The 55180-nt window shown below is 45.5% G+C and overlaps 2 protein-coding genes across 2 annotated transcripts; both read left to right on the top strand.

The window, feature by feature from the left end:
- Nucleotides 1-9377: 9377 nt before the first annotated feature.
- On the top strand, nucleotides 9378-17216 carry LOC311376187 (uncharacterized protein; the record flags this gene model as incomplete). Its single annotated transcript, XM_084491051.1, has 10 exons — nucleotides 9378-9515; nucleotides 10398-10550; nucleotides 11075-11224; nucleotides 11388-11459; nucleotides 13592-13642; nucleotides 13979-14121; nucleotides 14429-14529; nucleotides 14631-14788; nucleotides 15299-15607; nucleotides 16669-17216. Exons 1-10 carry the CDS (start codon nucleotides 9425-9427, stop codon nucleotides 17214-17216), a joined length of 1776 nt encoding a protein of 591 aa, XP_084347177.1. The 5' UTR covers nucleotides 9378-9424.
- Nucleotides 17217-22398: 5182 nt separating this feature from the next.
- On the top strand, nucleotides 22399-54205 carry LOC311376186 (protein NLRC3-like; the record flags this gene model as incomplete). Its single annotated transcript, XM_084491050.1, has 13 exons — nucleotides 22399-22417; nucleotides 23552-23618; nucleotides 23771-23887; nucleotides 23962-24078; nucleotides 24319-24385; nucleotides 24570-24783; nucleotides 45567-47397; nucleotides 49835-50008; nucleotides 51693-51866; nucleotides 52392-52565; nucleotides 53085-53258; nucleotides 53737-53910; nucleotides 54088-54205. 13 exons carry the CDS (start codon nucleotides 22399-22401, stop codon nucleotides 54203-54205), a joined length of 3420 nt encoding a protein of 1139 aa, XP_084347176.1.
- Between the last annotated feature and the right edge of the window lie 975 nt (nucleotides 54206-55180).

Raw genomic sequence — 55180 nt, 5'->3', positions numbered from 1 at the left:
AATGAATGGAGGGAGGGAGAGGGAGAGAGGGAGGGGGAAGGGGGAGAGATGAAGGTAGGGAGGGAGGGAGGGTGAGAGAGAGAGAGAGAGAGAGGGGGTGGGAGGGAGAGAGAGAGAGAGAGAGAGAGAGAGAGAGAGAGAGAGAGAGAGGGAGAGGAGAGCAGGTTTGATTCCAGTGGTCTCGTCTCGTGGTTCTCACCAGACCAAACTGGGGCTGGGGGAGGCGGCACACCTGCTGCTCGTTGACCAATCAGGTTGAACCAGCCTCACGAACGCATCACTCTGACCCACAGTGTGAGTGTGTGAGTGAGAGGGGGAGAGAGGGGGAGGGAAGGAAGGGAGGGAGGAAGGAAGGAAGGAAGGGAGGAAGGAGAGAGTGAGGGGGGCGAGAGGGAGGGAAAGAGGGAGGGAGGGGGAGAGAGCGATTAAATGGGGGAGAGAAAGGGAGAAAAGGGGGGAGAAAATGGAGAAAGGGGAGAGAAAAAGGGAGACTAAATGAAAATGGAGAGAAAGGGGGAGAGAGAGAGAGACTCTCTCACCTGTCCCTGAGTCAGTCTGATTGGACGCTGGGGCTGGGGGAGGCTGCACACCTGCTGCTCGTTGACCAATCAGTGGTCAGCAGGTTAACGGACGCTCACTCTGAGCCACAGTGTCGTCGTCCAATCACAGGGAGAGGGTCGGGCTCACAGAGGGAACGTTGCGTCGGGAATCGAACCCGGAACCTCTGAGACACCGCAGACACTACAATGTCCCGCCCCCACTTATGACCGGAGACTACACTCTCTCCCCTTCTCTCCCTCTCTCCCGAGGGAGGGAGGGAGAGAGAGAGGGAGGGAGAGAGAGAGAGGGAGGGGGAGGGGGAGAGAGAGGGAGGGAGGGGGGGAGGGAGGGAGAGAGGGAGGGGGAGACACAGAGACACTAACCCCACTGTGGCTCAGAGTGAGCGTCCGTTAACCTGCTGACCACTGATTTGTCAACGAGCAGCAGGTGTTCCACCTCCCCCAGCCCCAGCGTCCAATCAGCCTCAGACCAGGTGTGCAGCCTCAGCTCAGTCACTCAGTCGTCCCGATTGGGTCTCATGAGAACCGTGAGACTCAATCGAAGGACGGCTGACCTCTGAACCCGACATCCTAAACAACGACCTGAACAGTGAGCAGCAGCACCAGACCGGCCTCTGTCTTAAGCCTCGCCGCCGCGCGTTGGGGTTAGCCTCGCCGCGCGGTGGCTAGCGGCCGTGTTTGGGTTAGCCTCGGCGCGCGGTGGCTAGCGGCCGTGTTTGGGTTAGCCTCGGCGCGCGGTGGCTAGCGGCCGTGTTTGGGTTAGCCTCGGCGCGCGGTGGCTAGCGGCCGTGTTTGGGTTAGCCTCGCGGCGCGGTGGCTAGCGGCCGTGTTTGGGTTAGCCTCGCGGCGCGGTGGCTAGCGGCCGTGTTTGGGTTAGCCTCACGGCGCGGTGGTTAGCGCCCGTGTTCGGGTTAGCCTCGCGGCGCGGTGGCTAGCGGCCGTGTTTGGGTTAGCTTTGTGGTAGCTAGCGGACGTGTTTGGGATAGCCTCATTGGCGCGGTGGCTAGCGGACGTGTTTGGGTTAGCCTCGCGGCGCGGTGGCAAGCGGCCGTGTTTGGGTTAGCCTCGCGGCGCGGTGGCTAGCGGCCGTGTTTGGGTTAGCCTCGCCGCGCGGTGGCTAGCGGCCGTGGTTTGGTTAGCCTCGCCGCGCGGTGGCTAGCGGCCGTGTTTGGGTTAGCCTCGCCGCGCGGTGGATAGCGGCCGTGGTTGGGTTAGCCTCGCCGCGCGGTGGTTAGCGGCCGTGTTTGGGTTAGCTTTGCGATGCAGTGGCTAACAGCCGTGTTTGGGTTAGCTTCGCTGCGCGGTGGCTAGCGGCCGTGTTTGGGTTAGCTTTGTGGTAGCTAGCGGACGTGTTTGGGTTAGCCTCATTGGCGCGGTGGCTAGCGGACGTGTTTGGGTTAGCCTCGGCGCGCGGTGGCTAGCGGCCGTGTTTGGGTTAGCCTCGGCGCGCGGTGGCTAGCGGCCGTGTTTGGGTTAGCCTCGCGGCGCGGTGGCTAGCGGCCGTGTTTGGGTTAGCCTCGCGGCGCGGTGGCTAGCGGCCGTGTTTGGGTTAGCCTCACGGCGCGGTGGTTAGCGCCCGTGTTCGGGTTAGCCTCGCGGCGCGGTGGCTAGCGGCCGTGTTTGGGTTAGCTTTGTGGTAGCTAGCGGACGTGTTTGGGATAGCCTCATTGGCGCGGTGGCTAGCGGACGTGTTTGGGTTAGCCTCGCGGCGCGGTGGCAAGCGGCCGTGTTTGGGTTAGCCTCGCGGCGCGGTGGCTAGCGGCCGTGTTTGGGTTAGCCTCGCCGCGCGGTGGCTAGCGGCCGTGGTTGGGTTAGCCTCGCCACGCGGTGGCTAGCGGCCGTGGTTGGGTTAGCTTTGCGATGCAGTGGCTAACAGCCGTGTTTGGGTTAGCTTCGCTGCGCGGTGGCTAGCGGCCGTGTTTGGGTTATCCTCGTGGTGGCTAGCAGCCATGTTCAAGTTAGCCTCACGGCGCGGTGGCTAGCGGCCGTGTTTGGGTTAGCTTTGTGGTAGCTAGCGGACGTGTTTGGGTTAGCCTCATTGGCGCGGTGGCTAGCGGATGTGTTTGGGTTAGCCTCGCGGCGCGAAGGCAAGCGGCCGTGTTTGGGTTAGCCTCGCGGCGCGGTGGGTAGCGGCCGTGTTTGGGTTAGCTTTGCGAGGCGGTGGCTAACAGCCGTGTTTGGGTTAGCTTCGCTGCGCGGTGGCTAGCGGCCGTGTTTGGGTTAGCCCCACGGCGCTGTGGCTAGCGACCGTGTTTGGGTTAGCTTTGCGATGAGGTGGCTAACAGCCGTGTTTGGGTTAGCTTCGCTGCGCGGTGGCTAGCGGCCGTGTTTGTGTTAGCCCCACGGCGCGGTGGCTAGCGACCGTGTTTGGGTTAGCCTCGCGGCGCGGTGGCTAGTGGCCGTATTTGGGTTAGCCTCGCGGTGGGGTGGCTAGCAGCCGTGTTTGGGTTAGCTTCGCTGCGCGGTGGCTAGCGGCCGTGTTTGGGTTATCCTCGTGGTGGCTAGCAGCCGTGTCTGGGTTAGCCTTGCGGTGGTTAGCGGCCGTGTTTGGGTTAGCCTCACGGCGCGGTGGTTAGCGGCCGTGTTCGGGTTAGCTTTGCGATGCGGTGGCTAACAGCCGTGTTTGGGTTAGCTTCGCTGCGCAGTGGCTAGCGGCCGTGTTTGGGTTATCCTCGTGTTGGCTAGCAGCCGTGTCTGGGTTAGCCTTGCGGTGGCTAGCGGCTGTTTTTGGGTTAGCCTTGCAACACGATGGCTAGCAGCCGTGTTCAAGTTAGCCTCACGGCGCGGTGGCTAGCGGCCGTGTTTGGGTTAGCCTCACGGCGCGGTGGCTAGCGGCCGTGTTTGAGTTAGCCTTGCGGCGTGGTGGCTAGCGGCCGTGTTTGGGTTAGCCTCGTGGTGGCTAGCGGACGTGTTTGGGTTAGCCTCACGGTGGCTAGTGGCCGTGTTTGGGTTAGCCTTGCGGCGCGGTGGCAAGTGGCCGTGTTTGGGTTAGCCTCGCGGTGGCTAGCGGTCGTGTTTGGGTTAGCCTCGCGGCGCGGTGGCTAGCAGCCATGTTTGAGTTAGCCTTGCGGCGTGGTGGCTAGCGGCCGTGTTTGGGTTAGCTTCGCTGCGCGGTGGCTAGCGGCCGTGTTTGTGTTAGCCCCACGGCGCGGTGGCTAGCGACCGTGTTTGGGTTAGCCTTGCGGCGCGGTGGCTAGTGGCCATATTTGGGTTAGCCTCGCGGCGTGGTGGCTGGCGCCCGTGTTTGGGTTAGCCTCACTGTGGCTTGTAGCCGTGTTTGTGTTAGCCTCACGGCGCAGTGGCTAGCGACCGTGTTTGGGTTAGCCTCGCGGCGCGGTGGCTAGCAGCCGTGTTTGGGTTAGCATCACGGTGGCTAGCGGCCGTGTTTGGGTTAGCATCACGGTGGCTAACCCAAAGTATGGAACCGTGTTTGTGTAACAAACCCAGCAGCTAGATTTGGTGGTCCAGTCTCTTATCGATATATATTGAACATGTTTTATTTTGATATTGATCAAAAATCGATCACAATACAATAATTTATTGTATTGCCCAGGCCTACTACAGACACAGAAACGGCACGTTTGTGGAGAGCTCATTGTGGGACTGGCTCTTCAAATACTGCATTAGGGGCCACTAACACCGATATAAAAGCACCCATAAAGTAGCATGAGACCTTTAGTGCCCCACTTGTGCTTCACTCAAAAAGAGTAGAACAGTGTAATATGACTACATGATTAATATGACTGCATGATTAATATGACTACATGATTAATATGACTGCATGATTAATATGACTACATGATTAATATGGCTGCATGATTAATATGACTACATGTCTAATATGACTACATGTTTAATGACTACATGTTTAATATGACTACATGATTAATATGACTACATGATTAATATGACTACATGATTAATATGGCTGCATGATTAATATGACTACATGTCTAATATGACTACATGTTTAATGACTACATGTTTAATATGACTACATGATTAATATGACTACATGTCTAATATGACTACATGTTTAATGACTACATGTCTAATATGACTACATGTTAATATGACTACATGATTAATATGACTACATGTTTAATATGACTACTTGATTAATATGACTACATGATTAATATGACTACATGATTAATGACCATGTCTAATATGACTACATGTTTAATGACTACATGTCTAATATGACTACATGATTAATATGACTACATGTTAATATGACTACATGATTAATATGACTACATGATTAATATGACTGCATGATTAATATGACTACATGTCTAATGACTACATGTCTAATATGACTGCATGATTAATATGACTACATGTCTAATGACTACATGTTTAATATGACTACATGATTAATATGACTACATGTCTAATGACTACATGATTAATATGACTACATGTTTAATATGGCTGCATGTTTAATATGACTACATGATTAATATGGCTACATGTTAATATGACTACATGATTAATATGACTACATGTCTAATATGACTACACGTTTAATGACTGCATGATTAATATGACTACATGATTAATATGACTAACTACACGTTTAATGACTGCATGATTAATATGACTACATGATTAATATGACTACATGATTAATATGACTACATGTTAATATGACTACATGTTAATATGACTACATGATTAATATGACTAACTACACGTTTAATGACTGCATGATTAATATGACTACATGTCTAATATGACTACATGATTAATATGACTACATGTCTAATATGACTACATGATTAATATGACTACATGTTTAATATGACTACATGATTAATGACTACATGTTAATATGACTACATGTTAATATGACTACATGATTAATATGACTACATGTTTAATATGACTACATGTTAATATGACTACATGTTAATATGACTACATGATTAATATGACTACATGTTAATATGACTACATGATTAATATGACATGATTAATATGACTACATGTTTAATATGACTACATGTTAATATGACTACATGATTAATATGACTACTTGATTAATATGACTACATGATTAATATGACTACATGTTTAATATGACTACATGATTAATATGACTACATGTTTAATATGACTACATGATTAATATGACTACATGTTTAATATGACTACATTTCTAATATGACTACATGATTAATATGACTACCTGTTAATATGACTACATGATTAATATGACTACATGTTAATATGACTACATGTCTAATATGACTACATGATTAATATGACTACATGTCTAATATGACTACATGATTAATATGACTACCTGTTAATATGACTACATGTTTAATATGACTACATGATTAATATGACTACATGATTAATATGACTACATGTCTAATATGACTACATGTCTAATATGACTACATGATTAATACGACTACATGATTAATATGACTACATGATTAATACGACTACATGTTAATATGACTACATGTTAATATGTGTGATGTCAAGAGAAAGCGCATTTTGGTTACAAAAAGCTGAGCTGAAAGAAGGGAAGATGCAGCGAACGGACGCGTTGTGTGTCCGTGTGTCTCTGCCCATCTACAACAGTGATACGGTACGAGTTTGTCCTCAAACGACGGACTGAACAGTATTTGTACAACTGCACTTCAACAAAATAGGCCGTGGATTATGAAATCATTTGTAACAGCCCGACAGCTCGAACCACGTCCGCCCGTCTGTGTGAACAAAGGGTCACCGGTGATGTGTCGAGCTCTACCTTCACACGGGGCTCGTTTGAACCGCGAACCAGGCGGGAGAAAGTGAACCTAGTCGTGAAGGGGACGCTACAAAGTACAGAGTAGTGCGACGGGAGTCGGCGAGAGAAACACACATTCCCTTGAACTGCTCTCTAGTCTGAACCCAACATGAATTAAACAAACCCGACACGACCAGCGGGGGACGTTAGGGGGAACCAAACACATAACCAACACGGAGCGTTCAGAGCGGAGGGCGGACTGGTTCAGACCGCGGTGGGAACCAGCAGAGGTCCGCTGGGAGCTCACCCCCGACTCGCTCGTCCGTCCTCACTGGGTCGCGGCGTCGGCCGCCTGGAATGCACGGACTCGATTGGCTGAGGGGCATCACGTGGGAGGGCTTAACGCGCATGCCGATTGGTCGGTGCGTTTCCCGACCGTCACCGTAAAGACGGGAGAAGCTGCGGGCGGTTCAGAGAGACGCGCCCCGGCAGGGTTCACATCATAACCCGCTGTAGGTCCGGGTCCGTACGGGGTCACACCGCGGGGAGAGAGGCGCTGAGGTTGTGTTGTTTTACTCACCTTGTTGCTGTCGGTCAGACTGTGTGTGTCCCAAAACGTGTTGTGTTGTTCTCCTGAGGGAGAGAACTGCTTCCTCCTCGTCGGGTTTCTGTGATCCTTAAGTTTCGTTTTCCTGAACAACAACACGTCCTCTCCTGGCCCCGCCCCCACGGACACACACACACACACACACACACACACACACACACACACACACACACACACACACACACACACACGGTCTGTGTGTGTGTGTGTGTGTGTGTGTGTGTGCCAACAAGACAGTTTATATTACCACAAACACTCCAGTATTGCTATAGATATCTTTTTTTTATTCTCTTTTTTATTCTCATTTTCATTTAAACAATTTTCATTCAAATACAACATCGGCGCTGTGTAACTATTTGACCTTTGACCCCTAGGACCTGGGTCTAGAATCATCAGGGGTTGACCTTTGACCTCTACGACCTCTGGGACTAGATTCATCAGGGACTGACCGTTGACCCCTGACCCCTCTCTCTCTCTCTCTCTCTCTCTCTCTCAGTAAGTGCTTTGATTCAACCTACAGTCAGTGCATTCAACGATGAAGATGTACACCAAAAGTGCAAGAATCCTTCAAATACATATTTTAAAAAATCATGAAATAACTAAGGCGTCTCTCTCTCTCTCCCCATCTCCCGTCCCTCTCTCTTTCTGTCTCCATCCCTCTCTCTCTCCCCTTCTCTCTCTCCCCGTTTCTCTCTCTCTCTCTCCCCGTCTCTCTCTCCCCGTCTCTCTCTATCTCTCCCCGTCTCTCTCTCCCCGTCTCTCTCTCCCCGTCTCTCTCTCTCTCTCTCTCTCTCCCTGTCTCTCTCTCTCTCCCCGTCTCTCTCCTCCCCCGTCTCCCTCTCCCCCCCGTCTCCCTGTGATTGGACGACACTGTGGCTCAGAGTGAGCGTCCGTTAACCTGCTGACCACTGATTGGTCAACGAGCAACAGGTGTGCAGCCTCCCCCAGCCCCAGGTTGGTTTTCAAGTCTCGTGAGAACCCTTCCTCTCTCTCTCTCTCTCTCTCTCTCTCTCTCTCTCTCTCTCTCTCTCTCTCTCTCTCTCTCTCTCTCTCTCTCTCTCTCTCTCCCCCTCTCTCTCTCCCTCCGTCCTTTAAGAAGCGGCCTGTGAAGCCCTTCAGATCTGTGGTCGAGGGCGTTCTAAACTGATTGACCTGATGGGGATGTGGTGTTTCAAGGCTGCTCGGACGGCCGTGGAGCTTCCCCCACAGAGCCGTCCCGCCAAATACAGACGTGTTGCCCTGGCTGAGAACATATTGTCAAATACATTCTAGAATTATTAATTCTATGTAATAATAATTTTAATTCTGATGACATGGAAGAAAACACAAGACTACGCACAGGCACACAGGCACACACAGACCACAGATAAGAAGACTCAGGGTGTCGCGTCCTGTAGCTGGAGACGCAGCGGTGCAAAGGAGGAAATGAAGATTGGAAGAAAAAAAAGTTGGTTCATTACTATATAAGACTTATAATAAATAAAAGGGTCCTCAACAGCTTGATTACTTATTATCCTTTGTTCCAATAACTATTTGAGTCTTATTATAAAGGGTAATGGTGATAGTTTGATGATATTCTCTTGCAAAACCAAATAGCTTATTGAATAGATCTAGTTCAGATGATCTGGTTCTGTGAGCCATACAGCAGAGCCATACAGCCAAACACAGACATGTTGCCCTGGCTTGTGAATATTTTACTTTAAATAAAATGAGTACGGACTGAACTGAGAATAATGTTGGTCTGCAAGACCAAGTCCATCACAGCTTGCACGACACACACACACACGCACACCACGTACACACACACACACACACACACACACACACACACCACATACACACACACACACACACACACACACACACACACACACACACACACACACACACACACACACACACACACACACACACACACGCCTGTGATTGGTCACAGGTGTGCAGCCCCCCCCAGCCCCAGAGTCTAATCAGTGTGACTGGGGCCAGGTGAGGCTGCTTCAACCATCCACCACACACACACACGCTCCACTATGTCTTTTAACGTGATGGGAAATCCACCATAATGTTCGCTATGTTTTTGAGTGTTTGAATAAACAGCAGCACAGAGTGCTGACAAAAAGGGGTTTTATTTGACCTAAATAAATACAAAAAAAGGTCGTGGAGAACCAATAAAAGAACGTTAAAGTATTATAAACATGAATGATCGAGGATCAACATAAAAGTGGTTTGCGTGGACGTTAATTCCCCGTGGGCAGAAGAGATAGGCTTCACAGAAATGATACGCATTAGAGTTAACATCAGCTACTGGAAAAACCCACGGTGCTTTTGGACCTCACACACACGCAAATGCAAATGCAAACGCACACACAAACATTTTGCAACACTGATGGTATCAGATTGCAAGCTGACGATTGGTCAGAATTCAAACCTGTGACGTGGTTTCTCCAGCTTAAATAGCGGAGCTGAACCCTTGAGAGCAGAAGCAGTGAGAGCTGTCAGAGAGGAACCATGGACACCATCGCTGAACCGGACCCTGGACCCTCTGAGGAACCTGAGGACATGTCTTTGAACCGGAGAGAGACCAGGAAGAGAAGATTTGGTAGGTGCCCTTTTTAGAGGATTCAAAATAACTAATCCAGTAAACAATGTTTTCATCTGCATGCATTCTAGATTCACGTTTAGCAAACGTTTTAATTCAGAGTGACCGACCTGATGAACCAGCGACCGTAGAGACAGATTTATTCTCCTAAATAACGACATGTGTGTGTTCTAGACAAAACCCTTTTTTTTTGTTACCTTACTTGACTTGTGACTACGCCCGTGAGTTACGGACTACTGATAGGCATCTCAAGTAGTTGTGTGTTTCATGATATATGTTCGTTATATACGTGGAACAGAGTGCAGAGTAACTTTAGGGAGCCGAACACAAGTGAATTTAACATAATTATATCAAGTTTGTCATTAATATGAACATATCTCAAACTATCCCACAATACATGTCCTCATATTGTCTGTGTGTGCCGTTGTGAAAGACCCTGGTGACACGCAGGCCACATGTGTGTATGTATGTATTTCTGTGTGTATTACTCTATAACTATGCGTGTGTATATATCAATAATGAGGGAATAATAACGTATACATATGCATGCTAGAGACCAGTACTTGTTGTGCTTAAGTGTGTTCTAAACTCAACCTGAGAGCCACAGTACCAGTCATCACTTACTGAGCTGTTCTCAGTAGAGGTCTTCAGGTGTTTCTTAAAGACGGGGGGGATTCTGCAGACCGTAGGGAGACTGTCTGGACTGTGAATGATGGCCACGCAGTATGAATATATGTATGAACATACTCTGTGTGTCCGTGTGTGTGCGCTTGAGTGCATCAGTGAGTCTGTGTGTCAAAAGGAGGACATCAGATAAGCGTTGAAGAAAAACATTTCGCAACACGTAATTAAGAAATAAAACATGTCATGTGTTTTTTCCAGCTGATGGAGCAAAGAAGAAGGCTAAGTTCAGAAGCAGTGAAGGCCATCAGAGAGTAACCATGGTCACCATCTCTGAACCGGACCCTGGACCCTCTGAGGAACCTGAGGACACGTCTTTGGACCGGGAGAAGAAGACCAGGAAGAGAAGATTTGGTAGGTGTCCTTTTTAGAGGATTTAAAAGAAATAATCCAGTAAACAATGTTTTCATCTCCATGCATTTTAGATTCACGTTTAGCAAACGTTTTAATTCAGAGTGACCGACCTGATGAACCAGCGACCGTAGAGACAGATTTATTCTCCTAAATAACGACATGTGTGTGTTCTAGACAAAACCCTTTTTTTTTGTTACCTTACTTGACTTGTGACTACGCCCGTGAGTTACGGACTACTGATAGGCATCTCAAGTAGTTGTGTGTTTCATGATATATGTTCGTTATATACGTGGAACAGAGTGCAGAGTAACTTTAGAGCCGAACACAAGTTTAGTATTTTCATTACCATGATGGTGGCCACGCAGTGTGAATATATGTATGAACATACTCTGTGTGTCCGTGTGTGTGCGCTTGAGTGCATCAGTGAGTCTGTGTGTCAAAAGGAGGACATCAGATAAGCGTTGAAGAAAAACATTTCGCAACACGTAATTGAGAATTAAAACACGTCATGTGTTTTTTTCCAGCTGACAGAGAAAAGATGGAGGCTAGGTTCAGAAGCAGTGAAGGCCATCAGAGAGTAACCATGGTCACCATGTCTGAACCGGACCCTGGACCCTCTGAGGAACCTGAGGACACGTCTTTGGACCGGAGGGAGACCAGGAAGAGAAGATTTGGTAGGTGCCCCTTTTTAGAGAATTTAAAAGAAATAATCCAGTCTGAAAAAATGATCCAAAATAAAATATGTTTTACTCCACATACATTTAAGATTGATGTTTCGAACACTTTTTTAGCCAAAGTGACCGTGTGTGTGTGTGTGTGTGTCCTACTCCTGAACAGTTCTATGGTTGCACATCGCTGTCGTTGTGAGCATCGGACTGCTGAGTATTCTCCTCATCTCCCTGCGCTTCAGTGAGTCTGAATCATATCATCCTGAATATAATTACAATACAGTTATGATCATATTAATGATTGTAATAATAGCAATGATAATGATAATTATTGTTTTTGTTAGAATTAGTGTTAATAATATGAATGATCTTACTACTATGTAACAGCAGGCCTGTCGGACAAGTTGCTCTGCACAGTTGGTCAACGCGCACGTGCCAAGCAGCCTGCAGCTCACACACACACACACACACACACATACACACACACACACACACACACACACACACACACACACACACACACACACACACACACACACACACACAGCAAACGCACACATACACCGCACGCACGCACACACACACACACACACACACACACACGTGCAAACGCACACATGCACCGCACACATGCACACGCACACACACACACACACATGCACGCACACACCACACACACACACACATGTGCACGAACACACACGTTACAAGACAAAGGCAGCACAGGACACCGCATACACACACACCGCACACACATGCACACACGCACGCACACACACACACACACACACACACACACCGCACACACATGCACACACGCACGCACACACACACACACACACACCGCACACACATGCACACACGCACGCACACACACACACACACACACACACCACCGCACACACACATGTGCACGAACACACACATTTCAAGACAAAGGCAGTGCAGGACACCGCATACACACACGCACGCACACACATGCACACGCACGCACACACATGCACGGGCATACACACACTGCACACACGCGGACGCAGACGTTGAAAGACAACGGCAAGATGGAGACCACAGCCCCGCCGTCGACACACTCTCCCAGCTGAGACCTCATGTCTATTGTAGACTACACCTTTTTGCAAAACTTTATTTATTTTTAAATAAAGTGTTGATGACGCTTCGGTCAGCATTTGCGTGTCATCGAGTGGCCCCCTAAATGATAATCAGCCTTTTGTTCCCTGAATGGTCAAAAAATATTTAAATGTTGGCACTGCTTTTAAGAGTCATTCGTGGTGAACGCTAAAAGAGAGGTCCTTTCATAACCCTAAAAGTACACATCATACAATAAACTTCAATAGGTGAGTTCACAGCTGCACAGGTGTATAGAAAATGATTATTGACAACAGTTAGCTGAACATTATGTGGTCCCGTCCTTCCACTCCCTGTTTTCTCACCCTGTTTAAACACAGAAATCAACTACATTTGTCCCAGTGTTTGTTATATGGGAAATTAAGCAATAAAATACTCTCTTTCTCCGGTAACACAGTCGTCGGCCACGCCTTTCTCCTTCGTCGTCTCTAACTCACGCTCCAATCCTTCATCAATCGATGCTTCGGATGTTGTGAATGCAACGGAATATATGATGCATCGTTGCAGCAACATTTAAGATGATCGCGATGAGTTCTGCCTCCGTGCTGTCCCGCCTCTTGCGAACTTAGACCCTACGTCATATCCCGCCCCTTGCAAGCCCACCCTCTTGATTCTACTGATGTCTGAACGACATTGTTGTCCGCATATAAAGCATCAAGTGTGAATCACCCTCAGGTCGAATCTCCTGATATACAAATGCGGCGACAATGGGGTGGACTTCAAATGATTATGCTTGCTTCATAGCGTAAGGAGAAAATGATTATGCTTGCTGCATTATGTAATAGGTGAACCAATATGTTATACGTTGTAACATTATAGGCAAAATGTTATTATATTATGCGCTCAGAAATGTGTTACATTATCGACCAGGGATTCCACGTTATAGCTCTGGGTTTAAGTCCACCTAGAGGTTGAGCGCAACGCGGACTAGTTAGAATAATAACAGTTATAATCATATTAATGATTGTAATAATAGCAATGATAATGATCATTATTGTTTTTGTTAGAATTTGTGTTAATATTATGAATGATTGTAACAATAGCAACGATAATGATATTGATAATTATAGTTATTGTTATTTTAATTGGTATTAATATTAATAATGTGTCATGTTCTCTTTCAGGGGGGATGGACTTTGTGTTTGGTTGGCTGTGGGTCCTGTGACGTTTATAGACAATGTCGTTCTGTTTTAGAGCTCATTCCTTCTGTACTCCTCTGTCCTGTCCTAGACACACCGTCACCTTGGAAGGAGGGGAGAGAGCGCTTACTGGATGAACTCGGTGAGGGTTTTATCCAAGTTATTACATCAATCGCATTATTAACATTTTTTTTCTTTTGTGATTTATGTTTGAACATCCCCTCTTCCTTATAACTTCACATTTTATATTGTCAGGCTAACAGAGCATAGACCGTGTTAAACTACCACCAAATAAATGTGGTCTACTAAAGACATTTTTCTATTGTCGTCTATTAGGGTCATGCTTCTATTGATGTCTATTAAGGTTGTGCTTCTATTGTGGTCTGTTAAGGTCAGGTCTCAGGGTTGTGTGTCAGTAATGAAGACGGTAAGATAAGCAGTTCTGTGTTTGTTAAGGATTTTCTTTTACATTCAACAGATGAATTGGCGCTTCAGGGCTGGATGTTTTACGACCAGAGTTTCTACCTTATGTCTACCACTAAGAAGAGCTGGAAGGCCAGTAGAGAAGACTGTCTGCGGAGAAATGCAGACCTGGTGGTTATCAACAGCAGAGAAGAACAGGTGTGTGTGTGTGTGTGTGTGGGGAGAGACATTGTGTGAGTGATTGAGAGAGAGAGAGAGAGAGAGAGAGAGAGAGAGAGAGAGAGAGAGAGAGAGAGAGAGAGAGAGAGAGAGAGAGAGAGAGAGAGAGAGAGAGAGAGAGAGAGAGAGAGAGAGAGAGAGAGAGAGAGAGAGAGAGAGAGAGAGAGTGTGTGAGAGAGAGAGAGATTGTGTGAGTGTGTGTGAGAGAGAGACATTGTGTGAGTGTGTGTGTATGTGTGTTCAGCTGTGTTGTCATGACAACAGATGCTATTACCTTTGCAAACAGGGGTTTCTCAGCAGAATGTTTGAGCGTTCCTGGATTGGACTGAGCAGTAGAGACACAAAGGGGACCTTCAAGTGGGTGGATGGTACCCCCATGACCTCTAGGTAAGGCTGATGACTCTGTTCAGCAGCATCTCTTCTCTGAGAGTGACAGAGTGACCTCACCTCAACACTGGGCTCCACTGTCTCCTCCTCGTGGTTCTCAGTTTGAGACGCGCTAAACCAGGCGATGACAGCGGAGCAGAAGTCTGTGTCGTAGCAGGGGAGGACGGCTGGTCCAGACAACCGTGTGACAGACTGCACCACTGGATCTGTGAGAAGGGCGTGGACCTGGATCAGCTGGAGGCTGGGCTGGACAAAGAGGGTCCGTAGACTTTGTTTGTGTTCATGAGTGGAGAACGGTTCCTCCTTTCTGTTCTCTGTGCCGTAGACACAGTAAATATACTCTTTATGAGTGGAAAGGTGGTTGGGTGTGTTTAGGTCTACTAAGGTCAGGTTTCTATTGTGGTCTACTAATGCCATGTTTCTATTGTGGTCTACTAATGACATGTCTCTATTGTGGTCTACTAAGACCATGTTTCTATTGTGGTCTACTAAGGTCAGGTTTCTATTGTGGTCTACTAAGGTCATGTTTCTATTGTGGTCTACTAATGCCATGTTTCTATTGTGGTCTACTAAGGTCATGTTTATTTTGTGGTCTACTAAGGTCATGTTTCTATTGTGGTCTACTAAGGTCATGTTTCTATTGTGGTCTACTAAGACCATGTTTCTACTGTGGGCTACTAAAGTCAGGTTTCTATTGTGGTCTACTGTGGACCTGTATTAGGAGAGAGTGAAGGGAGTGTCTGATGGTCCCTCCTCCTGGTTTCTTCAGGTTCAGTGATGCCCACGGAGGAGGAGGAGGCCCCCAGCATCACAAAGTTCCACTCCACTACCCAGGTGTTGCCCGTGGGCCAAACGGCCCGCTACACCTGCGATGCCAGCGGCACGCCGGAGCCCACCGTCGAGTGGCTCCACAACGGCAGGCCCCTGGAGAGGAACGGCACAGACGACCAATCAGAGGCCTGGGTGGAGAGGGGGTTCCTCTTCGTCAGAGGGGTGAGGTCTGGCGTGAACATGGTCTGCTGCGTGGCGAGCAACAGCGCTGGCACGGCCAATCACACCGCTGAGCTGCTTGTCTTTGGTAAGATCTGGATCCAAGGAGAGACGTTTGTTGTTGATGTATTTAGAACGTTGTTGTTGAGGTGTGTATATATTTAAGCAATAGATCACGACAGGCTGTGTCGTTCATTATACCACAGTGAAGGGGGTTGCCGTCCCTCCGCTGCGCGTCGGGACGGACAACGCCCCTTAACTGTGGTATAATGACCGTATACCACTGACTGAAGTGATCTATTGCTTTTATAAAACGGTTACGCAAGTATGGCGAAATGAAAGTCATAGACACCCTCAATTTTGAAAAAGCTAGAAAGTCGGAAAAGCATTTTTTTTAACGAATACAAAAAAGTAGTCCCTCCTGGCTGCCGGCAAAGTGTACGGCGGTTGCTATGCAACACACTGTAGCGTCCTTCAGAGAGAAGGCTAGAGACGGTAGCTCGGTTCGCCGGCAATTTAGCCTACTATCGAGTTCACTCACCGTGTGCCTATTGCTTTACAACATTTCCACCCCCTCCAGCAATCAACATGTTTTTTAGGCTTCAGTGAACTACGCTATCGCTTTTATATATAAATAAACAACAGTTCAAGTTAGGTGCGGAGTGATACTGAACTCTGTAAACTGAACGGGCGACATAGCTGTGTGTATACGCTCAATATACAACAGTTGGGAACCAATCAGAGCGCTTGATTTAAGCCACCCGTTTTATAAAAAAAAAAATATATATATATATATTCATAAATGTATGTGTGTATATATATACACGTATACAAAATTATATATTATATAATAATTATAATTATATATATAATTATTAATAATTATAATAATAATTAATTATTAATTAATTAATTAATAATAAAATATAATATAATTATAAAAAATAATAATAATAATTAATTATATATATATATATATATATATATACCAACTGAAAACAAATCCTTATCCGGGGTCGGGTCGCGGGGACTCAAGCATGAATCAGCGTTTTTTGAATTTTCCAATGAGAATGAATGGGGGGATTTTGGGCGAATAACCTGGAATATCTCGGGAATTATGAATAATATCATGTCTTGTTCTCCCGTCAGATGCCTGTGAACTCACACTGGACCCAAACACAGCCCACAGACACCTCTCTCTGTCTGAGGACAACAGAAAGGTGACGCGGGTTGGAGAGGACCAGTCGTATCCGGATCACCCAGAGAGATTTGACTACTGGCCCCAGGTGTTGTGTAGAGAGGCTCTGACTGGCCGCTGTTACTGGGAGGTAGAGTGGAAAGGATGGGTTGAGATAGGAGTGACATACAGAGGAATCACAAGGAGAGGACGGGGTGGTGACAGCGGGCTTGGAGGGAACAACAAGTCCTGGAGTCTTCTTTGTGATGATGATGGTTACTCTGCCTGGTACAACGGTAGACAGACAGACATACGTCTCCGCCCCGCTGGCTCTACCAGAGTAGGAGTGTATCTGGACCGGCCTGCTGGCACTCTGTCCTTCTACAGAGTGTCCCGAGGTGTAGGAGGGTCCTCAGACACACTGACACACATCCACACCTTCAGGTCCACCTTCACCCAGGAGGACCTCCTCCCTGGGTTTATGGCAGGGGTGGGGTCAGTGTCTCTGTGTCGGTTGTAGAAAAAAAAAAAGGGCGGACAGGCGGGCGGGCGCACACACATACACACACATACACACACACACATACACACACATACACACACACACATACACACACATACACACACACACACACACACACACACACTGTGGGGACTCATGTCCCACGGGGACTCATGGGACTCAGTGTCTCTGTGTCGGTTGTAGAAAAATAAAAAGCGGTCGGACGGGGGGGGGGGGCGCACACACACGCATCTACACACATAAACGCATACACATATACACGTAAGCACACACACACACACACACACATACACACACACACACACATACACATACACACACCCCCGGATGACGACGCACACACACACATGGTGTGTGTGTGTGTGTGTGTGTGTCCGTCGTCGTGCGGGCGAGCAGGGGGGTGCGGAGTTGTTGGTGCGGGGGGGGGGGGGTCCACGTAATGTTTATCGGCTCAGGCTGATGACTCAGCGTCTCTGTGTCGGTTGTAGAAAAAAAAAAGGGCGGACGGGCACACACACATATACACACACACACCCACGTACACACACACACACACACACACACACATGTGGTAAGTTGTTTTTCATCCGTGCGGGCGGAGTTGTTGGCGGGGGTGGGGGGGGTTGTGGTCCACGTAACGTTTATCGTCTCAGGCTGGTATTCTCCATCCCGTAAAACTGATCGGCCGATGAACATCGAAGACAGATGAAATGATTAGCCCTCCCTTCGTCCCGTACTTCAAACGTGACGTTGTGGAACAGGAAAAACCTCCTACCCCCCCCCCGTCTCCCCCTCCCCCCCCCCCCCCCCCCGTCTCCCTCTCCCCCTCCTCTCCCCGTCTCCCTCTCCCCCTCCTTTTTATGGGGCTTCCTAAAAGTTGATGCTGGTAAACCATGAAAGGAAGAGACTTTTAAGATCTTCCATAGGGTTACCTGAGCAGGTTTTATTAAGATTTCATTTTTAATTTGAAATGTATATTAAATACCTATTGATGGTAAATCACATAGTTTTTTTTATGCTACAATATTTGTCCATTTTCAGACATTACCATATTTTATTCTCCAGGGCTCTGATCATCACTTTTGTCCTAATCCTAACAAGGATGATTTAGATGAGATTAGATTCATTAGGATCCCGATTAGCAACACACCAGAGAGAGAGCTAGTCTTCCTGGGTCCCAAACATCAAATATAGACAACAGACAATCACTTGTTTGACCTTATGTCAAACTCAAATAGAAATAGACTAATAAAAAAGTTTAAAAAGATATGTAGGCTACAAAAAGAAATGACAACATTAAAAATGTATATACACTATGGACCACATGATTTTTTTGCAGACTTTTTAAAGTTGTATTTGCTATTTTTGCTAGAACTTATGTTTTTTTGGTAGCTCATTCCATAATGAAATAGTTGTGTAAATGATGGTATTTTTCAGTAGATTGGACCTCGGTCTGGGTAAAGCTAGCTGTCCTTTACTTGCTCCTCTAGTGCTATGACCGTGTCTGTCAGACACACTGACTAGACCTTCAGCAAAGAAGGCGGGTCTTTTGCAGTTTAAGACTGACCTTAGGAACAACAAGAGGTTAAGAGAGATTGTTTGTTTTACTGTGAGACATGAAAGGCTAGTATGCATTACTTCAGTGTTAGTGTGAATAGAGCAGCTCGGTGCCAAAGGAACCTGATTTAAAGCAGATTTTATATTTCATTCATAATAACCAGGAGGTCTGTGTTGTAAATGACTTTAAACTGAGTATTGATTCCTGGTGTTCTGTTGGGAACCAAACGGCAGCAGAACATGTTCAGTTATTAAAGATACGTGCACACCTGTTTATGATTAGTAAAGTCTGCAGCTTCTATTGTTTCAGTCCTTGTGTTTATTGTGTACATGTAAGGGACTATTTTTCTGTTGCATTTGTTAATGAAGCATAATTTTAATAAACAACTCAGTGGATCCAACTGAATGTTCTCGTGTGTTCAGCCCATCATCATTCTCCTTTTATTACTAAATAATGTTACATAAGTGCCTTAAGAATAATAATTTGTTAATCAGAAATTATAAATAAAACAACAAATGTTGTTCTGATATTATTCTGGGACCTCCTCCCTGGGTTTTGGTTAGGGGGGGGGGGGGGCCTCAGTGTCTCTGTGTCCGTTGTAGAAAGAAACCACAGACAGACGGCCGGACACACACTCTCTGTCTCTCTCTCTCTCTATCCGTCTCTCTCCCCCCCCGTCCCCTCTCTCCCCCCAGTCTCCCTGTGATTGGACGACACTGTGGATCAGAGTGAGCGTCCATTAACCTGCTGACCACTGATTGGTCAACGAGCAGCAGGTGTGCCGCCTCCCCCCAGCCCCAGCGTCCAATCAGACTCAGAGCAGGTGAGGCTGCTGAGACCACACCCAGTTTGGTTTCCAATTGTCCTTTGATAGTCTCATGAGAACCCTCCCTCTCTCTCTCTCTCTCACTCCCTTTCTCTCTCTACCCCACCCTCCCTCCCTCCCTCACTCAATCCCTCCCCCTATCCCTCTCTCCCCCGCCCTCTCCCTCCCCCTCTCCCTCTCTCTGAACAGAAGCACACTCAGAGTCAGGGCAGGCGTGTCTGTGCTGGCGTGTGATTCTATCATAGCAGGGTTGTTTTTCATCCTTCTCGGCAATGAGTCATCTTGTCGGGCTGGATTGGGTTGGGTTCATCTTGTTACACCCTTTACAGGCGCGCACACACACACACACGCGCATGCGTACGTATTCACACACACACGCACACAGACACACACACTCACTCACAGGACGTGTTGTTCAGGAAACTTAAGGATCACAGAAACCCGACGAGGAGGAAGCAGTTCTCTCCCTCAGGAGAACAACACAACACGTTTTGGGACACACACAGTCTGACCGACAGCAACCGCAACGAGGTGAGTAAAACAACACAACCTCCGCGCCTCTCTCCCCGCGGTGTGACTACAAAGATAATGGAACGGCTCAACGCATGCGCCTTGTGGTCTGTGGAGGACAGTGACAGTGTGGTGATCTCTCCCGTTCCTCTCTCTCCCCGTCTCTCTCTCTACCCGTCTCTCCCTCTACCCGTCTGTCTCTCTCTACCCGTCTCTCTCTCTCTCTCTGTCTCTCCCCGTCCCTCTCTCTCTCTCTCCCTCTGCCCCTCCGTCTCTCTCTCCCCCCCTCTCTCTCTCTCTCTCTCTCTCTCTCTCTCTCCCTCTCTCTCTCTCTCCCAGTCTCTCTCTTCCTGTTTAAGGTGGTCACCATAGGAGTGTATGATTTGAGCTGTGTGTGTGGGGGTGTGTGTGTGTGTGTGTGCCTGTAAAGGGTGTAACAAGATGAACCCAACCCAATCCAGCCTGACAAGATCACACACCAGTACAGACACGCCTGCCCTGACTCTGAGTGTGCTTCTGTTCAGAGAGAGGGGGAGGGGGAGGGAGAGGGCGGGGGAGAGAGGGATAGGGGGAGGGAGATGGAGGGAGGGAGGGAGGGAGGGAGAGGAGGAAGGGGGGGGGGGGTGGGCAAGAGAGAGAGAGGAGGGAGAGAGAGAGGGAGGGTTCTCATGAGACTATCAAAGGACAATTGAAAACCAAACTGGGTGTGGTCTCAGCAGCCTCACCTGGTCTGAGTCTGATTGGACGCTGGGGCTGGGGGAGGCGGCACACCTGCTGCTCGTTGACCAATCAGTGGTCAGCAGGTTAACGGACACTCACTCTGATCCACAGTGGGGTTAGTCTCTCTCTCTCTCTCTCTCCCTCTCTGTCTCTCTCTCTCTCTCTCTCTCTCTCTCTCTCTCTCTCTCTCTCTCTCTCTCCCTCGTCTCAGAGGTTCTGGGTTTGACGAGGTGAGTAAAACAACACAACTTCAGCGCCTCTCTCCCCGCGGTGTGACTACAAAGATAATGGAACGCATGCGCCTTGTGGTCTGTGGAGGACAGTGACCGTGTGGTGATCTCTCCCGTTCCTCTCTCTCCCCGTCTCTCTCTCTCTCCCCGTCTCCCTCTCTCTCCCCGTCTCTCTCTCTCTCTGTCTCCCGTCCCTCTCTCTCCCGTCTCTCCCCGTCTCTCTCTCCTGTTTAAGGTGGTCACCATAGGAGTGTATGATTTTAGCTGTGGTTATTTGTCTGTGTGTGTGTGTGTGTGTGTGTGTGTGTGTGTGTGTGTGTGTGTGTGGCTGTGTGTGTCTGTGTGTGTGTGCCTTGGCCCTTTTCTGAATACCTGGGTGTAACAAGATCAGCCCAACCCAGGTTATTGTTCTTCGTTCCTGAGTGGAGCAGCAGCCAATAGGAGGCTAGTCTGAGAGGAGCGTGAACTGGGAGGGGAACTGGTCCAACTGGTTGGTTCACATCATTTCCTTGTAATGAGTGGGATGGTTTGGTGTGGCTCACTTCATTACAGCAGGGAGAAGACTAAGGTACTGTACTCAGCTCTGATCTGTGATATATCATATAACACGTATAACTTTGAATCTTATCAATAGGTTGATGGTTAGTTTTCTGGAAAAATACATGGTTTTAAACTATAGTAAATATATGGTTGCATTGCTATTTGTCAAAACGACTATCTTTATTCAAAGTTACTGACAGTGAAATCAGATACAGGTCATTAGGAAGCAGGTAGGGGTTAGACACTACAGAGACAGGTCATTAAGGAGCAGGTAGGGGTTAGACGGTACAGAGACAGGTCATTAAGGAGCAGGTAGGGGTTAGACAGTACAGAGACAGGTCATTAAGGAGCAGGTAGGGGCTAGACGGTACAGAGACAGGTCATTAAGGAGCAGGTAGGGATTAGACAGTACAGAGACAGGTCATTAAGGAGCAGGTAGGGGCTAGACGGTACAGAGACAGGTCAGTAAGGAGCAGGTAGGGGTTATGGGGAGTTCTGCTCGGATGCTACAGGTAAGACTGTGGACATTGTGGATTGAACCCAGAACGTTTCAGCTTGGATTCAAGTGTGAGGTTAATGTTAAAATACTTATTATATAATTTTTCTTCAGATTTAGTATCCTTGGGTAACTTAAAAGGTACTTTGGATATTATGTCCAGTTGTTATATTTGTGTTGTCATGATTATTATTGTCATTAGTCAGGAAGATGGCCATCTTGGTGTTTGAACGTCATCTTGTCCTGGGTCTTATTCTCTGTGGGCCCGCATCACAGATCTGGTTGTGATGTCATACGACATGAGGAAGTCCATATATGGTCCTGCCTTCAGAGCGGTTTAACCAGCACAGGGAACAGTAGGTATGATATCCGTATGGTGAGCTTGATCTTGATCAGACACATTTGAAGAACTTAGAGACCTCCTGTGTGGAATGATGAATAGTTATAAAATAGTTATTAGAAACGTCTGGGAGGCATCTCTACATCTTAACCATCATTGAGAGTGAGAAGATTTATGAAACTGTGTCTAGGAAAGACCACCCTGCCTCTCATCCCACAGACAACAGCCCCCTGTGACCGGCAATAAGCAGCTTAAACGCAGTAAATGAATAAACGCTGAATGGCCGTAGGAACAATCTGTAGTTGTGTTTGTGTCCAGGTCTCCAGTCTGCTATTGTAACGGTATAATAAAACAAATGTTGGTTTATAGTGAACTTCCCCAAATTTTGACCTGTAACATGGTACATTATTTTTTTAGTTCCACTCATTTATTGTTGGTTCCGATGGGGCGCTAATTGGGGTCGCACACGCCCTGACTTCCTCTCGTTGGAAGTTTGGAAAGGGGCTAAGTTGGATTTATGAGTCCTACATCATAAAGGTTTTATTATAGCCGTTGTCTCATTGTTTTCATGACACATACAGTATATATTTTTCATGGTGTATGAATGTTTACTATGGGTTCCGCTGTTCGCGGATCGGCAAATATGCAAATGAGTGTAATAAGATCCGAATTGAATGAAAGGTATTCAAGTAGGAGCTAACGGGCTAATTATGCTGTCGTAGGGATGTCAGCGTTATCTCCAACTGCCCGCGTGTGATATACCCTGTTGTCCTATGTTACAGGTATGTGTGTTAATAATATTTAAAGATCTGTCAGTATTTAATTTATAATTATTAATGTATTTTTATTATTTTCATTTATTATACTTTCATATAGTATACGATCACAGCATTGTCTTCTATTATTTTGTCCTCTCGTTGGAAGTTTGGAAAGGGGGGATGTCAGCGTTATCTCCAACTACCCGCGTGTGATATGCCCTGTTGTCCTATGTTACAGAATAAATGCTGTCAGATCCATTCCACGTCTCCTCTGCATTATCGGCCAACTAATCATACGAAGACCTTGAACATTAATGTAACAGGCTGATCGAAGTCTGTTACACTATGGATGAGGAGAGAGGGGTCCTACCTCTAAGACCACTCTGTCTGGGGAACATGGCCGCCAGAGCAAAGCCAAGAGGTAAGAAGAGGATCTCTCACTGTCTGTGACTGTTGTCCATCTGAGCTCAGCAGTGATATATCATGACTGCATCATTAGTCTTAGAGTAACAGCTGTGTGTGTGTGTGTGTGTGTGTGTGTGTGTGTGTGTGTGTGTGTGTGTTGTGTTGAAGCCCAGAGCAGCAGCAGAGAGCAGACTCCCCTGGACCCAGCTGTGTCTCCATGAAGAGTGACCGCTCTATGATGGAACCTATTAGCTTTAAAGATGGAAATCAGTCTATTGAGAAAGGGTGAGCATTTACCAGATATTATAAAGAAACAGCTTCTATCAAACATCCATAAATCCTGGTTCTTGTTTTTCTAGAAGAGTCCAGCAGCAGAGAGCAGACTCCCCTGGACCCAGCTGTGTCTCCATGAAGAGTGACCGCTCTATGCATCAACCTCCTGTCTTTAAAGATGGACGCCCCTCCAGAGAGGAGAGGTAGGAGTTTCAAACAGACCATGACAACAGACCAGTTGGTTGTTATCAGACTCTACTGATACTCTCTCTCACAATCAATCATTAACTAACTGAAGAGGATTACAGTTTACCCGTACTCCTTACACACACACACACACACACACACACACACACATTGACCAACTTTCACAGTATAAATATAATCTCTCTCTCTCTCTCTCTCCCCCCCTCTTGTATGTTTACTGTGTGTTCTCTCCACAGACAACCCCACCAGAGGTCAAAGGTTACCAGGGCTCAGTCTGTACAGCATCAAACAGAGCTGATCAAGGTGTGTAAATGTCCACCAAGACGTTTGACTTTAGCTCTACATGAACATGAGAAAGCATCTCTTGTGGAGCTCATAGCCTCGTGGAGACTCTTCAGACCAGCGGGACGTGAATCCAGGACAGATGCTTCTGATGTCCTCAGTGAGTTCACACTAAAGTTCTCCTTGATGTTTGTTCTGTTGAAAGCAGAACGCACACACTTTCCTAGACAAGGAGCTGAAGAAGCTCTGCAGGGTTCTCTACCCAGATGACCCACAATGCTCAGAGAGTCAGAGGGAGGAGGAGGAGGATGGTAAGAAGAAGGAGCAGAGGAGGCGTGCCATAGAGGGAGTGGTAGACATCACAAAGCTCTGCCTGATGGAGATGAACCAGGAGGAACTGGCCGACACACTGAGGGGCGGTAAGAGATTCACAATATCACAAATGCATGCTTGCTGTTCTAATTGTTCCTGAACATTTCCTGCATGAAGTCATGTGTGAAAGGGAATGGGGGGCAATATTCCAGGTTGTATCTAGTAGAATTTCCAGGTTGCCATTTGGTCATCAAGAAGTGACAATGCTACAAAACATATATATACCTGAGCATAACTCAGTGGAAGAGATGCAACACTATCTTGTTATATCAGCATCTTGCATCAGTCACTTTCTACTGATCTACAACAATGATAGCACTACTTAACAGGTTATAAGACACCTCTTAAGTAGAATTGATATAGCTATATAAATATCATGAAGTTTAGAATTGTACAGGAATAATTCAAATGTGTCCAATAATGTCAACCATTGTTTTGTCATAGAAACTGTTGCTGTTGAGTGCCAACATAAAATCAAGTCTCATCTGAAAGAGAAATGCAGGTGTGTGTTTGAGGGAATCCCTAAAGCAGGACAGCCAACAGGTCTGAATGACATCTACACAGAGCTCTTCATCACAGAGAGAGGCAGTGGAGAGGTCAACCAGGAGCATGAGGTCAGACTGATTGAAACAGCTTCCAGGAAACCAGCCAAGGAAGAAACACCAATCAGATGTGAAGACATCTTTAAACCCTTACCTGGACAAGATCAACCAATCAGAACAATAATGACAACTGGAGTGGCCGGCATTGGTAAAACCATCTTGACACATAAGTTCACTCTGGACTGGGCTGAAGACAAAACTAACCACGACATACACTTCACATTTATATTCACTTTTAGAGAGTTGAATTTACTGGAAGGGAAAGAGTTTAGCTTGGTGGAACTTCTTCATCACTTCTTTATTGAGACCAAAGAAGCAGGAATCTTCAGATTTGACCGGTTCCATGTCGTCTTCATCTTGGATGGTCTGGATGAGTGCCGACTTCCTCTGGACTTCCAGAACAACCAGACCTGGACTGATGTCACAAAGCCGACCTCAGTGGACGTGCTGCTGACAAACCTCATCAGGGGCAAACTGCTTCCCTCCGCTCGCATCTGGATAACCACACGCCCTGCGGCAGCCAATCAGATCCCTGCTGAGTGTGTTGACATGGTAACAGAGGTGAGAGGGTTCACCGACCCACAGAAGGAGGAGTACTTCAGGAAGAGATTCAGAGAGGAGACGCTGGCCAACACAATCATCTCCCACGTGAAGAAATCACGAAGCCTCCACATCATGTGTCACATCCCAGTCTTCTGTTGGATCACTGCTACAGTTCTGGAGGACATCTTCAAAAAATCTCAGATAGAAGAGAAGCCCAAGACCGTGACTCAGATGTACATCTACTTTCTGAGGCTTCAGTCCATACAGAGGGACAGGAAGTACCATGGGAGAGCTGAAACTGATCCACACTGGAGTTCAGAGAGCAGGGAGATCATTGTTTCTCTTGGAAAACTGGCTTTTAACCAGCTGGCGAAAGGCAACCTGATCTTCTACGAGGCCGACCTGGCAGAGTGTGACATCAATATCAGAGCAGCCTCAGTGTACTCAGGAGTGTTCACCCAGATCTTTAAAGAGGAGTGTGGGCTGTACCAGGACAAGGTCTTCTCCTTTGTCCATCTGAGCATCCAGGAGTTTCTGGCTGCCCTTTATGTCTTTCTGTCCTTTATCGAGACTGGTGTCAATCTGCTTTTAGGACAACCGCAATCGCTCTGGTCTATTCTTGTGAGAAACAAAGAAACAACAAAAAGAAAGCTCAAACTTTACCAGAGTGCTGTGGACAAGGCCTTACAAAGTAAGAACGGACACCTGGACTTGTTCCTCCGTTTCCTCCTGGGCCTCTCTCTGGAGACCAATCAGAATCTTCTACAAGGTCTGCTGGGAAAGACAGGAAGTGGACAGGAAGGGAAAGACCCCTCATGCACACATGAGGAAACAGTGTCCTACATCAAGAAGAAGTTAAATGGAGATCTCTCTCCAGAGAGAAGCATCAACCTGCTCCACTGTTTGAATGAGCTGAATGACCGTTCGCTAGTGGAGGAGATCCAACAGTACCTGACATCAGGAAGGCTCTCCAGAGAATCTCTCTCCCCTGCTCAGTGGTCAGCTCTGGTCTTCATCCTACTGACATCAGAAGAGGAGCTGGACGTGTTTGACCTGAAGAAATACTCTGCTTCAGAGGAGGGTCTACTGAGGCTGCTGCCAGTGGTCAAAGCCTCCAAAACATCTCTGTAGGTTCACTTATAACATGTATAACAATACACACAACACAATATACATAAAACTGGAATATAAGGTTAAAATAATATGCATAAGATCTCTGTAGGTTCATAACAACATGTATTACTATTCTACTCATAACATAATAAACATACTAGAAGAATATAAAATTGTAATAATATACAAAACATAGGTATAATGTATAACAGTATACATAAGAGCATATTAAAAATAACATAATATAGAAGTAGTATTAATTTACAAAAACATTTTCAAACACAAATAAAAAATATTTTACATTTTACACCTGAAACATAATAAACATTTAGACATCTAATGATTGATGAAATCTTTTTTCAACTAATAACATTCCTTCATTATGTAATAAGTTAAAGATGTGTTATTTTAATCACAGTTCCTAACATGTTCTGTTCACTTTTGGCCAAGGCTGAATGGCTGTAATCTGTCAAAGAGATGCTGTAAAGCTCTGGCCTCAGTTCTCAGCTCCAACTCCTCTAGTCTGAGAGAGCTGGACCTGAGTACCAATGATCTGAAGGATTCAGGAGTGAAGCTGCTCTCTGCTGGACTGGGGAGTCCACACTGTACACTGGAAACTCTCAGGTCAGTTTTACTCAATGGACAAACAGTTACACCACAAGGTTCAATATCAGAAGACATTCAACAGATTTACATCCATAAAAGTGTGCACGTAAAGTGAAGCAGCACGCAACTGACACCCCCACGCGGACAAATGCCGTCTTTGCTCTCGTGCTTGAAAAGTATTTTCCTGCTCACATCTCTGTAGATCTACTTTTTATTTCAGTATTATGAATAACATGTATTCTTTTGTAATACATGTTATTCATAGTACTGAAATAAAAAGTAATATTAATATTAGTGCTGTCAGTGAAACGCGTTATGAACGGCGTCAACGCAAACCCACTTAAACGGCGTCACATTTTTTATTGTGACATTAACGTTCTTTAATCTGCGGGAAAAACCGCCCAATCTGGCAACACTGCCTGAACGTCCTCACGCTCTAGAGTCAACGTAAATCAATGAGACCAACTGAAAACAAAGCCATATTAAACTTAAACTGTGATTCTGAATAAAGTATAAATGATATTGAAATTCTATTTCGATATTATAGAAAATATATTTTATAAAGCTTTAACTTGTCCTCCAAATGGAATGATGAATACACTTTATAAATGTGGTTACTTTAGTTCGAACTGCTCTCAACCAGAAAAAATAAATGGTGTGTGTGTGTGTGTGTGTACACACAGGTTGTCTGGCTGCCTGGTCACACAGGAAGGCTGTGCTTCTCTGGCCTCAGCTCTGAGCTTCAACCCCTCCCATCTGAGAGAGCTGGACCTGAGCTACAATCACCCAGGAGACTCAGGAGCTGCGCTGCTCTCTGCTGGACTGGAGGATCCACGCTGGAGACTGGACACTCTCAGGTATGGAGAGGACAGCTCACCATTCAGGGACAAAGTCTCCTACAAGGGTTCAAGCCGCTGCTAGATGAAGTGTTTTCAAAACGCAGTTGTAACGCATGTTGTGTAGAAAGTGATGAGACGGCAGATTAGGATTCAGACGACTTTTATAGAATTATATTTATTGATAGTTAGTGCAACACATTAACATTTGGCGTATTGCTGTGTTTGGCACTAACTGTCTGGTGAATTAATGTGTTGGTTTAAAACCAGACGTTTGAGTGTTTGTTTTTTGATTCAGAGTACTTTTATAAAATATTTATTGATAGTGAGTGCAACACACTCATATTTGGTGTGGCCTAGCATGGAGCTAGGCGTAAGCGTGGAGCTGGGGGTTAGCATGCAGCTAGGCCTTAACATTGAGGTGGGCGATAGCGGTTGTAGGTTTCCCGTCAAAAAGCCAACGATTGTATTGGCGCGGCGTGTGTGACCCACGCAGTCAGCTGACGAGGTTAGCTGTCTGTCCTTAATCAGTTAACAACGTTATGAACCACCGAGCCATCAGCGAGTTCTGGTTGATTAATCAACCAGAACTCAATAACTTAATCACGAGTGAATAATAATACTAACGTGAATGCAGCGGAGCCATCTGCACACTCTCTCTTTGTTAACATGTGAATAATGTTTCCCTATCTAAAGACAACATGCTGCTCTCTCTTTGTTAACATGTGAATAATGTTTCCCTGTTTAAAGACAACATGCTGCTCTCTCTTTGTTAACATGTGAATAATGTTTCCCTGTCTAAAGACAACATGCTGCTCTCTCTTTGTTAACATGCGAATAATGTTTCCCTGTTTAAAGACAACATGCTGCTCTCTCTTTGTTAACATGTGAATAATGTTTCCTGTTTAAAGACAACATGCTGCTCTCTCTTTGTCTCCCCAGTGTGGAGCACGGTGGAGTGTGGAGGATGAAACCAGCTCTAAGGAAGTGTAAGTGTCCGTTTTGTTTGATTCATCTCAACACACACTAACTAAAGAGATGGAAAGTCCATCCACACTGCGCGCTCCCACGTAAATGGCTACCGTAAATAATATAATAGAGGAGCCAACACTCCAGGGATAGATATTTAAACCCGCCACACGCCATATAAATGGCATTCAATAATCACTTTGAGAGACGTATTCCTTTGAGACATTTCATATACTTGGTGTAGGCCTGCTTGTTATATTGTAGACTATATAATATAAACAGAACTCAGCTGGGTTTGGAAGGAGCTTCCAATTTTTTTGACCTTTTCTAGCAATTTGAGAGAAATTGTAGCAAGTTTAAACTATATATTTAGCGATGGCTCCTGGCTCCATGGCTCTAGGACTATGGAAGCATATATGTAGTAAAATTCAAATAGCAATGCAATTTGCAATTCAATAAGTCATTACATTGTGCAATTGACAATTCATTATGCAATTTAATAATGTAATTTGTAAATACGTTATTTAAAGTGTATTTTAATATGCAAAGTGACAATGAAATCCTCAATAAAATTTGCAAAAGTTCTAACAATAAAAATAGAATAACATTTTGTCCAATTTTTTGAGTTCCTTTATTGAAATTGAAAAGCTATAGCGTCCCCGTGATTGCAATGCACTTCGCCACGCTCCGTGTGTTGCAAAATTCAAATGACATTTCAATCCGCAAAACACTTTGCAAATCATTTTGCAAAACGTTTTGCAAAACGTATCAGCCAATCGCGTCTGGGGGGGAACTACGTCACTTGCTCGTCAGACCAGCTGATCATCCACGCACGTTGCAATTTATTTTCTATGCCTAGCATTGTGCCAGATTTGACTCTTAATAGGTCTATGGTTTGACTGAGTTTACGTAATTATAACTGAAAATGGCGGAAAAGACGGTCTGGCAGCTGCTGCGGGATAAATAAATAAATAAATTGCAACGTGCGTGGATGATCAGCTGGTCTGACGAGCAAGTGACGTAGTTCCCCCCCAGACGCGATTGGCTGATAAGTTTTGCAAAACGATTTGCAAAGTGTTTTGCGGATTGAAATGTCATTTGAATTTTGCAACACACGGAGCGTGGCGAAGTGCATTGCAATCACGGGGACGCTATAGCTTTTCAATTTGAATAAAGGAACTCAAAAAATTTGACAAAATGTTATTCTATTTTTATTGTTAGAACTTTTGCAAATTTTATTGAGGATTTCATTTTCACTTTGCATATTAAAATACACTTTGAATAACGTATTTACAAATTACATTATTCAATTGCATAATGAATTGTCAATTGCATAATGTAATGACTTATTGAATTGCAAATTGCAAATTGCATTGCCATTTGAATTTTACTACATATATGCTTCCATACTAGGACGGTTCTATACATGGTCTCCCTGACATGTAAGGCCTTAACCGTCTGAAGCCTTTACCAGGATAAAGGCAGATCTAGAACGATCTACACCCATAACCCTCTCTGTCAATTTGCCCTCATTCATAGATAGCATGGCCTACCGCAAAACCGGGACATCTGGTCACCCTAAATGAATGATGATCGGGCGGGTGCGGGTATCAGTTGTTGAAAAAAACATTGCTGCGGGTGGATTATTGATATTAAGCAGCAGGTGTGGATGACATTACAGCTCATCCGCACATCTCTCTAGACTTCACTGCGCTACGCCCTAACCCTCACCCTGACCCTAGCCCTCACCCTGACCCTAACCCTAACCCTGACCCTGACCCTAACCCTGACCCCGACCCTTACCCTAACCCTAACCCTAACCCTGACCCTGACCCTGACCCTAACCCTGACCCTAACACTGACCCTAACCCTGACCCTGACCCTAACCCTAACCCTGACAGCCATTATAATGCCTAGACTAGTATAGGAACTCGGGATCCATTGTTATTGACACTTTGTTGCTGTGTTGTTGCTGCATGTGTCGTGAACCGATTTCCTGGCACTGTGGTCGTATAGTGTGACATGTTAAATCATAGTGTGACATGTTAAATCATAGTGGGACATGTTAAATCATAGTGTGACATGTTAAATCATAGTGGGACATGTTAAATCATAGTGGGACATGTTAAATCATAGTGTGACATGTTAAATCATAGTGTGACATGTTAAATCATAGTGGGACATGTTAAATCATAGTGTGACATGTTAAATCATAGTGGGACATGTTAAATCATAGTGGGACATGTTAAATCATAGTGTGACATGTTAAATCATAGTGGGACATGTTAAATCATAGTGTGACATATTAAATCATAGTGTGACATGTTAAATCATAGTGGGACATGTTAAATCATAGTGGGACATGTTAAATCATAGTGTGACATGTTAAATCATAGTGTGACATGTTAAATCATAGTGGGACATGTTAAATCATAGTGGGACATGTTAAATCATAGTGTGACATGTTAAATCATAGTGGGACATGTTAAATCATAGTGGGACATGTTAAATCGTGGAGGAATATCTGAGAATCGTGTAGTCTGAACCAGCCATTAAGTCTGTTTTCCTAGAAAGTTCGGCCTCACGCTGAAGATGGCAGGAGAGGGGCCAGGGGCCCTCAATTTTTGATTAAAAAAATGAACGGGCCCTTTGTTTATCCGGGGCACGTGCTCCCGCCCCCCCCTGGCAGTGGCGGTTTTAGGCACGGGCGAAGCGGGCAGTTACAGGGATTACAGGGGGGGCGGCACGAGTACACCAGAAAAAAAATGATCAGCGCATTTTCTACGGAGTGGGTCTCGCCCGGGGTGTAATTCAATGTAGAACCGTTACTGCCCCCTGGTGTCGGCCCCTGATGGTGTCTTGTTCTCCCGTCAGATGCCTGTGAACTCACACTGGACCCAAACACAGCCCACAGATACCTCTCTCTGTCTGAGGACAACAGAAAGGTGACGCGGGTTGAAGAGGACCAGTCGTATCCGGGTCACCCAGAGAGATTTGACTCCTGGTACCAGGTGTTGTGTAGAGAGGCTCTGACTGGCCGCTGTTACTGGGAGGTAGAGAGGAAAGGATGGGTTGAGATAGGAGTGACATACAGAGGAATCACAAGGAGAGGTGGTGGTGACAGCGGGCTTGGATATAACAACGTCCTGGAGTCTTGTTTGTTATGATGGTGGTTACTCTGCCCGGTACAACGAGAGACAGCCATGCCTCTCCCCCCCGCTGGCTCTACCAGAGTAGGAGTGTATCTGGACCGGCCTGCTGGCACTCTGTCCTTCTACAGAGTGTCCCGAGGTGTAGGAGGGTCCTCAGACACACTGACACACATCCACACCTTCAGGTCCACCTTCACCCAGGAGGATTTGTCACCCAGGAGGACACCCAGGCTTGTAATTTAGACTTAATTTAGACACATTGACTTACCTGTTGATAAGGAAGCAGGCAACTTCAGAGTCCTTTTGAAAAGTCGTAATCCTTCATTAGCTCTTTAAACCTGGGAAGAGCTAATACATTTCTTAAAATGCTACAGTGTCCCTTTAAGAGAAAAAAAGCAATTGATCGTGATTAATCACAGCAAATTGTGCGATCAATTGACAGCACTAAGATATACGTGTGTGTGTGTGTGTGTGTGTGTGTGTGTGTACACACCTACCAGTTCTCTGGTCCAACAGTTAAGGGCTGATTATGGTCCCACGTTCACGCAACACAACGACCACGCAGACGCTTCGACGAGTCGTGAACCTTTATGGTTCTGCGTCGGGTTTTAGTGAGTGGACCAATCACAGCCCTCGCTGCTGCGTCGCCTCGACGGAAGGTGACATTCTTTGGGAGGCGCACGTCAGGCCCTTGTGGTGGACGCAAGGAGGGTCCGCAAGGACGTAACTGTGTGTTCACACCAAATGCAACGGCGCGACACGATTCCATACAAAGTCAACGCAGAGACGTGAATCTGCGAAATTTGTCGCGGCAAAAACCTGCGGCAAGATTTGATTGACGGCGCGACATTTTGCCCTGTCACGGGCGAGCACGTTCACAAGGATTTGCAGCGCGAAGAATTTTGCTGAAGTTGAAATATTTCAACTTTGCCACGGTATTTGCGTGAGACAGCCAATCAGCGTTCACTCCCTGGGTGAAGTAACGTGGGGGAAGTAACGTAAAACAGCCAATCAGCGTTCAACCAGCCGGGCCAACCGTTCCCTGCACTCCGCAGTGAACCGCAGCTTGGAGGAGAAAGTGATTGTTGCCGTTTGCGACTCCTGGAGCTCTATATATAATATGATATTATATAATATAATATATAAATATCTATATAATATATATAATATCAGCGTATATCAATGAATATAATATCATGAATCAGCGTTTTTTGAATTTTCCAATGAGAATGAATGGGGGGATTTTGGGCGAATAACCTGGAATATCTCGGGAATTATGAATAATATCATGTCTTGTTCTCCCGTCAGATGCCTGTGAACTCACACTGGACCCAAACACAGCCTACAGACGACTCTCTCTGTCTGAGGACAACAGAAAGGTGACGTGGGTTGAAGAGGACCAGTCGTATCCGGATCACCCAGAGAGATTTGACTCCTGGCCCCAGGTGTTGTGTAGAGAGGCTCTGACTGGCCGCTGTTACTGGGAGGTAGAGTGGAAAGGATGTGTTTATATAGCAGTGACATACAGAGGAATCACAAGGAGAGGAGGGGGTGGTGGCAGCTGGCTTGGAGAGGACAACAAGTCCTGGATTCTTTATTGTGATGATGGTGGTTACTCTGCCCTGTACTACGGTAGAGAGACAGACACACGTCTCCCCTCCGCTGGCTCTACCAGAGTAGGAGTGTATCTGGACCGGCCTGCTGGCACTCTGTCCTTCTACAGAGTGTCCCGAGGTGTAGGAGGGTCCTCAGACACACTGACACACATCCACACCTTCAGGACCTCCTTCACCCAGGAGGACCTCCTCCCTGGGTTTAGGGTATGGGGGCGGGAGGAGGGTGACTCAGCGTCTCTGTGCCGGTTGTAGAAAAAAAAAAAGGGCGGGCGGAGGACGGGTGCACACACACACACAGGAAGTTGTTTTCGTCCGGGGGGAGGCCTTTTTTGTAGTTTCTGTGGCAGTTATAGGCCGTGTCCCAATTCAGGGGTTGCATCCTTCGAAGGATGCGTCCTTCGAAGGATGCAGCCTTCGTAGACCGCGAAGGCTTCATCGAAGGCCGAACGAGCGTTGTGGAATGGGACGGTCTAGCCTACGGAGCATTTCCGGATTGCGCAACCAGCCGTTAACGTCCTTTACCTTGCGCGACCACGCGCCGCTCCTGTCTCCTAGCAACCCTGACAGCTGCGGTTCAAACCGGACAGTGGAGGAGATATATGGAGCCAGAAATTATCATTTTATTGGTTATGTTTTATCTTTAATTGGAGGAGTGGGAGAAGATTCACCGCCGGAGCCGGCGGGTGAAGAGGAAGAGAGGACGTTGGCTTAACGTTAATTAGTTTAACGTTATATGTCTAGCGTTAATGTAATTGCACTTTGACAATAAAGTTACATATTTAAAATGGTCCCAACCTTACTTTTATATAAAAAAATGTTTGTACATAGTTTTGTCATTAAATATGTATTCGCTGCAGCTGCTGCTTCCGCTCTCTCCGCGCCATTTCTGAAAAAATATCCAACGCGCAATGAATGTTGGGATACGTTGGGCCGTGAAGGATGCATCCGATGCGTCCTTCAAATCCGGGAAACGAAGGCTGCATATCTCGGCCGCATTCGAAGGACCCTTCAAAATGGGACAGCACTTGACGCGCCGCTGTGACGTATGCGGTCTTCAAATGCGTCCTTCGAAGGATGCAACCCCTGAATTGGGACACGGCCATAGTCTCTCTCTCTCTCTCTCTCTCTCTCTCTCTCTCTCTCTCTCTCTCTCTCTCTCTCTCTCTCTCTCTCGTCTCTCGCTCGTCTCCCACTCCCCCCTCCTCCCCCCCGTCTCCCTCTCCCCCTCCTCCCCCCGTCTCCCTCTCCCCCTCCTCCCCCCTCATCTCCCTCTCCCCTCCTCCCCCTCGTCTCCCCCTCCTTTTTATGGGGCTTCCTAAAAGTTGATGCTGGTAAACCATGAAAGGAAGAGACTTTTAAGATCTTCCATAGGGTTACCTGAGCAGGTTTTATTAAGATTTCATTTTTAATTTGAAATGTATATTAAATACCAATTGATGGTAAATCACATGTTTTTTTTATGCTACAATATTTGTCCATTTTCACACATTAACATATTTTATTCTCCAGGGCTCTGATCATCACTTTTGTCCTAATCCTAACAAGGATGATTTAGATGAGATTAGATTCATTAGGATCCCGATTAGCAACACACCAGAGAGAGAGCTAGTCTTCCTGGGTCCCAAACATCAAATATAGACAACAGACAATCACTTGTTTGACCTTATGTCAAACTCAAATAGAAATAGACTAATAAAAAAGTTAAAAAAAGATATGAAGGCTACAAAAAGAAATGACAACATTAAAAATGTATATACATTATGGACCACATGATTTTTTTGCAGACTTTTTAAAGTTGTATTTGCTATTTTTGCTAGAACGTATGTTTTTTTGGTAGTTCATTCCATAATGAAATTGTTGTGTAAATGATGGTATTTTTCAGTAGATTGGACCTCGGTCTGGGTAAAGCTAGCTGTCCTTTACTTGCTCCTCTAGTGCTATGACCGTGTCTGTCAGACACACTGACTAGACCTTCAGCAAAGAAGGCGGGTCTTTTGCAGTTTAAGACTGACCTTAGGAACAACAAGAGGTTAAGAGAGATTGTTTGTTTTACTGTGAGTCATGAAAGGCTAGTATGCATTACTTCAGTGTTAGTGTGAATAGAGCAGCTCAGTGCCAAAGGAACCTGATTTAAAGAAGATTTTATATTTCATTCATAATAAGCAGGAGGTCTGTGTTGTAAATGACTTTAAACTGAGTATTGATTCCTGGTGTTCTGTTGGGAACCAAACGGCAGCAGAACATGTTCAGTTATTAAAGATACGTGCACACCTGTTTATGATTAGTAAAGTCTGCAGCTTCTATTGTTTCAGTCCTTGTGTTTATTGTGTACATGTAAGGGACTATTTTTCTGTTGCATTTGTTAATGAAGCATAATTTTAATAAACAACTCAGTGGATCCAACTGAATGTTCTCGTGTGTTCAGCCCATCATCATTCTCCTTTTATTACTAAATAATGTTACATAAGTGCTTTAAGAATAATAATTTGTTAATCAGAAATTATAAATAAAACAACAAATGTTGTTCTGATATTATTCTGGGACCTCCTCCCTGGGTTTTGGTTAGGGGGGGGGGGGGGAGGGGCGGTGCCTCAGTGTCTCTGTGTCCGTTGTAGAAAGAAACCACAGACAGACGGCCGGACACACACTCTCTGTCTCTCTCTCTCTCCCTGTCCCCTCTCTCCCCCCGTCTCCCTGTGATTGGACGACACTGTGGGTCAGAGTGAGCGTCCGTTAACCTGCTGACCACTGATTGGTCAACGATCAACGGGTGTGCCGCCTCCGCCAGCCCCAGCGTCCAATCAGAACTCAGAGCAGGTGAGGCTGCTGAGACCACACCCAGTTTGGTTTCTCTCTCTACCCCTCCCTCCCCCTCTCTCTCTCTCTCTCTCTCTCTCTCTCTCCCTCTCCTTTACCTTTTGACCTTTGACCTTCCAGGGGTCAGCCTATCAGAGCGCAGCGTGTTGGTCCCCGACACCAGGGGCTTCTGGGAGAAAGTGTGTGGCCGGGTCATACCAAGTGACCAAGGAGGAGGGGTGGACATCTCTACACCCCTCGTTGCCTCTGGTCTGTAGACACACACACACACACACACACACACACACACACACACACACACACACATACACACTGACAGAGTACAGGCAGGGTTCGTAGACAGGCAGGTACAGGCAGTCAGGTACAGGCAGACAGGTACAGGCAGACAGGTACAGACAGACAGGTACAGGCAGACAGGTACAGACAGACAGGTACAGACAGACAGGTACAGACAGACAGGTACAGGCAGACAGGTACAGACAGACGGGTACAGACAGGTACAGACAGACAGGTATAGGCAGACAGGTACAGACAGGTACAGACAGACAGGTACAGGCAGACGATCCAAAGACGACAGGCCAAAGCCTTCGTCAACAACAGGCGGGTCCAGAAGCGGTGAAAAGGTTCACCTTCTAACCGTCTTCAGTAAGAGCTTCCAGCTGGTGGCGCTCGCACGGCGGTCAGGTGACGCACAACGCCGTGACCATGTGACCAGGTCCACTGAAAAGGCCGGCTTTAAATCCTCAAACCAACGACGCCCCGAACGACAAACAAGGTGAACGGAGAAAAACGGCGGGAAAAAAGAACAAAGGGCAGGAAGCAGCCCAAAAAAGGAGATGGGCGTGGCCTGGTGTGTGGTTCACCATGAATCTTTTTAAAATCACGCACAGCCTTCCTAATCTATTCATCTCATTACTTATTGACCCAGCTTCTTTGTATTGATACGGTGGTCTTTACTCTGTATTCCACCAAAGGTATTTTGATAGTACTTATCGTGTACTTTTGATCCATATCTCTACGCCTGGAGCACTTGTTGTCACTGTCATGTCATTGTCTTCTTGTCAATGTGGTCAATGTTGTCTGTGTGTAATGTGTGTGTGCGGCCCACTCTTTCTACCCTGCAACCAAATCTACCCTTGGGTACAAATAAAGTGACCTTCCCTTCCCTTACCTTAGCCGGCGTCAGTGCGTCCGTCCTCACAGCCCCGGGCCTTAAGAAGGCTTCTAGCCGCTGAGGTAGAGGCCGGAGGCTGTTGGCTCAGCGGTCAGAGCGTTCCACTCCCACGCCGTAGTGTGGTCGTTGGAGAGGTGGCAGGTTGGAGACCCCAGAGCGGTGGAGCTGCTCTCTGCTACACCCCCCCCCCCCCCCCCTGCTGCCCTGGGCTCTGCGTCCCCGGGGGGCCAGCAGGGGTCTCTGCAGGGCCTCCGTCCTGGAGCCAGCGGCCACCTTCTGCTGCGTCCTGATCCACGGCACAGAGCTGGGAGCGAGCCCAGGGAGGAGCCGCGCTGAGGCAACACGCACAGTACACACACAGTACATACACACACACACACACACACAGTACATACACACACACACACACACAGTACATACACACACACACAGTACACACACACACACACACACACACACAGTACACACACACACAGTACATACACATACACACACACACACAGTACATACACACACACACACACACACACACAGTACACACACACACACAGTACATACACACACACACACACACACACACACACACACACAGTACACACACACACACAGTACACACACACACACACACACAGTACATACACACACACACACACACAGTACATACACACACACACACAGTACATACACACACACACACACACAGTACATACACACACACACGCACAGTACACACACACACACACACACACACACACAGTACATACACACACACACACACACACACACACACACAGTACACACACACACACACACACACACACACACACACACACACACACAGTACACACACACACACACAGTACATACACACACACACACACAGTACACACACACACACACAGTACATACACACACACACACACACAGTACATACACACACACACACACAGTACATACACACACGCACAGTACACACACACACACACACAGTACGTACACACACACACACACACACACAGTACATACACACACACACACACACACACACACACACACACACACACACAGTACACACACACACACACACACACACACACACAGTACATACACACACACACACGCACAGTACACACACACACACACACACACACAGTACACACACACACACACACAGTACATACACACACACACACACACAGTACACACACACACAGTACATACACACACACAGTACACACACACACACACACAGTACACACACACACACACACAGTACATACACACACACACGCACAGTACACACACACACACACGCACAGTACACACACACACACACACACGCACAGTACACACACACACACACAGTACATACACACACACACACACACACACAGTACATACACACACACACACACACACACAGTACATACACACACACACACACAGTACATACACACACACACGCACAGTACATACACACACACGCAGTACACACACACACACACACACACACACACACACACAGTACACACACACACACAGTACATACACACACACGCACAGTACATACACACACACACACACACACACACACACAGTACATACACACACACACACACACACACAGTACATACACACAGAGTTGTTATAGTCAAAACATGCATAGTCCATAGACATGCATAGTCAAAAAAAAAAAAGAGGTTAAAACAAAATGATTATTTTTAAACATGAGTTGTTGTACATTTGTAGGCTTTAAAATTAAAAACTGTCTCTGACATAGCTTACAAAATGTGTGTGTGTGTGTGTGTGTGCGTGTGTGCGTGCGTGTGGGTGTGTGTGTGTGCGTGTGTGTGTGTGTGTGTGCGTGGCTGCCTGTAAAGGGTGCAGCAGGATCAGGAAGGAAGAAAAGAATCCAACCCAACCAGACGACTCACACGGTGAATATGCTGCTGGGTATCGACCTCAACAACAAGTAAGAGTTCAGTTGACCTCATTCACTATTTAAATGATGATGTTTTCACTGTAACGTATCACGGCAACAGTCTTTAGATGAACACACACATGAACACTCTTTAATGGCAGCCTTTTGTGGGAATACTGTGTTTCTAAAAAACGCCTCTGTCACTCTAATTATGTGTGTGTGTGTGTGTGTGTGTGTGTGTGTGTGTGCGTGTGTGTGTGTTTACTGTGTTAGTGAACTCTGTGTGTGTGTGTGTGCGTATGTCTGTGTGAACTGTATGTGTGTGGGATCTCTGTCTGTCTGTCTGTGTGTGTGTGTGTGTGTGTGTGTGTGTGTGTGTGTGTGTGTGTGTGTCTGTGTGTGTGTACCTTGGCCCTTTTCTGAATACCTGGGCGTAACGAGATGAGCCCAACCCAAGTTCCTCTTCTTCATTCCTGAGTGGAGTCATGGAGCAGCAGCCAATAGGAGGCCAGTCTGAGAGGAGTGTCAACTGGTTGGTTTGGTTCACATCATTTCCTTATAAAGAGTCGGACGGTTTGGTGTGGCTCACTTCACTACAGCGGGGAGAAGACTCAGGTACTGTACTCCACCCTGATTTAACATAAATATGCATAACTTATTCATCATATCGATAGGAAGAGTACTATTTGTCTGTAATCACCTACGGTTAAAAGTGTTACTAGATGTTACGTACACGTTTGAACTGTAGCACACTTAAAACCTCTCACTGTGTCTCTGTCTTTGTGTCTGAGCTTCTAGACATCATAGCTCTCTTCATATTTGAACAAAGTCTTCATCACTGGGTAGATCCCAACAGACCTCATGTGTGACAAAGAGTGTGTTAGTGTGGGACAATGAGGGACACGTTACCAACGCGGAGAGGTAGTCTACAAACGTGTCTTTCTACCTTAAGAAATAGACATTCTTACATGTTGCTTCACGTTGAAATCAAGTAACTCTCTGAGAACCGCCTTGCTCTGGCTTTACAGGACACCTGACACCTGTAGAGTAATGTCACGGAACAGCAGCCAATAGGAGGCTAGTCTGAGAGGAGCGTGAACTGGGAGGGGAACTGGTCCAACTGGTTGGTTCACAGCATCATTTCCTCATAATGAGTCTGACAGTTTGGTGTGGCTCACTTCATTCCATGATTCATCGTAAATATTCATCGCTAATAAATAATTTAGCAGATTCTTTATCCAAAGAGACTGACAGTGAAAACAGGTATGGGTTAGACAGTACAGAGACAGGTCATTAAGGAGCAGGTAGGGTTTAGACAGTAGAGAGACAGGTCATTAAGGAGCAGGTAGGGGTTAGACAGTACAGAGACAGGTCATTAAGGAGCATGTAGGGGTTAGACAGTACAGAGACAGGTCATTAAGGAGCAGGTAGGGGTTAGACAGTACAGAGACAGGTCATTAAGGAGCAGGTAGGGGTTAGACAGCACAGAGACAGGTCATTAAGGAACAGGTAGGGGTTAGACAGTACAGAGACAGGTCATTAAGGAGCAGGTAGGGGTTAGACAGTACAGAGACAGGTCATTAAGGAGCAGGTAGGGTTTAGACAGTACAGAGACAGGTCATTAAGGAGCAGGTAGGGGTTAGACAGTACAGAGAGGTCCTTAAGGAGCAGGTAGAGGTTAGACAGTACAGAGACAGGTCATTAAGGAGCAGGTAGGGGTTAGACAGTACAGAGACAGGTCATTAAGGAGCAGGTAGGGGTTAGACAGTACAGAGACAGGTCATTAAGGAGCAGGTAGGGGTTAGACAGTACAGAGACAGGTCATTAAGGAGCAGGTAGGGGTTAGACAGTACAGAGACAGGTCATTAAGGAGCAGGTAGGGGTTAGACAGTACAGAGACAGGTCATTAAGGAGCAGGTAGGGGTTAGACAGTACAGACAGGTCATTAAGGAGCAGGTAGGGGTTAGACAGTACAGAGACAGGTCATTAAGGAGCAGGTAGGGGTTAGGGGGAGTTCTGCTCTATAGGATGCTACAAGTAAGACTGTGGACATTGTGGATTGAACCCATAACGTTTCAGCTTGGATTCAAGTGTGAGGTTAATGTTAAAATACTTTTTTGATTTAGTATCCTTGGGTAACTTAAAAGGTACTTTGGATATTATGTCCAGTTGTTATATTTGTGATGTTATGATTATTATTGTCATTAGTCAGGAAGACGGCCATCTTGGTTAGTGAGGGTGTTTGAACGTCATCTTGTCCTGGGTCTTGTTCTCTGTGGGCCCGCATCACAGATCTGGTTGTGATGTCATATGACATGAGGAAGTCCATATATGGTCATGCCTTCAGAGCGGTTTAACCAGCACAGGGAACAGTAGGTATGATATCCGCATGGTGAGCTTGATCTTGATCAGACACATTTGAAGCCCTTAGAGATCCTCTGTGTGGAATGATAAATAGTTATTAAATAGTTATTAGAAACGTCTGGGAGGCATCTCCACATCTTTACCCTCATTGAGAATAAGAGGGTCTATGTGTCCAGGAAAGACCACCCTGCCTCTCGTCCCACAGACAACAGCCCCCTGTGACCGGCAGTAAGAAACTTATATAAAAGCAGAAGTAAAACGCTGAAGGCCGTAGAAACAATGTGTAGTTGTGTTTGTGTCCAGGTCTCCATTCTGCTATGGATGAGGAGAGAGAGGAGGGGGGTCCTACCTCTAAGACCACTCTGTCTGGGGAACATGGCCGCCAGAGCAAAGCTCAGAGGTAAGAAGAGCATCTCTCTGTCTGTGACTGTTGTCCATCTCAGAGCTCAGCGGTGATATATCATGACGCCATCATTAGTCTGAGTGTGTGTGTGTGTGTGTGTGTGTTGTGTGCGTGTGTGTGTGTGTGTGTGTTGTGTTGAAGACCAGAGAAGCAGCAGAGAGCAGACTCCCCTGGACCCAGCTGTGTCTCCATGAAGAGTGACCGCTCTATGTGGCATCCTCCTGTCTTTAAAGATGGACGCCCCTCCAGAGAGGAGAGGTAGGAGTTTCAAACAGACCATGACAACAGACCAGTTGGTTGTTATCAGACTCTACTGATACTCTCTCTCACAATCAATCATTAACTAACTGACACAGTTACAGTTAACCTATGCTCCTTACACACACACACACACACACACACACACACACACGGGATGAATAAGGGATGAATAAACATACAAAATAAATGTAAAAATTAAATAAAGATACAAAACGTAGAATAATAACTGAATTAATACAATTACACAGGATACTTGCACAGTATAAATATAAACTCTCTCTCCCTCTCTCTCTCTTTAGTGATGTGGTTGACATGGTGATAATGTGAGGAGGGATAAGGCTGTTTTAGTGATGTGGTTGACATGGTGATAATGAGAGTAGGGATAAGGCTGTTTCAGTGATGTGGTTGACATAGTGATAATGAGAGGAGGGATAAGACTGTTTTAGTGATGTGGTTGAAATATTGGTAATAAGAGGCTGTTTTAGTGATGTGGTTGACATGGTGATAATGAGAGGAGGGGTAAGGCTGTTTCAGTGATGTGGTTGACATGGTGATAATGAGAGGATGGATAAGGCTGTTTCAGTGATGTGGTTGACATGGTGATAATGAGAGGAGGGATAAGGCTGTTTCAGTGATGTGGTTGACATGGTGATAATGAGAGGAGGGATAAGGATGATTTAGTGATGTGGTTGACATGGTTATAATGCGAGGAGGGATAAGGGTGTTTCAGTGATGTGGTTGACATGGTGATAATGAGAGGAGGGATAAGGCTGTTTTAGTGATGTGGTTGGCATGGTGATAATGCAAGGAGGGATAAGGGTGTTTCAGTGATGTGGTTGACATAGTGATAATGAGAAGAGGGATAAGGCTGTTTCAGTGATGTGTTTGACATGGTGATAATGAGAGGAGGGGTAAGGCTGTAAATCATTAACTAACTGAAGAGGATTACAGTTTACCTGTACTCCTTACACACACACACACACACACACAAAGACATTTACCAATAAAACATTCACAAGCAGATAAGATATGATCAACTTTATTAATCCCACACAAGGGGAATCTCTCTTGTTATTGCAGCTCAAGAGTCAAAAGTACAGCGAAAGAGATATTAAGGGATGAATAAGACACAAAATAACACAAAATAACACAATAAAAAAAAAGTGAAAATAAATGTAAAAATGAAATAAAGATAGAAAACGTAGAATAATAACTAAATAAATACAATTACACAGGATACTTGCACAGTATAAATATAAACTCTCTCTCTCTCTCTCTTGTATGTTTATTGTGTGTGTTCTCCCCACAGACAACCCCACCAGAGGTCAAAGGTTACCAGTGCTCAGTCTGTACAGCCTCAAACAGAGCTGATCAAGGTGTGTAAATGTCCAACAAGATATTTGACTTAAGCTCTACGTGAACATTAAATAGCATCTCCATCTGCTAATAGTCTGCAGGCACAAAGCTCTGCCTGATGGACCAGGAGGAACCAGCTGACACACTGTGGGGCGGTGAGAGACTCTTATTTTGAAAACAGAATGAATAATTATTTTGAAGTGCAGAATAGACTCTTATTTGTTCTGCTCACACTAAATGACATATCCTGAGATTTTTTACATCCCTTTTTCAATGTTGAGATATCTTCCCTCGGGTTAGGGTAAGGGTGTCATGTTAAATGGTTTGATCCAGATATGTAGGGTTATTGTGGCACATCAGGTTAAACGGTTTGATCCAGACATGTAGGGTTATTGTGGGTCTATCAGGTTAAATGGTTTGATCCAGATATGTAGGATTATTGTGGGTCTATCAGGTTACAGAATGTTAAACAATATGCTGCAAATCAATAGCAGAATAACTTAGTGGAAGAAATGCAACACTATCTTGTTATATCAGCATAGCAAATTAGTTTCCACTGATTCACTATCATTATTACAAGTCAACTATTGCTTTTGAAATAACTTCAAAATGCTGTCTTTTTTTTTATAAATGCCAGTTATGCTAACTAAGTTGTTGATGCTCCGTTTTATGTGTAGGGACCCTAGTCATGCTACTGCAGATGTTTTGTGCTATTCTGAGCAATATTAATGATTAAATGCAGTTTGGAAGCGTTCGGCGCACCACCCCTAGCCAATGCACTGTTAGCCATTTGGGCTCTTAGTGTTGCTCTGGGCAAGCACTATACTGGTTGGTCAACGAAAAAATGACCTAAACGGCTTATTTGATTGGTTTTCATGCAGAAAAAGACCCTGGGTTCAATTTTTGCCGGATTTACACTTTAATAATCCTGAACATTTTGAATCTGTAATGCGCAGTCCTTGTTATGACCAGCTTCTTCGACCAAAGTTATAAAGCCTCTAAATATCATGAAGTTGATAATTTAAGAGGAAATATTTACATGTTTCCACTGATTTCACCATCCACTATATGATGTCTTCTGTTGTTTTCTCATTTAGGATCTGCTGCTGTCGAGTGCCAACATAAATTCAAGTCTCATTTGAAGAAGAAGTCCAGGCATGTGTTTGAGGGAATTGCTATAGCAGGACAGCCAACAGGTCTGAATGACTTCTACACAGAGCTCTTCATCACAGAGAGAGGCAGTGGAGATGTCAACAAGGAACATGAGGTCAGACTGATTGAAACAGCTTCCAGGAGACTGGCCAAGGAGGAAACACCAATCAAATGTGAAGACATCTTTAAACCCTTACCTGGACAAGATCAACCAATCAGAACAATAATGACAACTGGAGTGGCCGGTATTGGTAAAACCGTCTTAACACACAAGTTCACTCTGGACTGGGCTGAAGGAAAAGCCAACCACGACATACACTTCACATTTCTCTTGACTTTCAGAGAACTGAATTTACTGAAAGGGAAAGAGTTGAGCTTGGTGGAACTTCTTCATCACTTCTTTATTGAGACCAAAGAAGCTGGAATCTGCAGATTCGACCAGTTCCAAGTTGTCTTCATCTTGGATGGTCTGGATGAGTGTCGACTTCCTCTGGACTTCCAGAACAACCAGACCTGGACTGATGTCACAAAGCCGACCTCAGTGGATGTGCTGCTGACAAACCTCATCAGGGGCGACCTGCTTCCCTCTGCTCGCATCTGGATAACCACACGCCCTGCGGCAGCCGATCAGATCCCTTCTGAGAGTGTTGACATGGTAACAGAGGTGAGAGGGTTCACCGACCCACAGAAGGAGGAGTACTTCAGGAAGAGATTCAAAGAGAAGACGCTGGCCAGCACAATCATCTCCCACATCAAGAAATCACGAAGCCTCCACATCATGTGTCACATCCCAATCTTCTGTTGGATCACTGCTACAGTTCTGGAGGACATCTTCAAAACATCCCACATTGAAGAGATGCCTAAGACGGTGACTCAGATGTACAGCCACTTCCTGAGGGTTCAGTCCATACAGGGGGACAGGAAGTACCATGGGAGAGCTGAAACTGATCCAGACTGGAGTTCAGAGAGCAAGGAGATCATTGTTTCTCTGGCAAAACTTGCTTTTAACCAGCTGGAGAAAGGCAACCTGATCTTCTATGAGGCAGACCTGGCAGAGTGTGACATCAATATCAGAGCAGCCTCAGTGTACTCAGGAGTGTTCACCCAGATCTTTAAAGAGGAGTGTGGTCTGTACCAGGACAGGGTGTTCTGCTTTGTCCATCTGAGCATCCAGGAGTTTCTGGCTGCCCTTTATGTCTTTCTGTCCTTCATCAACACTGGTGTAAATCTGCTCACAGAAGAACTACGAACCTCCAGGAAAGACAAACTCTTCCTCTACCAGAGTGCTGTGGACAAGGCTTTACAGAGTGAGAACGGCCACCTGGACTTGTTCCTCCGCTTCCTCCTGGGCCTCTCTCTGGAGAGCAATCAGATTGTCCTACGAGGTCTGCTGGGACGGAAAAAAGGTAGATCACTGACCACTCAGATTAAAAAAGGTCTGCGGGGACTGACAGGAAGTAGCTCACGGACCAATAAGGGAACCGTGTCTTACATCAAGGAGAAGATAAATGGCGATCTCTCTCCAGAGAGAAGCATCAACCTGTTCTATTGTCTGAATGAGCTGAACGACCGTTCTCTAGTGAAGGAGATCCAACAGTACCTGACATCAGGAAGTCTCGCCAGAAAATCTCTCTCTCCTACTCAGTGGTCCGCTTTGGTCTTCAACTTACTGACATCAGAAGAGGAGCTGGATGTTTTTGACCTGAAGAAATACTCAGATTCAGAGGAGGGTCTTCTGAGGCTGCTGCCAGTGGTCAAAGCCTCCAAAACATCTCTGTAAGTGCACTAATGACACAAAACAATATACATCAAACTAGAAAATAAAAGATATAATTATATACAAAACATCTCACTTATAACATGTTTTACATTACAAGAATCCCAATAATCATAATACAACAATGTAAAAGCAATATTGATATAAAAATAATTTTGAAGATGACTAAACAGCTATACAATATTCCCTCCATCTCTTCCATCCGTCCTCTCAAATTGTACACCCAATCCATAAAAAATATTTAAAGATCCCATGGCATACTACTTTATGGATGCTTATATATAGGTGTTAGTGGGCCCCTAATGCAGTATTTGAAGACATTCAAGAAATTCAGCCTTGGTGCAGAATTACAGCCACTACGAGCCAGTCCCACAATGAGCTCACCACAAATGTGCTCTTTTTAGAGGAGGGTCAAGGTGGAGGGTGGGGGTGTGGTAGCAGCTTGCGGCCACGGTACCATGCGCTCGTGTTTACAGTGTAATATAATATATATATTATCACGGTCAAAAGCTGTCTGGTTCTTCCACTTCCATGTCAATAATAAGTACAGACTGAACCGCGAAATGGAGGAGAAAGGGATTGTTGCCCACGATTGTTGCCCGGGGTTGTCTCCCGCCGGAGCCTTGCTGCCCGTCGGAGCCCTGCTGCCCGTCGGTTCCGGCAGGAGACAACCCCGGGCAACGGGCAGCGAGGCTCCGGCGGGAAACAATCGTGGGCAACAATCCCTTTCTCCTCCATTTCGTGGTTCCCAATTCCTTCTCAACGATGGCCGAGATAACCCCCACTACAAATCTCGTTGTGGAAATACCAGAGACCTCAGAGAACCCGACGCAGTCTAGTCTTTTCACCAAATGGGAGCTTTATGGAAGCTTGCGTTATTGTGTTGCGTGTCATGCGCCATAACACCAGCAGCGGAACGGTTATCCAAATAACAAACAACACTTGTGTTAGTGTATGTATTCACACACACACATGTGGTGCTTGCACGGTCCTAGCTCATTGTCTCATTGGCGGGCCAAATTCTCTTGGCAGGCCAAGCAGAGAAAGGGGAGGTAACCTGGCCCCATATGTCATCATATGGGGCCAGATCCCAAATCTACGCGTTTCAGCTTTCCTTTTTTCAAAGGCGGAGCAAGATACCTACTGCTCGTTTTACACCTAACGCAATGTTTAGCTACTGGGGGACCATAAGCAGGCTAGGGGAACTCATATTGACATTAGAAAACCTCATGAAGTTAAAATGTCCTGCCATGGGACCTTTTAAAGATCTAATGTATTAACTAGTGTATGTTTGATTTAAGTAATACATGTCCAAATAAAGATTTCAACACAATTCCTTTATTGTTGAAAAACTTCTTTCAAACACAGTAACATGTTCCTGTTTATTTTTCTGTGAAGGCTGAATGGCTGTAAGCTGTCAGAGAGATGCTGTGAAGCTCAAATATGGCAACATTTTAATTGACCAATAGTTTATTGCTTTAAAACACAGAAACACAAAACCAGATTTGCTGGTAACGGTGTCACATTGTAGTACCAAGCCCAAGGAAAAACTCATTGGAAAAAAAAACGGTCATGCGTTGTAACACATTTAGTTAAAGATGGTATAAGTTGTGCAAATGAACCAATTACATTTTAGCTTATATAACAGATAGCCCTGTTGAACCGTCATTCATGTTTCTTCATGACGTATTTCTACCTGTTCTAAGACTTCAGTGTCTTATTACCGGCTTTGGTTAGAGAGGCTTTTATATTGAAAGTGAATCGCGGGTACTTACGCATGCTTTAGTAGAGAGGAAAAAATGGTCAAATGAAATTAAAACAGTGAATTATTTAATTCACCCCCTGAAGAGGCACAAGTATTACAAGCCAGTTAGTATTTGTTGTAATACTGTAATGTAAACATGTGGTTTGTGTCTTAAAGTAGTTTGAACTGTAATGACTCTTCCTTACGGTTTGTTTAATTGAGCAAGGCTATGGTGATGCTCTGAAACTGTTTGGGCATTGAAAGAGCTTATATATTGTTGTTTTGTGCTTTGTAACCAGCTCTTATGTTGGTTTGTATGGTCATTAAGTGAGCTTATATATTGTTGTTATTTTGTGTTTTGTTACCAGCTCTTATGTTGGTTTTGGGATTTCTAATGAATCTAAAATCATCAGTTCAAGTGTCAGACTATCTTTCATTGTGGGATATGCTACAAGGTGTAGTTGTAGTACATTCTTATATCACTCATTGTCATGTAGTTAGATTAATAATTTGTTTAATAATTGAATATCTTTGTGACATCAAACTCTTAATATTCAAATATCCAGCTTATTATTATTAGTTATATATTTTTCATGTATGTAAAAATAGATTCATGAAAACTAATGTATTAGTTCTCATAAAACATTTAATCACAGTTCCTAACACAACGTTCCTGTTTATTTTGTGTGAAGGCTGAATGGCTGTCACCTGTCAGAGAGATGCTGTGAAGCTCTGGCCTCAGTTCTCAGCTCCAACTCCTCTAATCTGAGAGAGCTGGACCTGAGTACCAATGATCTGCAGGATTCAGGAGTGAAGCTGCTCTCTGCTGGACTGGCGAGTCCACACTGTACACTGGAAAATCTCGGGTCAGTTATCAGCCTCTTCTTCAAACTGGTTATTCTAGCTTCCAGTAAGTGCTGCTCGCATTTATTCTCTTTTCCCTGCTGACAAAACACTCCATGGATCTGCATGTTAGAACCTGTGAAGAAACGGTCTTAGCGTACCAAACACAGCAGAGTTCTCCTGACTCTAACCGAATAATATCTCATTTGAGTTATAGCTATTGAGAAAGGAGCATTTGTTGATCCTGTCACATCCATGTGAACGAAGTTCTACTGTCTGTGATGATGTCATCTCCCCACTTCCTCTTCCTGTTCTCAGACAGGGTGACACAGCTTTGTCTCCATGAAGTATCAATAAAGCTTTAACTTGTCCTCTGGAATGATGAATACACTTTATAAATGTGGTTACTTTAGTACAAACTGCTCTCAACCAGAAAGAATAAATGGTGTGTGTGTGTGTGTGTGTGTGTGTGTGTGTGTGTGTAGGTTATCTCTCTGCCTGATCACACAGGAAGGCTCTGCTTCTCTGGCCTCAGTTCTCAGCTCCGTTTCGATATTATAAAAAATATATTTTCACAACACTCACAACACAATATACATACTATTGGAATAAAACAAATAATTATCCACAAAATATCTCTGTAGATCTACTTTTTATTTCAGTACTATGAATAACATGTATTATTTAGTAATACATGTTATTCATAGTAACATGTATTATTTTGTAATACATGTTATTCATAGTACTGAAATAAAAAGGCTGTGCTTCTCAGCCTCTTCTTCAAACTGGTTATTCTAGCTTCCAGTAAGTGCTGCTCCTGCCTGATGCATTTCTGTTGCTCTTTTCCCTGCTGACAAAACATTCCATGGATCTGCATAATGTTAGAACATGTGAAGAAACGGTCTTAGCGTACCAAACACAGCAGAGTTCTCCTGACTATAACCAAACAATATCTCATTGAGTTGTAGCTATTGAGAAAGGAGCATTTGTTTAAGATCCTGTTTCACATCCATGTGAAGAAAGTTCTACTGTCTGTGATGATGTCATCTCCCCACTTCCTCTTCCTGTTCTCAGACAGGGTGACACAGCTTTGTCTCCATAAAGTATCAATAAAGCTTTAACTTGTCCTCCAAATGGAATGATGAATACACTTTATAAATGTGGTTACTGTTGTGGATTTTGGTCCAGGAAAGGCCGCCGAGACAGGATCGCTTTTAACTCACTTTATTTGGTTAAGGTTATTGGTCTATTGTCTATCGTCTATGAAACAAAAGGAGAGGGATGGTATATAACACGCGCGGAGCGTCTCAGAGCTTAGCATGCAGGATACGCCGCTGAGAGATTCTGCCTGCAAAGGCGGAGTCTGAGTTTATGTATCCCAGGTGTTCTTCTTTGGGTTTTCTCACTTCCTGTGTGTGTCCGTTGCTGCCCCTAGTGTAAATGTTTTATAACTTTGTCAAATGTGTTCAGTGCTGCCCTCAGGCGATTAGGAGGGGAAATTACCTCTAAACTATGCTTGGTGCTACTGGATATGGCTATGTGAGAGTATTACAGTAAAAATGTATCGCTAGGGAATATTACAATTAAAAAATGTCACATTACTTAAGAACAAACTGCTCTGAATCAGAAAGAATAAATGGTGTGTGTGTGTGTGTGTGTGTGTGTGTGTGTGTGTGTGTGTGTGTGTGTGTGTGTGTGTGTGTGCAGGTTGTCTGGCTGCCTGATCACACAGGAAGGCGGTGCTTCTCTGGCCTCAGTTCTCAGCTCCAACTCCTCTAGTCTGAGAGAGCTGGACCTGAGTACCAATGATCTGAAGGATTCAGGAGTGAAGCTGCTCTGTGCTGGACTGGGGAGTCCACACTGTACACTGGAAACTCTCAGGTCAGTTATCAGCCTCTTCTTCAAACTGGTTATTCTAGCTTCCAGTAAGTGCTACTCCTGCCTGATGCATTTCTGTTGCTCTTTTCCCTGCTGACAAAACATTCCATGGATCTGCATAATGTTAGAACATATGAAGAAACGGTCTTAGTGTACCAAACACAGCAGAGTTCTCCTGACTATAACCAAACAATATCTCATTGAGTTGTAGCTATTGAGAAAGGAGCATTTGTTTAAGATCCTGTTTCAAATCCATGTGAAGGAAGTTCTACTGTCTGTGATGATGTCATCTCCCCACTTCCTCTTCCTGTTCTCAGACAGGGTGACACAGCTTTGTCTCCATGAAGTATCAATAAAGCTTTAACTTGTCCTCCAAATGGAATGATGAATACACTTTATAAATGTGGTTACTTTAGAACAAACTGCTCTGAATCAGAAAGAATAAATGGTGTGTGTGTGTGTGTGTGTGTGTGTGTGTGTGTGTGTGTGTGTGTGTGTGTGTGTGTGTGTGTGTGTGTGTGTGTGCAGGTTGTCTGGCTGCCTGATCACACAGGAAGGCGGTGCTTCTCTGGCCTCAGTTCTCAGCTCCAACTCCTCTAGTCTGAGAGAGCTGGACCTGAGTACCAATGATCTGAAGGATTCAGGAGTGAAGCTGCTCTCTGCTGGACTGGGGAGTCCACACTGTACACTGGAAACTCTCAGGTCAGTTATCAGCCTCTTCTTCAAACTGGTTATTCTAGCTTCCAGTAAGTGCTGCTCCTGCCTGATGCATTTCTGTTGCTCTTTTCCCTGCTGACAAAACATTCCATGGATCTGCATAATGTTAGAACAGGTGAAGAAACGGTCTTAGCGTACCAAACACAGCAGAGTTCTCCTGACTGTAACCAAACAATATCTCATTGAGTTGTAGCTATTGAGAAAGGAGCATTTGTTTAAGATCCTGTTTCATATCCATGTGAAGGAAATTCTACTGTCTGTGATGATGTCATCTCCCCACTTCCTCTTCCTGTTCTCAGACAGGGTGACACAGCTTTGTCTCCATAAAGTATCAATAAAGCTTTAACTTGTCCTCCAAATGGAATGATAAATACACTTTATAAATGTGGTTACTTTAGTACGAACTGCTCTCAACCAGAAAGAGTAAATGGTGTGTGTGTGTGTGTGTGTGTGTGTGTGTGTGTGTGTGTGTGTGTGTGTGTGTGTGTGTGTGTGTGTGTGCAGGTTATCTTACTGCCTGATCACACACGAAGGCTGTGCTTCTCTGGCCTCAGTTCTCAGCTCCAACTCCTCTAGTCTGAGAGAGCTGGACCTGAGTACCAATGATCTGCAGGATTCAGGAGTGAAGCTGCTCTCTGCTGGACTGGGGAGTCCACACTGTACACTGGAAACTCTCAGGTCAGTTATCAGCCTCTTCTTCAAACTGGTTATTCTAGACCAGTAAGTGCTGCTCCTGCCTGATACATTTCTGTTGCTCTTTTCCCTGCTGACAAAACACTCCCTGGTTCTACACAATGTTAGAACATGTGAAGATACGGTCTTAGCGTACCAAACACAGTGGACTTCTCCTGACTCTAACCGAACAATATCTCATTGAGTTATAGCTGTTGAGAAAGGAGCATTTGTTTAAGATCCTGTTTCACATCCAAGTGAAGGAAGTTCTGCTGTATGTGATGATGTCATCTCCCCACTTCCTCTTCCTGTTCTCAGACAGGGTGACACAGCTTTGTCTCCATAAAGTATCAATAAAGCTTTTACTTGTACTCCTCAATATGGAATGAATACACTTTATAAAGTGTATTCGTACAAACCAGATAGAATAAATGGTGTGTGTGTGTGTGTGTGTGTGTGTGTGTGTATGTGCGTGTGTGTGCAGGTTGTCTGGCTGCCTGGTTACACAGGAAGGCTGTGCTTCTCTGGCCTCAGCTCTGAGCTCCAACCCCTCCCATCTGAGAGAGCTGGACCTGAGCTACAATCACCCAGGAGACTCAGGAGCTGCGCTGCTCTCTGCTGGACTGGAGGATCCACGCTGGAGACTGGACACTCTCAGGTATGGAGAGGACAGCTTACCACTCAGGGACAAAGTCTCCTACAAGGGTTCAAGCCGCTGCTAGATGAAGCAGTTTGTAAAGGCAGCTGTAACTCTTGTTGTGTAGAGAGTGATGAGACAACAGATGATGAAGGTGAATGTTTCAACATGCTGCTCTCACTTTGTTTCTCCCCCCAGTGTGGAGCACGGTGGAGTGTGGAGGCTGAAACCAGTTCCACAGAGGTGTAAGTGTCTGTTTAGTTTGATTCATCACAACACTATGGTTCATCAGTTCATCTCCAGCTTGAGTGAATGAGTTGAAGGGTTTTGAAGTATCACCGCTACAGCACCGCTAAAGTCAACGCTAAAGTCAGCACTAACGTCAACGCTAAGGTCAACGCTAACGTCAGCACTAAGGTCAACATTAATGTTAATGGTAACGTCAGCGCTAACCTCAGCGCTACACTAACGTCAACGATAACGTCAACACTAATCTCAGCGCTAAAGCTAATTTCAATGCTAACTTCAGAGCTAAACGTCAACGCTAATGCTAATGTAAATGCTAACATCAGCGCTAACGCTAACATCAACGCTAACGTCAGCGCTAACTCTAATGTCGATGCTAATGTCAACGCTAACGTCAGCGCTAACATCAACGCTAAAGTCAAAGTTAACGCTAACGTCAACGCTATCGTCACCGCTAACGTAATCGCTAACGTCAGTGCTAATGTCAGCGCTACACTAACGTCAATGCTAAATTCAGCGCTAAACGTCAACGCTAATGCTAATGTCAGCGGTAACGCTAACATCACCGCTAACGTCAGCGCTAGCGTCACCGCTAACGTCACCGCTAACGTCAGAGCTTTCGTCCATTATTGTAGTCCACTATTGTAGTCCATTGTTGTAGTCCATGAGGGAGAGAGAGAAGCCGCAGTCTAAGTACAGACTCCCGAGAACGCGAGTACGCACCTGCAATTGGAACAGCAGCGGACTCGATGCACAGCAGCGGACTCGATGCACCACCTCTACTCTGTTAACTGCTTTACGGCCTCATGTAGGCATATACTACTGAACAATATGAACAAATTATATAAAACTAAGCCCCAGCCTCTTTCATTTTAAAATAGTATGTTAATATTTTGAATGAATATAAATGAAAAGATATGCTTGTCGTGTGTATTTATATACACACAACTTTTTATATGTAGGGTACAGATGCGCGTGCCTAACTGCCTATGTAGTTGGAGAGTAGGCTATTATACGAATAATAATAATAATGAATGAGCGAGAA

This window comes from Micromesistius poutassou (genome assembly GCF_964030765.1).
Source record: "Micromesistius poutassou genome assembly, contig: SCAFFOLD_2840, whole genome shotgun sequence".
NCBI lineage: Eukaryota > Metazoa > Chordata > Actinopteri > Gadiformes > Gadidae > Micromesistius > Micromesistius poutassou.
Note: the sequence above shows the minus strand (reverse complement) of the source record. Positions and strands in the feature narration are given on the sequence as shown.